At 32.4% G+C, this 72,089-nt stretch overlaps 1 pseudogene; it reads right to left on the minus strand.

The window, feature by feature from the left end:
- Positions 1-17,356: 17,356 nt before the first annotated feature.
- On the minus strand, positions 17,357-43,562 carry LOC107512114 (annotated as a pseudogene).
- Positions 43,563-72,089: the final 28,527 nt, after the last annotated feature.

Genomic DNA, 72,089 nt, shown 5'->3' on the forward strand with positions numbered 1-72,089 from the left:
TCTTTTTTAAATTAAATATTTTGGGGTGACATTGGTTAATATCATTATATAGGTTTCAAATGTACAATTCAATAATATATCATCCGTATATTGCATTGTGTGTCTACCACCCAAAGTCAGGTCCTTCCATCATCATATATTAACTAATTTTTAATGTCTTCAAAATTTTTGCACTGTAATCTATCATATAGCTTCATTTATTATAACATGTTGAAGATAATACTCCCATAGAGAAAGGGATACAGGTTAGGGAGGAGAGAGTTGTAGTCTACATTAGCTCTAGGGAAAGGAAAGCAAATCATGAGGATGTATGCCTTGGTGCTTCCATCATTAATGAGGGGAATTGAGGAGAATTATTACATAAATCCATTACAGAGGACAAAAATATTCAAGTCTGATAAGCTAGCATGATAGAAATATCCTTTAAGAGTACATACATTCCAAAAAATTGATGAGACATCACTAATTTTCTTACAAGGGAAAGACCTAAGCAATAGGTTCTAATTCTCTACCCCTCGTCTAGCCCTGGAGATGCCAGTAGTGAGATAGGGAATTAAGAATTCCTTTTAGGAACTACAAAGGGCTGTCGGATATTGATATGACCCTAATATGATTTAGTTCTTGTATTTTCTGGACCTCTAGTGGAAGTCCAAAGTCCAGGGAGAGAATTTGGTTGCTATGCAGGATTTCTGTTGATATTTTTCTCTCCCGTGTGTCTTGTTGAGATCAGGCTAATTATTGCCATCAGGATAGGTTAATAGTGTAGCAGTTAGAAGCAGTTCACAGTATACTATGAATCTTGATGGGTTGAATGGTTACCAAGCTTGCAATTTTAGTCTCAGAACTCAGCAAAAATGGCATCAGGAAAAGGAGATAAGACAATAAATAAATAAAAGAAGGAAATTTAAATTTGCTCCAGAATCAAGAAAAAAGTTGACTAGAAATAGGTTCCAAGCAAGTATTCCTCTTACCTGGCCATTTGTAGGGTAATGTTGGGACAATGCTGGAGGCAAGAACAACAAATTCACTTAGTCTGGTAGTCTCTAGCCCTTGTCATTAAAAGTAATGCAGCCAGTTATCAAGGAGAGATGTTACTGAGTTAGGGTGGCTGAGATGTTTTCTTTGGCACCAAAAAATATCCATATGTTGGGATAGAGGATAAAGAATATAGATAATTCTAGCTGCAGATTAAAAGACTCTATGTTTCTTCCATTTCTACCCAATGCAGCGAGCACCAAATAAAGTTAGGAACTAGCCTTGTTTGATCCCTGCAGAAAAAACTAACCAAGGCAACAAATATATTGACAGGAAGAAAAAAATCAATATATCTGAGGAGCTCCAGCAATTTGAAAGAAAACTGTTAGAACAAACATATACTAAAGGAAGCAGAATTATTGAAAGTAAGTGAAAACTTTGAATAAGCCTAACAGAAGTCGTAGAGAGATAAATAACTAAAAGGAATGAGTTGCATAGTAAAACATATAAAAGTGACCAAATAAATTACTGAGCAGAAATGTTGGTGGAGAAACTTTCAGAACGCATTAGTAAGTGACTAAGTTAGAGAGAATAACAAAGTCAAGATATATAAAAACTTTTTTAAAAAAGTGCCAATATTTATTAGAGATCTGTGAAGAAGAAAATTACACACACACACACACACACACACGCACGCACGCGCACACACACACACACACACACAAATAAAACAGTATAATGAATTTAACCATTAGTGAAAAAAATGTATAGTAAAAAAACTTTTAAAAATTTTCTTTGACAGAAAACCAGATTCTTTACAAGGGAAAAGATTAAAAAAGGAGTCTAAATTCGAATCAACATGGGGAGTATAAGAAAATGGAGACATTTTTGAAGTGTTAAAGGAAAAGTACTTTTTTAAGAAAAAAATTATATCTTGCTAACTTTTAATTTCAATGAGAGAATGAAATAAAGATATTTGGAATCACAAAAATGTCAGATTATTTATCTGAATGTTTATCTCTTTAATAACAAACTTTGGATAGATTTATTCTACTAACAGAAATTGTAATTTAGGAACATATCAACAATAACTAAAATTTTGGGGAAATTTATCGAATAAATAAATATTGATTACTGTGTTTAGATTTCTTATTGGAGTTGTAAATAGTAACTTATTTTGATAATATTTTCATAGTTGCTATTGCCTATATATTGGAACACTGTTTATTTTGATGGATCGATTTTTCAATCTGGCTTCTCTGTCGAATGAACTCTCTAATGGGTTTAAATAGAAAACTCAATAGAAAAAACACAAATAACTTAGCCGATCATTTCCCTACAAATAATCATATCCGTTTCACTTTTTTTCCAATCTTTATATTTTTCTCATTACATTATTAGGCTGTTTTGATAAACTTTTGAGCACTTACATAAATATCAGGCATATATTAATGTTTCACTTATACATAATCCGATAATTTTACAAAGACGAGTCTTTTATTTACTTAAACTTAATTTGACATGACATATTTTTATGAGATGCCCTTTATTATGTTAAGAAAAATTTTGGTATGAAGAAGAGATTGTTTATCACTGTAATGAAGTAATCAGTGCTCAGTTCCTAACGGGGGGACAGTTCAGAGCATATATCTCACCCGTATCGGTGACACAGAGGTCAGGGAGGTATAAAGAGAGCGGATATAAATGCTAATTAATAATACCAGCTAATATTTGTCGAGCACATTATAAGCAACAATTTCTAATGAGAAAGATGTGATAAATAAAAGTACTTTTCACTTTCATCTAAAAATTAAAATTGCCACTTTATAATTTCCCCAAAAGTGTATGTGTTCTGAATATAGTTTTGATAATAGAATGGGGTGCTTACACACAAGGGTGTGCCCCTCTTTCTTTATCAGAAGGGTGCTTGTCATTTCTAATTTACCCAGATTTTTTTAAATAAAAATACTTTTTATAATATTTATAAAACATATTAATATACTTTAAAATATATTGAATGTTTATAATATATTATATAAGATAACATACTTGTAATTAATGTAATGTAAGCCATCATAAAATTTAAAATTGGAGAATGTAGGAAAAGTTATTTTTTCATTACATTCTTATTCGAATTCCTCTCTCAGAAACAAAATTATCCTTGTATCCCTGAACCAATCACATCTCTGTAACCTGCATTCTATTAATTAAACTTTCCCTGTCTCTCCGAACAAGCAATTTTATGCTCCTCTGGAACACTATAACCTGAATTAGCCACTGCTGATGTTTAATGTATTAAGGACAAGAGATAAATATACTTTCCTGTGTTTTTCTAAGCTGCATCAATTTCCTTAGTGTGGAGAGTTCACATAAGTGTTGGAGTGTTTTTGAGAGGAGAGACACAAAAACATTGTGCAGAGGAAGGGAGATACAATTGCTGGGTGGACTCCCAGATTCGATTTCTACATACTTTGGTCCATTCTGAACTAGAAATTCTACCATAAGAATCTGAGATGTAGGATGGGAATTGTAGTTGAAGGGATGTTCGAGTGCGAGGCTATACAACTATACCCTGGCAGACAGTGTGGAACTAGGGGCAATGAATTAGCAATGTGGATCTTCCTTGTCCCAGAGATAGGCAGATCCTCTGGAATATCATGCTCAATCAAGAGCCCATACTGTGAGTGGATGGCAAAATGAACAAGCATAAATAGAGCTGCTTTCCTATGGCAGGCAATATGTCTTCAGTAATCTGAGTCATGGGGATTTCTGCCGCACATCAGGAGAACATGAAGTTGAAAAATTCAAAAACCTGAGACTAGTACATTCTGTCACAAGGGATTGTGGAAAGAAGATAAGAAAGAGACAGAAAGTTAAAAGTCAGAGGTATTATATTTTTGCCATAATTGTTCATCCCCCTTCTGGCATTTTCATCCTCAGTGGAGTGACGAGCTTTAGAAATATCAGAAAATATGAGGAAGTGACTAGGAAATTGGAACTACTGGCATACTTCCCTAGGAGAACACTTGGAAGGCACCAAAATTTGAGGGATGCCTCGAGTTAGCAGTCTTGTAATGTGGCCTTAAAAAAGAAATAGATCAAGCTGTTGGAATCCATTTTCTGTTGGTATGTCGGTGGGATCTCTGCAGTTTCCATGTGCCCCAGAAATAGCACACAAAGTAGATAAGAGTTCTCCAAGATGAACGAGAGGAAGAGGAAATCCAAGAGAACAGCATTTTATCTAAAAACCCATAAAAAGAGTCTTTCAAAATACTATATTTAATTAGATTATGTTTACTGGATTGGACTCATATTTATTTTTGCCGTTTTATTTTTTTAAATTGTGTTTTCTTACTATTTACTAATAATAGTAGTGAGGAAGTTCAGATCAATTCATAGAAAATAAAAACAGTATTTTTCCTACACTTTTCAGTGTACTCTGTAATTTTCTGACCTCAAGAGGTTTGTATACTGCTAATGCTATGTCTTGCCACTGCCTAGAAGAGAGAAATTTAATCATCTTCTCTTATGAAAATACTGCCTTATCTTCTTGGCTTCAGCACCCAGAGATGCTTTCTAAAGTCCTTTAATAGTCACTTTTTCCTGCTATGTATTTTTAAGGCAGGTAAATGGAGGAGTGGGAAGGCCATGTATTTGCTTATATGTAACTAGGAAATTTGAGAAATGAAAAAAAGTGCTTGACACTCGACATGATAAAACACAACATGGGAAAATTCTTTTGTGGAAAGAGTTTTGGAAAATACCTAAAATATCCATTTTATTCAATTTGGCTACCGAAAATTAATCTTCAATAACATTGAGCTAAGATGTCCAATAATCTGTGGATATGGAAGTTACATTAGTACTTTTTAAGTATGTTTTGTAAATGTTTTTAATGTTTGAAAGTACTAATGAGTTTTCTGGAAACTAGTAGTGAACATCTAATTCATATGATCAACACATTGCCATGACAGGGGCTCATTTTTGAGCACTTAATTTTTTTTTATTAAAAGAAGATAAATTTGCATTTACCTTATTTCTCAACTGTATCAATGTTCCACAGCTAAAGAAATCTCTGTGGCATTATTGCAATTAACTGAGATAACTAGAGTGGAAAACTTTGAGCTCTTTAGCTATCCATCTAGCCATCCTCAAATTGCTCCACAAATCTGTAATTTTGAGAACTTCTTCTCCCTAATGATCAGAATCTGAAATTTGAAAAATTGAATATCCAAATTAAAAAAATCATGTGTTAAGTCACATATGATTACCAGTTCAAATACAGACTGGATCACTTAACTTACCCCTGCCAAGCCACTTAACAATTCCTAAAGATCTTTAAGCACAAAGATGGATCATATAGGCATATACTTACTTGTAATTTGCCTCTCCTTGTGTTGTTCTCTGTGAATTCACATTGTTTTGACAACATTCTGGTATTTTGTGCAGTATCTTCATTCTAATTCTACAGTGAAAGAGTAAAAACCAAGCATGCAGTCATATTAACATTCCCATAATAAAATTCTAGTTTATTTTCCTAAAACCCCAAGGCTAGCAATATCCTCAATTATGTAAACTGAAAATTAAAATAATAAGATTATTCTTAAATGTTGTGGTTGCAAAGGAAAGAAAAACACTTCATGAAATCAAAATTTATTAATATTAATAATATTTGGATGTTGCTTCTCTTTCAGATGTTGTAAAGAGTTGAATAAAATGCTTCCAGTAAATTTAAGAACAGGGTTAGGAATACATTCCAGTCATATACTATCAGTTTTACCTGGGACATGTTACTTAATCTCTTTTGTTATCTTAGTTTCTGCATCTGTAAATGTAACCTATAATTTAAACCCAAAATTTTTTCCAAAGATTTAATGATAACCCATGCAATATAATTGTGACATGATATATCTTTTTATGTGCACAATTAATAAATGAAAGCTTTGATTAGAAGTAAGTATAGTGTCAGATATCTCAGTTAAAAATGTGAATAATAAAAATTAGTATCTAATACAACATATACCAGGATCTCTTACAGATTCTGTATATGTTTTCACATTTTTATACTCACAGCAACTCTACGAAGGAGATACTATCATTACCTCCATTTTCAAATGAGAAAATGGAGGCACATATACGTTATTGGGTAGATGTCAGTCACAGCTATTCTATAAGTAAAATGAAAAGCAGAAACTTTTTGTCAAGTAGGCGTGGGACAAATAATCTCATCCTCTTAGTGTGTCTATCCACTTAAAGAACTGCCACTATATCTTCATGTAACACATTGCTAACAGAGTAAAACTTATTTTTTTAGGTAGACTTTTATGTAGAATCATTTAGTTACTCTCTAGAATAATTTTTGGAATATAAATTAGCTTAGATTTTTAGTGTTTTCACCGGAATCAAAAAAAATTTAACACCATATGTATATGCTGCCATCTTTTGGTCGTTTCCTAGAATTACCTTTCACGTTACTATACTAAACCATGAGATTAATTAAGTAGCTCATTAGCCTGGCACAGAATATGAATATGGTTTGCAGGTCTTAATTTATTCATATAAGAAAAGACATAATTTTGTCATGGCTACATTTAACTGGATGAATAGATATTGCAGAAAGAACCCATTGCTTCCGGGTATAAAATCTCCCAGTTGTGGGAATATAATTTATTGTACTCATTAGTAAAGAAATCTTGCCTATTGTGACCAGATTACCGAATAATTAGAACTGGAACTTAACTGCCTAACTCATAGACAATTGATTGTAGTAAATGCTGTAATGCAATACCCAGGCCTCTTTCCGCACTAACACACTTATTCCCCCAGCAGCTGGGAGTCCTCCCCATAAACAGACAGTTCCACTGTCAGCCCTCTCTAAAAACTGTCCTTACTCATGAGCACACGCCCTTCTCTGTGCAGCCCACACATAAGAAGTGGTAGATGTAGGAATTGTAAATGCCAGGCCACTCTTTTCCACCTTGGGACAACTCAGAAGAACCACTCTGATTTTATAGCTTCCATGGTATTAGATGAGGCCTGTTGTGACTACATTATGACCCAATTCTGCATATGTCAAATCCTGCTTCTCTTCTTACCTCCATGAGTAGGTGTAAATCTGGTGACTTTCCCCTGTAATCATCCTGTATGAGAATCTCCATCTCCTAGTCTGCTTATCTACTTGCAATACTCATTACATACAGTTTGCAATTCAGACCTCTTTGAGGAAGTTCTCCAGGACATTAGCTCTGGTAATGTTGATGAGATATGCCTTTTTTTGTTTATGAGACATCCCTGATAAAAATTCCAAGTGAGCAATCATGGTTTATGCACCAAAGCTGTGAATTCTGGCTTGAATGAATTTAATCAAGTTCTAACCCTATATAATGACTTTTTTTTTTTTTTTTTTTTTTTTGCTCTGAGGGGAAATTATCTGCCTGGAAGGTGTGCTTGTCTCTTCAGTCCTATTTTTGTTCCTTAAATATGCTGCTGCTGATTCTATCAGCTCTTTCTTATCCAAGTCCTGTGCACTTCTATGGGACAGCTCAATTTCCATATTCCCTTTGAAACGTTCCTTAGTTTGCTGGTACTTTTAGTATATCATTTCATTGACCTCTCATACCTTTACACCTTAGAACTTTGTTTTACAGCAACTAATCTGCTTATATAACAGGTTTGTAGTAGAAAGATAATTTCTCTCTCTTCTTATGGGATGTAAGAGAACTGGGAAATACATATGTCGATATTGGTTTACCTGGCTGCATCAGTTGGCTTAGAATCTGGACATCTTGATTCTCAGATGAGTGGCTTAGCTCTGAAATGCCTCAATAACTTGTTACACAAAGTTCGTATACCGATGACACTGATTGGCAGCATCAGCAACATCTGGGAGCTTGGCATGGCTTCTACCCCAGACCGCCCAAATCCAGATCTCAGAGAGTACAGTCCAAGAACATGTCCTGCACCAAGTTCCTCAAGTGATTCTTAAGCACACTCAAATTCGAGTAGCGCTGTCCCAGGGTTCTGTGAAAGAAGCCAGGCTGTCTGAGTTAGAACTACTGCTCTGTTATTTACTAATTGTATGATTAGAGGAAAGTTCCCTACCTCCTCTGGGCCTCTGTTTCTTCTACAATGCTGTAGGTTTGTTTGCGAATTCCAAACTTTTAGTGTTTTGAAAGTAAAAAGAACTTAATAAAAACTCAGTAAACACCATTACTGTTATTGTCATCATCGTATGGCTGTTTAATTAATCTTATTATTTTCAGCACATTGCTGGCTGATGAAATTATTTCTTTCTTGATGTTATGTAAGATAACTTTCTATTTGACAGTTATCTGATTCAGTGAATAGTGCATTATATGGGATCTGGCTGATTTTGCCTGTTACTAGAAAATTATTAATATTACTTCCTTTAGATAGAATGTTATCACATTAAATATAGTATTTGTAGATCTAAAGGTAAGATTAATTTATATTGCAGTGAACAAACAATAATATATAGCATTTTTTAATTTATAATTTCTCACTATATTAATCTCCATTTCTCCTGTTGTAGTTTTGAAGATTTCCAAATGTCACTCTGACGGTATACAGGCCCACAGAGTGGTGCAATAGATGTTCTGAGATTAAGGTTTTTCAAATTTATACTTGGCATACTGGACCATCTTGAAGCATTTTTATCAAACAATATGAACTATAATGGGAGATGGCTTAATATTGTGCCTTGTACTGACTAACTTCCTTTCCTTGGCTCATTTCCTATTCCTTACATGTGTTTCCTTCATTTTGCAAATAGACTTGTACTTCAGTCCTTGTCTAAAGGTTTGTGTGTGCCAAAACCCATTGTATGAGATTAATTGTAAGTACAAACTCTCAAGTCTCTTTAATTCAGAATCTATTTTTTCGTGTTATTCATTTGAAACAAATGTCAATGTTTGCATACATACGTTAAGAGATAGTTTAAAGAGTATTCAAATTCAGACTGCAATCTAGAATTTCTCCTGTTCTTTTAATTTGTTTACCTTTCATCTTGCTAGTTGCTGAAAAGAAATATAAATACCTAAATATTTTAAGCTGGCATTATAGTTGTTATAAGGAGCTGTGTGTGTGTGTGTGTGTGTGTGTGTTAGTAATAATTTTTAGTGGTAGCTATTTCTTCCCCAACTAGCACAGGATTTTAGCGATTTTTGAATGGATGAGATCCAACATTATGCTTACTCAAATATAGAAATAGTTATTGTTATTTATTTTGTATAAGCAGTGTAAGGGGATGGGAAGAAGGCATACACGTAAAATCCAATTTTAGCGCATGGTCTGTCAAAGTGAGCACATGCATATGGAATCCAGAAAATGTTTCTAGAACTGTCCTCTGTGGACGTTATTTCACATCAGGTATCTCTAGTGTAGACGTGACAAGACATTGGGGACCCAAAAGTATCCTGCTTCCCATTTTCTCTGAAAAATTTTACTCCAGTGAAACTCATGGCATTTAGCACTCCCACCTATCAAACTAACATTTACTTTCAGTGGCTTTCATGTCATTTCCTCTTTTTCATAAAAATTGGGTCTCCTGAAACAAATTCAACCTGTCTATCCCAATTTCTGTAATCAACTTGAGGACTTTTAACATCTACTTAAATGTCTCTAAACTTTTGATACTTGTGGCCCTTGAACACGTGTTTCAGACCTCTCTTCTAATATTCTTTAGTTCTCCTACTCTCATGAGCTCATTCTGAATATAACGATTACCTTAACAATTACCATACCTGTAAATCACTTGTCTAATTAGGATATCTATTTTGGTATTGCCAAAGTCACCCTCTTTGGCTGTTCTCCAACATAACCTAGGCCTCTAACTTACTCCGCATTCTATTTTTCAACTGTCTCTTGCCTGTTCTTTTCTTCCTGACCATGTTCTTCCACTTAAAAAGCTATTTTGCCTTCTCCTCACCTCCATTCAGAGATATCTCATCATTTTTTACTGTAAAATGGGAAGATCCTAACTCCACAGTGATACAGAAAGATGTGCATGAATACAAGTTTTCTTATAGGTTAAAGAAATGGGTATTAGGCGCCGAATTGGTTTTCGAGGAAAATTGACTCAGATTCAAATTCTATCTCCATCACTTGTTGGCAGGGTTTTACATAGAAGTTTGCTTTATGTCTTGAAATTTCATTTTCTCATCTGTAAAATGTGCTATAACGATACTTATGCATCATAGAATCATAGTAATGAAACATGTAAGAGGTTGTAAAAAGGAATGTTTTTAATATAGGTGATTGTTCCCACTTCTCTTACCTTTACATAAAACTTGATAGGTTTGAATTAAGTAATGAAACATGTAAGAGGTTGTAAAAAGGAATGTTTTTAATATAGGTGATTGTTCCCACTTCTCTTACCTTTACATAAAACTTGATAGGTTTTCTCTTACATAGCCAGTGCAAGAAACTTCGTCTAGTTTTTATTTTCTGTTTTTCCTGTTTTGATCGGAATAGTTTGTTGAAACTCTTTTTGATTTCTTCACTATTCTTCAGAGAGGAAGGCTTTCCATGTTGCCAATCTCTCTTAACACTATATGGCATTTTTTCCCTTTAAAAATGATTTTTATTAAAATATAGCTAACATACAATATTATGTAAGCTTCAGGTGTACACTATAGTTATTCAACATTTATATACCTAAGGAAGTGATCACCATGATGTCTAATGACTGACACTATACAACATTATTACAATATTATTGACAATATTCCATGGTTTTTAATTACCTGCTGCTAATGAATGCAAGCTTTCATTAAAATCACTGCTCTGTGTCAGTGTACAAATATTTTATGAGGCATGTTTTTCCTCTCATTATTTTTAACCAATGCACATTTTCCATAAAAGACACCATTGGACTCAGTGCCTAGTATATAATAAAAAGAAAACATAGGAGAATGGCTTGTTACATCGAATTAGGTAATTAGTTCTTAAATTTGATACCCAAAACACAGGCAATTCTAGAAAAAAAATTATTAATTTGACTACATGAAAATTTTAAAATCTTGTACATTAAAGGACATAATCAGTTTAAAAGAAAAACCATGGAATAGGAGAAAATATTTGCCAATCGTAATAGTGACAAGGGACACACATATATATGTGTATATTCCTAAAAATAAATAACATAAAAAACACCCAATTAAGAAATTATACCAATTCTTCATAATTTCTTTCAGAGAAAAGAAGCAGGGGTAATATGTTCTAACTTTTTCTATAAAGAAAGCATTATTTTAATAACAAAACCACACTAAGACACAAGAAAATAATACAGATTAATATCTCTCATAGATGCAAAAATTCTCAACAAATTATTAGTAAATCATATCCAAAGATGTATAAATAGAACTATGCATGTGAATTAATGGGATTTACCCCAGGCATACATAACTGGTTCAACATTTTAAATTCTATTAATGGAGTCCATCACATCTACAACCTAACAAAGGAAAACCGTATGATCATATCAACAGACGCAGAAAAGGTATTTGATAAAATCTAACATATTTGTGACAAAAAAATAAAACTTTCAGTAAACTAGGAGGAGAGAGGAACTTTTTCAACTTGATTAAGAGCATCTACAAAAACGCTACCTACAGCTAATTTTGTACTTAATAACAAGAAACTGGAAGTTTTCTCACTACAATCAGATACAAGAAAAAAATAGCCCCTCTCACCAACTCCTTTACAACATCTTTTTGGAAGATCTAGCTAGTGAACTAAGACATAAAAGGAAATAAAGTACACATTTAGGGAAACAATAAAACTTTGCTTGCAGATGACATGATCATTATTCATGTAGAAAATCTCTAAAGAATCGACATAAAAACTCTAGAAACTAATAAGTGACTATAACAAGGTTTCAGGAAAACGCCATTAATATATCAAAGTCAATTGATATATAACTGCAGTGAACAAGTGAAATTAAAACACAACACCACTTGCCTAGCACTCCAAGAAACAAAATGCTTACACATAAATCTAACAAAATATATACAAGGTCTCTATTAAGAAAACTACTAAATTCTGATGAATAAAATTTAAAAAGAACCAGATAATTGGAGAAATATTTCATGTTAATAGAAAGGAAGATTCAATATTGTCAAAATATCAATTCTTATTCTGAGCTATAGATAGTCTAAAAAAGAATCTCTGCAGGTTGGTTTGTAGATGTTCACAAACCGATTCTAGTGTTTATGTAACTTGTAGGCTACAGTAAACTCAATTCTAAGGGAAGTTTATAGGAATAAATGCCTTTATTGGGAAAAAAGAAAGATCTTGAATAAACAATCTAACTTTACACCTTAAGGAACTGGAAAAAGAAAAACAAAATAACTCCAAAGTTGATAGAAGGAAGGCAATTAAAAATATCAGAGTGGAAATAAATAAAATAGAGACTAAAAGGCAATAGAAAAGATTAATGAAACCAAAAGCTAGTATTTTGAAAAGAAAAAGTGAACAAACTTTTAACTAGACTTACCAAGGCAAAAAAGAAAGAAGACCTAAATAAATTTTAAATGCAAAAGAACACATTTATAAAGAATCTTAAGGTACTACAATGAACAATTAAAGTCCATTAAATTGGACAACGTAAAAGAAATAGAAAAAAATCCTGGAAATATACAACCAACCCAGACTGAATTATTAAGGAGTAGAAAATATTAACAGACCAGTTATGAGTAAGGAGACTGAAATAATAATCAAAAACCTCCCAACAATGAAAAGTCTGAGACTACATGGCACCACTTGTTATTTCTACCAACATAATTAAAGAGAAATAATATCAATCTTTCTAAACTCTTTCAAAAATTAAAAAAGGAGGAAATACTTTCAGTATCATATTATGAGTCCAGTATTAACATGATACAAAAGCTAGACAAAGACATTACAAATAAAAAATATATGTATAAAATACACATATATATATGTGCCAATATCTCTAATAAATAAATGCAAAAATCCTCAACTTTAAAATATTAGCAAAACAAATTCAACAGTACATTGAAAGGCTCATACACTATGATCAAGTGTAATTCATTTAGGGATGCATGATTCAACATCTGAAAATTACTATATATGATACACAGCATTAACAAAATGAAGGATGAAATCATATGATAATCTCAATAGATGCAGAAAAACATTTGACAAAATGCACCATTATTTCAAAATAAAATTCTCAACAAACTGGAGTTCAGCAATAGAGAAAATGTACTGCTACATAAGAAAGGCTACATATTCTAATCTCACACTTAACATCATTTTCAACCAAGAATAGCTCAAAGTTTTTTTTTCTAAGATCAGACTAGGGTGTTCACTCTTGCCACTTTCATTGAATATAGTACTGGAAGTTCTAACCAGAGGAATTAGACAAGAAAAAAAGATCCAAATTGTAAAGAAAGAAGTACAATTTTTTTTATTCGCAGATGACATTATATGTAGAAAACCCTAAAACTACCAACCATCTGTTAGAGCTCATAAATGAATTCAGTCACAGACTACAAAATAAATATATAAAAGTTAGTTTCATTTCTACACACTAACAACAATCAGGAAAAAAGTTTTAAAAAATTATAATTACATCAAAAATAAAATAACCAGAAATAAATTTAACCAAGGAGGTGAAAAATCTCTACACTGAAAACTAAGACATTAATGAAAGAAATTGAAGAAGACACAAGTAAATGGAAATATATGTTGTACTCATTGATTGGAAGAATTAATGCTATTAAAATTTCCATTCTACCAAAGCAAACTGCAGATTCAATACAATTTCTATTAAAACACCAATATCAATTTTTTTTCACAGAAATAAAAATAATAATCATAACATTTATATAGAACAACAAAAGACCCTGAATAGACAAAGCAATCTTGAGAAAGAACAATAAAGCTGCAAGTATCATAGTTGCTGATTTCAAACTATATTACAAAGCTATAACCAAAACAGTATGGTAACGGCATAAAAATGAACACATAGCTCAATGGAACAGAACAGAGAGCCCAGAAATAAACTCATGTATATGTGGTGAATTAATTTACAACAAGAACAAAAAAGCCAAGATCTACAATAGGGAAAGGATGATCTCTTCAATAAATGATTTTGGAAAAACTGGACAGCTACATGCAAAAAAAAAATAAAACTGGACCCCTATCTTACAACATACACACACACGAAAAAAACTCAAGATGGATTAAAGATATGAATGTAAGACCTTAAACCATAAAAATCTTAGGGAAAAAAGGTCCTTGCCATTGATTTGGGAAAGATATTTTTGGATGTAACACCAAAAGCAAAAATAGACAGATGGGAATTACACCAAACTCTTCTGCTCAGCCAAGGAAACCACCAACAAGATGCAAAAGCAAACTATCAAATGAGAGAGATTTGCAAACTGTGTATCCCATTAAAGGTTAATGAAATGTACAAGGAAGTCATGCAATTAAAACAAATGACAACAAAGCAAATAATCTAATTAAAAATGAGCAAAGGACCTAAATAGACATTTTTTTTTCTAAAGAAGATTAGAAATGACCAACAGGTACATGACAAGGTGCTCATCACTAATCATTAGGAAAGTGCAAATGAAAACAATAATGAAATTATCACCTCATATCTGCTAGGATTGTTCTTACCTTAAAGACAAGAGATAATAAAAGCTGGTGAGGACATGGAGAAAAGGGAACCCTGGAACACTGTGGGAATGTAAACTGGTGCAATGACTATGGAAAACAGTTTGAAGGTTCTTCAGGAAATTGAAAATGCAGCTACCATAAGAGTCAGTAATCCCACTTCTGGTTATGTATCCAATGGCGATTAAATCATTATCTTAAAGAGATATCTGTACTCCCATATTCATCGAAGCACTATTCACGTTGGCCAAGGTATGAAAACAACCTAATCGTCAGTGGAAAAAAAAAATTAAAAGTGATATATGAAGTGAGATATTATTTAGCCTTAGAAAAGAAGAAAACCCTGTCATAGAGGCAACATGGATTAAACCTGGAAGTTTCATGGACAAAATCTATCCCAGCCATTTATTAGGCAAAGTGATATAAGCCAGACATAGAGAGAAAAATACTGCATGGTATCACTTATACCTGGAAACGTTTAAAAAAAACAAAACAAAACAAAACAGAGTAGAAAAATTGTTCCCAAGAGCTAGAGGATGACGGAAAGAGGCAGAGGTTGGTAAAAGGGTGCAAATTTTCATTTTAAGATAAATTCTGAGGATCTAGCGTATAGCATGGTGACTATCATTGATAATATTGTCTGACATAATTGAAATAAAAAAGAAAATTAACTCTACGAACTTAGCATGTGACAAATGCTAAAGTATATCTTGAAGAAGTTCTTTTGTGGAGTTCTGGACAATAACACCTTTTAGTTTTTCTCAATTTGACTGCTGAAAATCAATCTTCAACACCATTGGATTAAGAGGCTTATAGTCAGTCAGTAGATATGAAAGTCTTTTATATTACATTGTAGTAAAAAAATCTTTTATATTATATTGCAGTAAAAAAATCTCAAAAATATTATCAATGTATAGTTGTAGGAAACGTGTAGAAAATATGAATGGCTTTTCTGGAAACTAACAGTGAGCATCTATTTTATCTAGTCTTCACATCACCGTGAGGTGGGCTCATTTACGGTACTGAAAATTGTTCTTTCAGGTAGCTTGGTATAGTGGCATATCACACGTTTCTCAAAGCGAAAGACATCCCCTTTGTGATATTGTATATAGCTGAGAAAACTACATAGCATGAAAACGTTCTAGCTATTTAACTGTCATTTATCCTGTTATTATTGCATTATTAAAGTATTCTTAATTTTTAGATTTAGATTTTTCCTCTTTGTGATCAGGATCTGAAATCTGAAAATTTGAATACCTGAATTACAAAATATAATGATAGAAGAGTGTATTAGGCCATATTCACTGTCACAAATGGGTACAAATGCAAATGCAGACTGAATAATTTAATTCATCATTGCCAGGATACTTATTAATTCTTGGAGATTTTCGAGCGCAAAGTTGGATCATATAGACATATCTACTCATAGTTTGCCAACCTTTTGTGTCGTCGTCTGTGAGTTCACACTGCTTTGGCACATGGTCTTATTAAAATGTCCATGATAAAATTCTTGTTTATTTTTTTCTAAAACTCTAAGGCTAGCAATATTCTCCATTGTGTAAAATAAAAAATTAAATAATGGAATCATCCTTAAATATTCTGGTTGGAAGAGGAAGAAAACCATTTCAGTATAACATATCAGCCACTGAATTCACAAAATCAAAATATGGTAATGATATTCAGATATAGCTCCTCTAAAGAGCTAAAGGAAATTTCCAGTAAATAAAATCAGGGTTAAAAATACATCCCAAACATTTATTAGCAGTTTTACCTGGAACATGTTATTTAATCTCCTTGTATCTTAGTTTATACATTTTTTTACTACTTCAATGATATTTTTATTCTCTTTGCAATAATTATTCATATTTACTTCAGAATAGAATAATGTTTCCAAACTAGATTAATGTGTTTCCAAATTTATAGAAATTTATACCCATCATTAAGTCACAAGGTTTCGAGGCATCTCAGAACAGACTAAAAAATGGCACTTACAATATAAAGACTGAATCCTAATGTAAACAATGTACTTTGTGTGATAATGACTTATCGGTGTGAGTTCATCATTTACAATAAAAATACTGGCTTGGTGGGGGATGTTTATAATCAGGGATCCTATACATAATTAAAGACAGGCGGTTTGTGGGAAATCTCGATGTTGTTGTAAAACTAATTCTGCTCTAAAAAATTGTCTATTAAAAAAAAGGTATTTATTACAAAAATGTTAAAGCTGTAAGTGGAACTCCTACTAAGACCTTATTTAATTTACATTCATTTATTTGCCATTTCAGGTTGTAAATTTTTCAAACAAATCGGTTGATTACAAAGCAAAATTAGGTAAATACATATCAAAATCTACTACACAATAAAGTTGCCTTTAAAGATCTACTTTAACAAAGATTATAACAAAGATTATGACAAAGATCCTAGATTTATATAAGAGATCCTATTATCTGATCACATTATCTTTCTAATAAGTATATAATGCTCACTGCTGATAAAAATATATGTTCACCAATATGTCACATGCATAGTTAGTGTTTTATCCTTTGAAGAATGGTTCTAAAATCACATAAGTGAGGCTGAAAGCAGAAAATGTTTTTATAAAGATATGTTATAACATATGTAATGACTATTCACTCTACAAAATCTTGATCAGAGAGCTTATGATACACCTAGTTGGCAGTAGCACCAACGTTTTCCAAGCAACCAGTCATCATTTTTCTCTTGTCTGCATAGACTTCTCATTAGCTGCTTTGTGCTTTTGTTGCATGATCTGAGTCCCTCTGCTTGCTCTGAGAGGGAGTCAAGCTATGGTCTTTTCTTTTTTCCCTGCTAATTCCCTGGGATTTCTTCATGTTTTTTGGTGGGCGAGTTCTCATTGATTTCCACGGATCGTGCCGACCACAAGACCTGAGCCTAGAAGAGAGGGGTTCAGAAAAGCAACATCTTCCTCGCAAGTTCAGCAGCGGTCCCTACCAGTAGATCTGGAAAGCTGAGCCCGCGCGGGCCCTCTGCCAGGCGCTGCCTCTGGTCTGTCCACCGCCCAAAAAGCGTTTCTGCATTTATAAATGTGACCATTATTCACGCCTAAAGTTTGTTCCAAAATTTTAATGATATCTCATGCAATATATTCGTGAAATGCTGAATCTTGTACTAAGTGCACAATTAATACATGGCAGTTTGATTAGAAGTATAGTGGCAGGCATCTCAGTTAAAAATTGTGATTAACAAAAATTAATAGCGAACACAATACACCAGGATCTGTTACTAATTTTGTATGTATTTTTTCCTTACTTTAATCCTCATAGCAGCTCTACAAGGGAGGTATCATTATTATCTCCATTCGCAAATGAGGAAACTGAGGCACAGATACATTATCAGGTAAATGTCAGTAACAGCTGTTCTACAAATAAGTTGAAAGGAAAAACCTCTTTAATGGTAGATATGGGATACATGAAATCACCTTAGCTCTCTCATCTTTTCATTGTGTGCATCCACTTAAAAGACTGCAACGTATGCCAGTAAAGCCTAGAGCCTGGTTTTTATTTTTTTTTCTATAAACTTTTAAATAAAATATTTTGGCTACTCTTTAGAATGATTTTAGGATGTCAATCTAACAGTTTTGCCTTCACTGCTAAAGTTTAACTATCAGATATATATATATGCTGCCATCTTGTGGTCAGTAGAGAGAATTACCCTTTCATGTGACAATTTTCTAAACCATAAGATGAATTAAGTAACTCAGCCTGGAAGAGAGAAAACAACATGGTTTTGCATCTTTTAATTACTTTACACCAAAAATACATGTTTCTATCAAAACTATAAGTAACTACAGGAATAGAATTGACAGGACATGCCCAATCAGGGCATAGAATTCCCAGCAAAGGGGCTACAAATGCACTGACTAGTAAAAAAATTCTTGCCTGTTACAACTAGGTTACCACATGCTTAGAAATAGAATTTATCTGGCTTGCTCAAGATGATTTCATCCATGCACGTGGTAATGCATTCGTTACCCAGGTTTCTTTCTGCACCAAAAAGCATATTCCTCCAGCAGCTGGAAGTTCTATTCTTTCTAAAAATTGCCCTATCTATGGCCATAACTCTTCCTTGGAACAGCCCATATCCAAGTACTGGTATATGTGGGGTTTATAAATGCCAGGCCATATAAATAGATGATAGATCAATATTTTTTTCCAGTTTTATTGAGATACCATTGATGTACAGCTCTGCATGAATTTAAACTGTACCACATAATGACTTGACATACATACATTCCCAGCAACTTTCAAATACACCATACAGCAGTGTTAACTATAGTCGTCACATGGTACATTTCGTCCCTAGTACTTATTTGTCTTATAATTTGAAGTCTGTACTTTTTGACCACCTTCATCCAGTTCCCCCACAGCCCATCCCACACCTCAGGTAACCACAGATCTGATCTCTTTCTCTGTAAGTTTTGTTTTGTTTGTTTATATTTGACATAGAAGTGAGGCCATATAGTATTTCTCTTTCTCTAGTTTGCCTTTTTTCACTTAGCATAATTCTTTCAGATTCCTTTTTTGTTACAGGATGTCTTTTCTTTTATGGCTAAATAGTACTCTATTATACAAATATACCACATTTTCTTTATCTATTCCTTTGTAAATGAACAGGGTTCCTCTCTCCTCTCCCATGACTTGGCTATTCTAAAAAATGCTGCAATGAACATGGAGTTGCATATATCTTTTCAAGTTAATATTTTTGTTTTCTTTGGATAAATACCAAGAAGTGGAATTGCTGGGTTATATGGTAGGTCTATTTTTAGTTTTAGTTTCAGATTTTTTTTTTTCTTTGAGGAACTCCATACTGTTTTCCATAGTGGCGGTACAAATTTACATTTCTACCAACGGTACACAAGGGTTCCCTTTTCTCTGCATCCTCCACTAACACTTGTTATCTCTTGTTGCTTGTGATTAAAGAGTTGTCATGTCCGAAAAAATCAGTGGCAAGACCAATGTTGAGGCTTTTTCTCTACGTTTCCTTCTAGGTATTTTATGGTTTCAGGTACTATAGTTAAGTCTTTAATCCATTTCAAGTTAATTTTTGTGAGTGGTATAAAGTAGGGACCAGTTTTTCCAGCACAATTTATTGAGAAGACTGCATTTTTACATTCATTTAGGAGTTCAAATTATAGCTGAAATTTCAGAAACAACAACAACAACAAAAAAAACCGTGCTCTAAAATATTTCTTTCAATACATAACAAGAAAATTTTGTTCTAAAATCTTTCTTTTATTAAAATGTTTCAAAAGTTGTCTTTTCACTTATAATTTTGTTAAAACTGTGATTAGAAATGAAAGAGTTCAAATTCACAGTAACAGTTTTTTTCTAATGATATTTCAATTACTAAAATTGCTCTTTTTATGTCAATTATAATGTTGAGTTTATGGGGAGACAAGAACTCAGAACAAGAGATATACTTAATTTCTGGCAGCCATTAGGCCTTGGTAATTAAAAGGAACTCAGTAGGTAGGAAGAAGAGAATTTACGAGCTAGAGCTGCAGAGATGTTATCTTGGGGACAAGAAATGTCCATGTGTGGGAACAGAAGAGAGGGAGCAGGAGACTGTCAGCTACAACATAAAACCCCTTCAAGGCCGATGTCTTTTAAACTCCAGCAACCACATCAAGAAAAAATTAAGTGAGAACAAAGCCTTGTCTGATTTTTGCAGACTTAACTAAACAAACAATATATAATCGTAGGGAGTATATTATTCCCTCCAGTATTATTAAAGAAAGGCAATAATGCAATATCTACCAAATGAAGCAGGGCTATTCAATGTCAATACACAGCAAATATCCTTAGGGAACTAAACATAATGAAAATTTAAATGATTGTTAAGAAATTATAAATCATGACTACTTGGAGATAACTAGAAGTGAAAAAAATAGTTGAAATAAAAAAACTTGAAGGAAGGATTTCATAGTACATGGGATACAAAAATAGGTCAAGAATGAATTAATGAGAAGAAACATTAATAGAGAAACTCAGAATACATTACAAAGAGATCAAGAGTTAGAAAGAATGAATAAATTCAAGATACATGGAAACTAAAGTTGTCAAGATTCATCCGTGAGATATCACAAGAGAGAAAGCATAGATAAATGGGACAAAATATTTGAGAAAAGGACGATCATATAATAAAAGTAATAGAAGATTTTAGATTAAAAGTATATGATACACCATACAAAATGGCAATGACTTAAAAATAAAACACACAGCACACACACCTAGAAATGACATAGTGAATTTAGACAATACCACAGATTCCATATTTTAAGGGCTTAGTTCCACAAGATTGCCTCACTCCAACTATAGCCACAGTCAGAAGCCCAGGTTAACACCTGGGCTAACACGTGTGCTTCTGACCAACAGACTAGATCAGAGGTTCCAATGACCCCCTTCTTTGGGTTTGATTAACTTGCTAGAGCAACTCACAGAGAAACATTTTACTTATTAGATTACCAGTTTATTATAAAAAGACACAACTCAAGAACAGCCAGATGGAAGAGTTGCATAGGGAAAGGTGTGGAAAAAGGACAAAGAGCTTTCATAACCTCTGTGAGGCATCGCTTTTCCCAAATCTCCATTTGCTCATTAACCTGGAAACTGTCCAAACCCAATCCTTTTGAGGTTTTATAGAAGTTTCATTTCATAACCAAGAGTGATGAATTCAACCTCTAGACCTCTTCCGCACCCCCACCCTAGAGATCAAGGGGTGGGATTAAAAGTTTTAACATTCTAATCTCATGATTGGGCCTCCAGGCAGCCAACTCTCATCTTTAGGTGCTGTCTAAAAGTTGTCTCATTAACATAACAAGAGAGACCTTTATCCCTTAGGAAATTCCAAGGGTTAAGGAGCTCCATGCCAGGACCAGAGCAAAGAACAAATATGTGTGTCTTATTATAAATACAATATCACAGCAGGTACCCATTTTTTTAAAGAAAATAATAAAAATTCACAATAAATTCATAGTAAATAGCTCAATATGAATTTTTGTTTAAAAAGTACATAATCTTGTTTATGAAGTGATTGGAATTAATGAGAAATAAAACATTTTTTAAATCTAAATTTTATGTATGTGTTTTCTATATGAGAATCTTTTTTTTTAATTATTAGTTTCAAGTATACAGTACATTGGTTAGACATTTATGAAACGATCCTGCTGATTGCTTTCTTTATCTCCCTCTGGCTCTACACATAGCCATCTTTAAAATCTTTTCTTAACTTCTTGTTATTTCTTCATCTGATGGTACACTGTTTTATTCCATCTGAAGTTTGGAAGAAGATGATGCCCTTAAAGCAAGATCTCTACATCTTTCTAGTTGTGTGAGCATGAGGAAATCATGGCAAATTTCAGAAACTCAGCATCCTCAAATGTAGAATTATGATAATAAATTCTACCCCCAGAAGGTTGTTGTATTGTTTAAGTGATATCATATAAATAACTTCATGTTTGCTCTACATTTGGTAAAATTCTAAATATCCGCAGGTAGTTCCTATTGAGATAATGATTTTTACAATCCACAACCTTAAGCCAGAAACCTAAATGCAGTTGAAATTTGTAGAAGTAAAATAATTTTCATGCTTCTCAGTGATGATCAGATTTTATTCAATGACTACACATTTTTGACAAATCCTCTATTCCATTTCTACCTGAGGTGATTGGATTCACCCTAGTGAAATTTCTGTGTTCCTTCATCAATTTCTTCCCATGAAAAGATTCAAAAGTTACAGGCCAATTCGAGTAGCAGAAATACCATATCCCCACTATTATTCATTGGTTCAGAGTACATGATCCCAGAGCTGTCCTAGGACTTCTGTTTCCTCAGCAGTGAGGGGACAGTAGTGCCCCTCCACGTTAGGGAAAATGTCATGACAGTGCTGTCCCAAGTGCGTAAGCCTTCAGCACATTTTGAAAATCCACAGTGACCCCTAATGTAGGCTAGTCATCACATCTTGGATCATTCTATTACACGTGCCTCTGTACAGATCTGCACAGAAACTGGATTTTACTGTAGAGCTCTTATACTTGAGAATCTAGAGTCTGATATTTTTGTCCATGGCATCAAATCCAAGTTATTTATTCTGCCTTTCCTTCAAGTTTCCTTGTAATCTGAATCCATTTTTGTGCCCGTTTGCTCTATACTGAGAACTCAACCACCTAATCGTTTTTGTTGTTGTTGTTTTGTTTTGTTTTGTTTTGTTTTGTTTTGTTTTTAATTATTGGTGCTCTTTACTACATTCGCTTCACAGGTCTTCTGGACATCCATCAGTATATGTATACACACACACATAAACTTACATATACACATACACCCACACCTGCTTTTAATGGAAGACTGCTTTAGGGCTCCTGAGTCAAATTTTGGCACTCTGCCTGGCACTTCTTATGTCCCTCATGGAATGTACTATGAGATTTCGTTCTATGAGTAAGTGTGCTGTTGTAATGACAAACATTCCTGATAAGCCGTGGTCATGAAGGTAATGTTAGGAAGCATTCAAAAAGTTGCACTGTAATTCATGTCACAACTTTCTTGGAGATATTTAGCATATGAAGCTTATTTGAGGTCACACAAACAATCCTCATCCTCGAAGTAATTCTTATGTGTGATATAGCAAATGACAAAAATCTAGAGAATTTTCTTTCACATAAACTTTTAGAAAGAAAGAGTCCATTTATGGGGGGAGGGGGTGGAGTGGAGGAAGTCAAAATCAGAAAAGATCCTGAAACTGAAAGCAAAATACCAGGTCATGGGCTCTCTGTGTAGCCATACACCTCACCAATTTCTTTAACATTCAGATTCACTAATATTTACATCTTTATTTGAAATGAGGGATACAATATCCTCTATACTATACTATATTGATTAATGCTGAATACATATTGTGTTAAGGACACACAGGTTTTATTTTCCGTTTTAAAAATGTGTATAGATATAGTGGTGAAACAATTGGACATTTAAACCACTTGGAATTAAGCAATATTTACCTTGCAGTTAATGAGACTGGATTCTTGTTGCTTTGTGGATTATTTTATTGATTGATTTAAAATAGAAGTACAGTTAACAAGTAAGTTATGTAGGTTATGCAGAGAAAACAAAGAGGGTGGTTGGAGACACAGGAAAGCAGAGGAAGAAGTTAAACAGAGAAAAAACCTCCTCTGGCACAGGTTGTTGTTGAGGGACCCAATTATGCCATCTGCTGAATTATGTAAGCTTAAGAACTATAAATATCACGATTTAGATATGAAGCAGGTGTTGAACTGGACCTTTCACTTCAATGGTAAAAAAGTTTACAACAATGTTACTTCAGGATGTATAAGGACAGGAGTGCGTGGCATTGTTGTAAATACCTGAAGCCCATATATGGTTAGTGAAATTTAGGATCTTAAGTATAATTAAACCAAATGAACTTCAGCAGAAGTTACTGGAACAAAGTAAGGTAAAAAAAAACAAGCAAATATTTTCCCAGCAGTACATTATAGTGTAAATAACAAAAGTTATGCTATCTCAGTGTCACGGAGACAGCTAGCTATGTACGGGAATTGAGCTAATGGGTGGCTGCATCCAAGAACTTGCTTTTGTAATTTACAGTTCAGTGTATTCATCATAGAAGAAGCAGGGATTAGCTGAAAGAAAAAGCATGTTTATACAATATTAATCATGAAAAACTCACAATCTCTGTGGAAAAAGATTATGTCCTTAAAGGCAGAAACATAAAAATGTATTAAAAACTAATTAATTTTCATTATCATTATTGAGCTAATAAAATCAGCATGGAAAAGAGGTAATGAGTTAAATGAGGTCAGTTATTAAAGAAAAAAAAAAGATGAGTCTAGTCTGATTTTAACAGATTTCTTTGATCACTTTTTTTTGGTAGGACATCTAAACAGATTGGAGGTGAATAATCTTTATCAATTATAATGTTATTTTGAAATCGTTAATCTCAGAAGCTATATACAGTAAAGTGATAAAAGTTTTATCTATTCCTTGTGGTCTGCTTATATGATGCCCTGTTATTTAATAGTTAAGGCATTTCTTTGTATTATTAAAATTAATGTATAGCCACATGACAATTTATCTCTGGGGTCTCTATTCTATTCCACTGGCATAGTCCATCTTTAAACCAGTGCCACTTTGTTTTAATTACTGTAGCTTTGTAGTAAATTTTGAAATTAGGAAGTGTGAGTCATCTAGCATTGTTCTTTTTAAATCAAATAATTAATATACAGTTAATGTAAAAATTATATAATTTGTACACATAGGATAGTAAAATACCTCAAATAATCTCTTGACTCAGAGATTATCTTAAATAACAATGCAGTGGGCTCTATCTTATGAGCAGGCATATAGTACACCAAAAACTTTAAGTTATCCATCATTATCTTACTGTCTTCGGCGATGTAGTATTTTGGAGAAACACGATATGTGATAGATTCTTTTCTTTTTATGTAACATTTTTTTCTTTGACTTATATAAGGTATTTTAATTCATCTTTTTTCTTTTATCTTTTACTCCCCCTCATAGTTTTATTGTGATATAATTAACATATAACATTGTATTAGTTCTAAGGTAAATACAATAATTTAACATATGCATATACTGTGAAATGATTGCCACTTAGCTTAATTAACATCCATAACCTTATAGTTATACTAATTTTTCCTTCTGATGAGAAAGTTTAGGATCCATTTTCTTAGCAACTTTTGAAAATACAGTATAATATTTTGAACTACAGTCAATATGCTGTACATTTCATCCCCAGAACTTATTCATCCTATAACTAGAAATTTGTACCTTTTGATCACTTTCACTTCACCTTATAGCCTCTAAAAACCACCAGTGTGTTCTCTGTATCTGTGAGCTTGTTATTTTTAGATTCCACATGTGATATCATATAATATTTATTTTTCTCTGACTCATTTCACTTAACATAATGCTCTTAAGTTCCATTCATATTGTTGCAAATGGTAAAATTTCCTTTTTTATGGTTGAATAGTATTTTACTATAAATATATAGTATTTTACTATTATATATGTAATACATATATATATATACACTATACACATACACTACATACTACATACTGTATACTATGTACTATATACCACATTTTCTTTATTCATTTATCTGTCAATAGACACAGGTTGTTTCCATGTCCTGGCTATTGGTAATAATGTTACAATAAACATGATAATGCCAATATCTTTTTAAGTCACTGTTTTCATTTCTTTGGATAAATACCTAACAGTAGTTGTTGGATCATACGATATTTCCACTTTTAGTTTTTTAAGGAACATCCATACCATTTTCCATAGTGACTACATCAATTTACATTCCCACTAGCAGTGTACAAAAGTTCCCTTTTCTCTACATCCTCATCAATACTTGTTATCTCTTGGGTTTTTTTTGTTGATAACCATTCTATCAAGTGGGAGGTAATAATTCATTGTGATTTTGTTTAGCATTTCCCTGATGATTAATGATGCTGAGTGAAGTTTTATACAAATTTTAGAATTGATTGTTCTAGCTGTGAAAAATGCCAATGGAATTTTTGTAAGGATTGCATTGAATCTGTAGATAGCTTTAGGTAGAATGTACATTTTAACAATATTAATTCTTCTAATCCATCTGTATGGAATATCTTTCCATTTATTTGTGTCTTCAATTTCTTTCATAAATCTCTCAATTTTTGGTAAATCTATTCTTTTTGTTGCAATCAAAATGGATTATTTTCTTAATTTTTTTTCTGATAGTTTGCTATTTGTGTACATAAACACTACTGAATTTTGTATGTTGATTTTGTATCTTGCAACTTTACTTAATTCAATGATTAATTCCAGCAGTTTTTTTGTGAAGTTGTTTGGATTTTTTTAAATATAATATCATGTCATCTTCAAATAAAAACTGTTTTACTTCTACCTTTCCGATTTGGATATACATATTTTTTCTTTTTGCTTAGTTACTTTGGCTAGGACTTCTAGTGCTACGTTGAATAAAAGTGGCAAGAGACCATACTTGTCTTACTCCTGATCTTAGAGAAAAAGCTTTCAACTTTTCATCAGTGAATATGATGCTTGCTGTGGGCTTGTCATAACTGGCCTTTATAATGTTGAAGTAAGTTCCATCTATACCCAGTTTGTGGAGTTTTGGTCATAAAAATGTTAAATTGTAAAATGCTTTTTTATCTGTATAAATTGAGATAACTATGTAATATTTATTCTTCATTTTGTTATCATAGTATATCACATCAGCCGATTTGTGGATGTGGAGTCATCCTGGCATCCCTGGAATAAATTTTACTAGATCATAATTTATGACTTTTTAATGTATTGTTGCATTTGGTTTGCTCATATTTTGTTGAGATTTTCTGGCCCGTGTTTATAAGTGATATTGACTTTTAGCTTTTTTTAAAATTGTATTATTCTTCTTTGATGTTGATAGCAGTCTAGTTTTGGCCTCAAAAATTACTTTAAAAATGTCCTCATCTCTTTAAATTTTTAGAAGAGTTTCAGAAACACCATTAAAATTTTTTAAGTATTTGACAGAATTCAGCAGTAATGCCATCCGGTCCTGGACTTTTGTTTGTTGGGAGATTTTAATTACTGATTCAATCTTTTTACTAGTAATTTATTGGTTCAGATATTCTATTTCTTCATGATTTAGTTTAAGTTGTATATCTTGATGAATTTATTCATTTCTTCTAGGCTGTGCAATTTGTTGACTTCTAATTGTTTATAGTAATCTCTCTTGAGCTTTTTTATTTGTGTGGTATCACTTACAGTATCTCCTCTTCATTTCTAATTTTATTTATTTGAGTCCTCTGTCTTTTTCTTGGTAAGTGTAGCTAAAGATATTTCTATTTTGTTTATTTTTAAAAAACAGCTCTTAGTTTTATGTGTTTTTTTTTTCTATTGTCCTTTCTGTCTCTATTTGCACTCTAATATTTATTATTTTATTTTACTAAATTTGAGCATAGTTTTCCTTTTTGTAGTTCTTTGAGGTATAAAGCTGAGTTATTTACTTGAGTTTTTTCTTTTTTTGTTAATATAAGCATTTACTGTTATACATTTCCTTTTAGAATTGCTTTTCCTGCAGTTATATATATTGTATAAGTTACATAAATTTATAAAATTTTTCCTATTTTATAAGTAGGAATTTTGTTTTCATACTTTTTAAAATATATACTAAACTAATTATATATACATATCCAGGTCTTATATTTTTAAGATGTTTCCACTCCACTGTGTCCCAATCTTAGACATATTTCTTTCTTCAATAACTCTCATTTTCTCATGCATTTACAGGTAATAAAGGGCCTAAGCTATTTATCTTCTATGTCATAGGTTCAATTTTCTTGAGTAATACTTCTCTTTTTCCTATTCTTATTTTACTTCTATTACTTTTTCATACCACTGTAGACCTTTTTTTAAATCTCTTGAGGAAAAAAAACCTACCTCATGTTATAATTAGCATGTATTTTTTTAAAACTGGAGTAAAAAAAGTTAAGTTGAAAATGAAAGAAAGAGTACAAAGAAGAATGAGGGGAGGCATTTTATATAAATAGAGAGAGAGATTGAGAAAGAGAAAGAGAAAGATAATTCATTTTCCTTGTTTTAAAAGGAAACAGAGTGACCTGGTCAGGTAAAGAAAAACAAGAGTTCTGGCATTCCAAGCCTGAAGATAAAGAATATTTTTTCTGGATTTGTTATTTTTCCACAAACTTATTAAAAATTTTTTATTAACATTAATCCCAGGGATTGAGAAATTATGTTTGCAAGAGGCTCTGCAGAAAGGATTTTTTGTTATCTAAGGGAAAAAACATGTAATTAAAACCCATTTAGTTAATTCTAAACTTTAGATAAGATTTACATAAGAAATGGAATAAGATACTGTAAGGGACAATATGATCACCAGCTAATGCCTTTCGATGTGTCAGTGAGCACATGGATGAATAAAGATTACTTAGTAAGAAATTACATGCCAAAATAAGGTCAGGTTGGTAGGGAAGTTATAGAGCAGCAAACAACCTGAGAACACTGGTAACCTGAAAACAAAATGTTTACTTTTAGAATTGCAATAAGAGAGGCCAGAAAGTTTGTATGGAGTAGAGAAAAGTTTGCATTTATGTTAATATTTTACCTAGGTTGCCCCAATTAGAGTCTTTAAATTTTAGGGTGGGAACTTGAGTTTAGACATAGATATTCTAATTTTCACTCCAGTAGATTTAATTAATGGTCTTCATGGTCACTCTGGAGAGAAGGAAAATCAAATAATATTGACCTTTTCTGTGAAATGATCAAGATGAAAATTATAAGGAAGTGCAATATTGTTAAATGCTTGATTTAAAGGACATGTGGCTCCCAGATCAACAGTCAACATTAAACAAAGTGAGATGTAAAACTTACTATAAAGCTTATCTTCACAGTCATCTGAAGAGTCTTTACCTCAGCTTTCCATATTATAAGCTTCATTGTTTGTGCCAGGTCCATTTTCTCTTAAAAATGAGAAAATGTGATCTAATAAAATTATGTTTGGAAAAATGTATATAAAATTTAATCACCATTTGCAATCATTTTTAAAAAACAATTTGTGAAACCACTTACATGTAACAATGATAATCTTTAAGATAGATTTAAGATTTCTAGACTTACAATGATGATGTTATGTTTTTGAATGTACAACTGGCAATTCTCATGTCGTAAGAATATTTTGAAGCAGTTTGCACTTTCTTCGACAGTCAAGTTCTGACAAGACTGGGACCTGTGCACAGTCAAGTTCAAAGCAGCAGAAGAGCCATTTACAATAGGATATTTTTTCTTTATTTATACCTATAAGGACTTCATAAATGGTCATGTAAAAAGAAATCGTTGGTTCTTAACAATGTTAAGAAAAAATTTAAGTGAATGGAGGTGCTCTAATTTCATCTTGCACTGTATCATAAGAAACTTGATACATGCTAGTGTCTATTTATAGAAGTACATGAACTATTAAAAAAAATAAAAGTATGTCAGCAAAGCTAAATCTAAAGAGTTGGAGGAGAAACTAAGTAGATGAGAATTTCCTGTTCTAAGATAATTTGAAGTTTCATAAAAGACTAGCTTACCTGTATATAACTAAGAAAATAATTTGCATTATGGTTGATTCTTACTATTATTCAAAAAATAATAGAGAACATCCTATCAAATAATTTTCTCTTTGATATTCAAATTGCTAAAATTTTACTTTATAAAAATAAATTTATTATTTATTCAATAAAGGATTTTCTCAGATACTTGGCCAAATCTTTGACCAAAAAAGTTTTCTATTGCAACTTTGTGCATTATGTATTCTACTTTTTAAAAAATTATATTGTTAGAAGTTCAGCACAGACCACAAGCCCCTTCAAAGATTTAATACAATTGATGTGTTATAGATGCAGGTAGATTTTACTTTCTTCAGCACTAATTACATAGATAAAATTATAACAAATATTAACTACTGAAATCATGACATAAAACCAGAATTTACTCACATAAAGTTATTATATAAATATGCTATATATATTAAATTTATAGAAATATTAAGGACTTTATTTCAAGTGTACAGGTGATAGTATAAACCATTTTCATTGGTTCATATTGAACATCTTTTATTGTGCGACATAAAACATGGGAGAGAGCAGTTAAACACTATAGGGACAAAAGAGTACACATGCCCATTTGTGAAGCAATCAGATTATTTCTTCTATTTATTACTCACATTGTTGATAATATGTACACTTAATTTCTAAAGAAAAGACATATACTGATAGTTACACCAAAAAGCTAAATACAAGAACACTCGGCCTTTTCTGTTCATTCTTGCATTTCTGCCCTTGAATTCTAAAAATACTCTACATTATTAAGGTAAATATTCTTGTTTCTTTGCTTAAGCTAGCTCAAACAAATTTAAATCAATATTGCATAGCAAGACTAGTGGTAATAGTTCTAAATTTTAACATTCTATTAATGATATATAGATTTATTTAGAAAATATGATGTAAAGAAAAAATGTAAATGTGTGTGTAATGTTTTTGGTATTTCTAAATGCCATTTTAACTCTAAAGAAATAAAACATTTGATTTTTTAATAATGTTTATAAAACTAGATTGAGAAGGATATATTTCTAAAAGGGATGTGAAACCAAGATGTATGATACATACTCATGACGGTAGTGACAAACATGGAAATATTGAGGTGATATTTTTTTGCAGCGTGATAACACATCATAGACAATGAGGTAAGAAGTAGCCCAAATAAGCTGTAAATATAAAAAGATCACTTTATTAATAATGTTATATTTTGCAAAATTGTTATAATAAAAATATTGTTATCAATGATTGAAAATAAACAGACTTGTATTTTAAAATAGTTTGAGCATAGCTTACTAGGAAGTCGTAAAAATAGAAAAAATTCCCATGTATCTAGATAATACACATACATATGCACTCTCAGTGGTCATCATTGATCCTGGGCATTCTATACTTCTTAACAAATCTATATGGAAAGTCAGATAATATGATGAAGGCTGATTAGTGATTATGTAAAAATCAGAACATAAAAAATAAAAACTTTACTTAATTGTCAGAGAACAGGCCTAGTATAAATTAATGAGCTGGAAAATGACTCAGTTTCAATTTCTATTTATGCCACTTCCTGGTGGGATGGTATTTACCATAATATTATAGTTTTATAAGACAAAGTCATTGTAATTAGAAGACACATGCTGACATACTAAAAATTAAGTATCGTGATGTCTGTAACTTATTTTCAAAGCATTCAGAAAAATGTTTATATTTTTATAAAGAGTTAAAAAAATTGACAAAGTGTTAAGAATTTGAAAATTTAAGTAGTAAGGGTATTTCTTATACCTTTACTGAAAGTTTTTGTTGGCTTGAAATGCTTTAAAATAAAAATCTGGGGAAAGAAGAGTGATGTCAAAAAGATGATGGATTAGGAAGTTCCAAACCCTCATATTTGCATGGATACATTAAAAAACAACAACAACAAACCTACTAGAGACTGGGTAAAATAACTTCACAGGAAATGTGGGAAATTGTCAAAGATTTATAACAACCAAGTGAACACCAAATCAAGAAAAAACCACAATCAAAATGGTGGTAAGTTTCATGATGCTGTTACTCTTCCTTGACATACTGCCTCCTTGCCATGTCATAACATGGTTGGCAGAAGTTGGCTTAGGTTTGTTTTCCTAACTTTGTCTGGAGGAAGTAGAGAAGGTCTTATTTGCAATGTTTTAAACTCCCTATGTGCTGCCCCAAATAATGTTCTCTATTTTGCCTGATTTAGAGCTCAAATGGGGAATAAAGCATAGCTCACATCTCAGGCTAAAAAGAGCCATGTGAAACAATGGGCCTACCTCATGGTGTTGAAGAGTAACTATAGACCTTCTGACACTTGGGGCAAGGGATTACGAATAAAGAAATACTACAGAAGAACTAAAGTGCCTAGAAGAAGTAGGAATGAGATAGTGTGGAAAATTAAGACATTTAAAACAGCTGTGCATTTGGGTGAATTGAAAAAAATCACAGACACAGTCTCAGGGAAGGTACATCCTCAGAAAAAAAAAATGAGAAGACCTAAAATTTTACCCTGTACTGATCCCAAGTCTCACAATATGCTATGTTAATTATTCAAGGTCTTTCCTATTGGTCTGCAAAGACTAAGGGAAGTTGCTCTTTTTATTCAAATACCTAATTTTCAACAACAGAAAAATCACAAGGTATACAAAAAAAAAACAAAAAACAAAACAAAACAGGAAAACATGGCCCATTAAAAGGAAAAAAGAAATCTCAAAAAACAACCCTGAATATGTACAGATATCAGACTTACTATGCAAAGACTTGAAGACAACTGACTTAAATATGCTCAAAGAGCTAAAGAGAAACACAGACAAAAGAACTGAAAAAAATCAGGGAAACGATATATGAACAGAATCACAATATCGACAAGTATTAAAATTATTTTCAAAATAAAAATTGAACAGAAATTCTGGAACTGCAAAATACAATAACTAAATTTTTAAAAAATTTAAATTATTACAGATGATTGACAGCAGACATAAACAGGCAGAAGACAGCACCAACCAACTTGAAGACAGGTAATTTGAAATTATCCTCCTATGTGACTACAAAAAGAAAAACAAAAAATAAAAAAGTAAACAGAACCTAAGGGATGATGTATAGGACATCATCAAGAGACCAATATATACATTATGGAAGTTCAAGAAGGAGAATGTAAAACAAAAAGAGTACATAAATTATTTGAAGAAATTGTGGCAGAAAATTTCTCAAATTTGAGGAAAGACATGAACCTACAAATCCAAGAAGCTCAATGATCTCTAAGTAGAATAAACCCCAAACCAAGATATACTATATTCAAACTATCAAAAGTCAAAGACTAAGAGAAAATCTTGAAAGCAGAATAAAAACAAGACCAAGATATATTATATTCAAATTGTCCAAAACCAAAGACTAAGAGAAAATCTTGAAAATAGTGACTCATCATGCATAGGAATCTCTAATAAGAATACTAGAGAATTTCTCAGGAGAAAACTTGAGGCACAGGAAATAGTACTTGCAGTATAGAAAGTGATATATTTAAAGTTCTGAAAGAAAAAAACAGGCAAAAATCACTTGTCTGGCAAAATTGTCCTTCAAAACTTAGGAATAAATTAAGATATTCTCAGAAAAATGAAATCAGAGGTAACTCATTATACCAAATCTGTCCCACAAAAAATTCCGAAGGAATTTCTTCAATTGAAGTAACATGAAGCCATATGAATATATAATGATCTCTAGTTAAGTACATGAGCAAATATAATACCACTATTGCTATAATTTTTTTGAAGTGTCATTCTTTATATTTTTATAAGATTTAAAAGACAAATGCCTAAAAATAATGAATTTATTTTAATAAGTGTGCAATATATAAAGAAAAAATTTGTAACAATTACATGAAGTGAACCATTGGAGCGATGAATGAATTTTTTTTAATGCAAGTGAAGCTATTGTCTTAAAATAGATTATAATTTTAGAATGTTACATATAATCTCCATTGTAGCAAAAAAGAAAATATCTATACTATACACACAAAAGGAAATGAGAGGGAATCAATCTGTGCCACTACAAAAAGTCTGCTAAACCAAAAAGGCAGCAATGAAAAAAACAAGAGACAATAAAGCTATAAGAAATATAGAAAACAATTTCTAAAACAACAAAAGTAATACATACACAGAACTCTAGCCAATACCAATGGAATATACTTTTTCTTCAAGTAGATATGTAAAAATAGTCTCCAGGATGAACTATATGTTAGGCTACAAAACAAGTCTTAATACATTTAAAGTTTGAAATATAACAAAGTATCTTTTCCTATCACAATGGAATAAAACTAGAAACCAAAAACTAAAAGAAAATTGGAAAATTTGCAAATATGTAGATATTTAAAAGCACATTCTTTAAAAAAATGGGTAAAAAGAAACAAGGGAAATTAGAAAATATCTTAAGACAGAAAAATAAAAATGCAACATACTAATATCTAGGGGAAAGCAGCAAAAACCGTCCTGAGAGAGAAGTTTATAGCTGTACATGATTATATTAAAAATAAAATCTCAAAGCTGTAATCTAAAGTTTTACCTTAAGAGACTAGAAAAAAATAATTTAAACCCAAAGCTCATAGAAAAAAGGAAACAACATAGGTTAGAACATAGATAAACACGATAGAGGATAGAAAAATAATAAGGAAAATCAATAAAACCAAGAATTGGATCTTCAAAATGATCAACAAAATTGATAAATTAGCTAAATCATAAGGAAAAAAAGAATAATCAAGTAAATTAAATAGTAAATATTAGACTAAAGATAAATGAAATAGAGAACAGGGAAATAGTAAAGAATGTAATGTGACTAAGATGTGACTATAATCAAAAGCTTTTGAAAAAGAAAAGCTCTCGCTCTGATGGCTTCACTGGTAAATTGTACCAAATACTTGAAGAATAACAAATACCTATAATTTTTAAAGTCATCTAAAAGTTTCAAAGTGAGTAAACACCGTTTAATGTCAACTATGAAGCAAGCATTATTCTAACACTGGAGGCAGACACAGAAATTACCAAAAAAAAAAAAAAAAAGTAAGCTACGGACAAATATTCCATATGAACAGAGATGCAAAACCACTCAACGAACTACTACAAAAATGAGTTCAGCAGCATATTAGAAGAATTATACACCATGACCGAATGAGATTTATTCATTCAAAATAAGAATGGTTTAACATAAAAATCAATCAGTGAAGTCCTCCACATTAACATATGATGAACTAAAAACCCCACATGATTACATCAATTGAAGCAAAAAAAAAAAAAAGCATTTTAGAAAATTTGACACCCTCTCATGATAAAAATGTTCAACAAAGTAGTACTAAAAGAAAACATCACAACATAATAAAAGCCATATATATAAATTTTTCTGCTCACATCGTAGTCAATAGTAAAGATGAAATTATTCCTCTAGGTCAGCAATAAAACAAGAATGCTGGCTTTCTTCACTTCTTTGAAACGTGTTACTGAAAATCCTAGCCAGAGCAATTAGGCAAGAGAAAAAATGTCATCTAATACGGAAAGAAAAGAGTAAAATTATCTGTGTTCGTAGATGATGTGATCTTATATGTAGAAAACCTTGACAATGCCATAAAAATTGTTAGAACTAATAAAAAATTCAGTGAATCTGCAGAGTATAAAATCAACACAAAAATTAATTTTTTGTATACATTTGCAGTGAACAATCTGCAAAAGAAATTAAGAAAAACAGTTTTATTTAAAATAACATCAGAAAGAATGAAACACTTAAAAATAAACTTAACTAAGGAGGTGAAAGATTTGTACACTGAGAACTAGAAAACATAGCTATTAGAAATTAAAGAAGACTCAAATAATGGGAAAGACACTCAACGTTCATGGGCTAAGGACAATTTTTTAAGATGTCAGTATTATTCTAAGCAATCTACAGAATGAATGTAATCCCTATCAAAATCCCAATGACTTTTTTTTTCACAAATAGAAAAATACATCCTCATATTTGTATGGAGACTCAAAGGATCCCAAATAGACAAACAATCTTGAAAAAGCAGAACAAAATTGGAGGTATTACACTTCCTGATTTCAAACCTTACTATAAAGCTATAGTAATAAAACACTATGGTTCTGGCATAATGATAGATGTATAAACCTATGAAATAGACTGGAGAACTCAGCAATAATCCCTCATATATATGGTTAAGTGATTTTTCAACAAGGATGCCATGACCATTCAATGGAGAAAGAATAGTCTTACCACAAATAATTTTGGGGAAACGAATATATACATGCAAACAAATAAAATGTAAAAATTTAACTCAAATGGCTCAAAGACCTAAACGTAAGAGTGAAAACTATAAAACTCTAAGAAGGAAACGTAGAGGGAAAATCTTATGGTATTGAATTTGGCAATAATTTCTTGATATGACACCAAAAGTACAGGCAAAAAAAGAAAACCAAGAAAAAAAGATAAATTGAACTTCAATAAAATTTAAAACTTTTGTGCATAAATAGGATACTATCATCAGAGTAAAAAGGCAATATATGCAATAGAAATTTATATTTGCAGCAAATACCTGATAAAGGATAGATATCTTACAACTCAATAACAAAAACCAAACAACCTGATTAAATAATGAGCAAAAACCTTGAATAGATATTTCTCCAAAGAAGATACATGAATTGTTGATAAGCACATGAAAAGGTGTTCAATACCACTAACTATTAGAGAAATGAAAATCAACAGTACAGTGAAATTCCACTTCGCACTTATATTTTGTATAATATACAAAGCAAACAAAAAACACTGACAAAAACCCCCACAATGTGTGTGTTATGTATTGAATGTTTATGTCCCCACAAAATTTATATTCTGAAACTTTAACCCAGAAGTGTAGCTCTATTTTGAGACGTAGTCTCTAAGGAATTAATTTAGGTTAAATGAGACCATAAGGGTGGAGCCATGATATGATAGGATTAGTGTCCTTATAAGAAAAGGCACCAGAACATGATCTTCTATACCCCATGCCTCTCTCTCTGCCCAGGCACACACAGGAAAAATATGGTCTGAGGACATACTGAGAATTGGCCATCAATGACCCAAGAAGAGAACTCTCACAGAAACTAACTATGCTCCAGACGTTCACAGACTTGTAGACTACAGAGCTGTGAGAAAAGAAATTTCCATTATTTAATCCACTCAGCCTATGGTATTTTGTTATGGTAGCACAAGCAGACCAATAGAGTGTGGATGTGAACAATTAGGAAATTTAATTGCTGTTGGAAATGTAAAATGGAAGATTTCCACTGCTGTGAAAACAATGTTGGTTAAACCAATAATCAAGCATAGAATTACTATATGAGCCAGCAATTCTACTTCTGGGTATAAACCCGAAATAACTAAAAACAAGGTTGAACATGAACAGATAGATATTTGTACACCAATGTTCATAGCCAAAAAGTGGAAACAACCTTTTACCTATCAATGGATGAATAGTTAACAACAGGTGGTATAGACATAAAATGTATTTTCTTTTAGCCTTAAAAAGGAATAAGATTATGACACTTGCTACAACATGGATGAACATGGATTGAGGATATTATGCTAAGTAAAATAAGGCAGATACAAAGGGACAAGTATTGTATGATTCCAATTATATAATGTATATAAAGTAGTCAAATTCATAGGGACAGAAAGTAGAGTGGTGGTTGCTAGAGGAAAAGGAGAGGGAGAAGTAGAGTGTTATTTTAACAGGTACAGAGTTTTAGTTCGGGAAGATGAAAAGTTCTGGAGATGGATGGTGGTGATATTTGCATAACAATTTGAATGTAGTTAATGCCACTGAAGATTAATTTAAAAGTGATTAAAATGACAATTTTTATTATATATGTATATATGTGTGTATATACATATATACACACATATATAGTTTATTTATATGTAATTTTATCACAATAGAAATAAACTAGAAAGAAGGGGATTCTATTGCTTTAGTTCTTTACAAATGTAATTTATAAAGGATGTTGATATTTTATGATTTTGTTACTTCCTGGAAAATCAAATGTATAAAGAAGAAAAGATCTCCTCCAAGCCATCTATTAAGGGAATCACTTTCCTTTTGCTGAAGATTATAAGAGAAACTCAGTGGGTTGAGTGTAAGTTTGCAAAAAGTGGGTAGAATAATTTTCCTCGGTTCTGTCACCTATCTTTTTTTGCACGTGCTTATAATCACTTAACCGATGTGTATATTTGCAGTATGCAGGTTACCTGAGTGTAATGATCAACTATTTTGTCTTCATTCATCGATGTCCATTCGCCATCCTTAAAATATATGGACTCATTGTACCAGATTCCAATGACATTTGACTATGAAATAGGATCGGATGCCAAATGCGTGTTTTCTCCACAAAAAGTACCTGAAAGGAGGGAAAAGGCTGGGTCACACTATAAAAACTTGGAAATATTTTATAAGGATGTTTTTCTTATTTTTATTTTTTAAAAGTTTCACCAATCATCCAAGAAATATCTTATAAGGGGCAAACTCAATTGTATCTGCTGGCCATCTCCCTTTTCATTGATGAATGAACTTCCGGTGCTCAGGTGTAGTGAGAAGTTGGCAGTAGGAGATGATGAGCAAGTTTGGAAATCACATCAATCAACGTTTCAGTCTCTGTCACTTCTAAGCTGATATAACAGGGCCCATGGTTTGAAACCAGACACACAGAGGTAGTCATCATGTACAGACCTTTAGATAAACATTTGCTCATTTAATCATTCACTTGTGATATGAGCTCTTGATCAGACATGGTATTCAGGAGAGATGTGCTTTTTCTGGGGATGGAAAGACTCACATTGCTAATTCACTGCTCACCAATATTGGGTAAAAATACCCAATAATCTATCAAAATGGAAGTTTTATTAGTATTTTAAAAATATTTTGTAGCAAACAAGTATCTCATAAGTATTATTAATCTCTAACGGTGTAAGAAGTACTATTGGCTTTCCTGGAAACTAGCAGTGACCCACCTAATATATTTGCCATGAGATGGACTCATTTTTGTGCTCCTAAATTGTTCTTTTGAGCAGCTCATTGGAGTTGAATATAACTTACTTCTTCACTGCACTAGTGTTCCAAAGCTTAAGATATGGTGATATTGTGGGTAGCTAAAATTATTACATAGAGTGGAAATTTTCCAGTCTTCTAGTTTTTCATCCAGTCATCAATGTATCACTCAACTATTCTGTGACACTGACAGCTGTAATTCTTTTCTTCTGATGCTCAGAATATGGAATTTGAAAATTTGAATATCCAAATTTAAAAATTAACAGTAAGGAAGCAGTATAGTGAACCACAATTCACTGCTATTTATGGGACAAATGTAAATATAGACTAGATGACTTACCTGGTCATTTAACAATTTCTGAGGACTTTCGAGCATAACAGTGGGTCATATAGACATATACCTACTTGCAATTCTCCTAAGTGCGTTGCTCTCTACCAAGTCACAATAGTTTGACAAATTTCTGCCATTTTGTGTAGCTTCTTCTTTCCAATTCTACAATGGAAGAGTAACGTACAAACACATGACCTTAACGTCTCCATTATAAGATTCTAGTTCAGTGTTTTTAAAAATAAGGCTAACAATATCCTCAATTGTATAAGACAACTTAAAAAACATAACACTACTCTTAAATATTCTGGTTAGAAAAGGTACACTAAGCTTTTAATTTATTATTTTAGCCCTTGAATTTACAAAATCAAAATTTGTTAATATAGTTCACATGTAGCTTCTCTCTCAGAACTATTAAAGAGGTTAACTAAATGCTTCCAGTAAAACAGACCAGAGTTAGAAATCCCTCCCATTATTTATTAGTAGTTTTACCTCTGACACATTACAAAATTGGATCTCCTGAAACAAATTCATCCTGCCTACCCCAATGTTTGCAGCCAACTTGAGAGACTCTAGCATCCACATAGATAACTCCAACTGTTTGACAACTCAGGCTTTTGAACTCCTCCTATTTTAAATCTTTAGTTTCCCACCTCGATGTTCACATTCCATATTCTTATGATGGCTTCATAATGTCACATATCCCAAATCACCTAGGAGCATTTTCCTGTCTTACCAGGATTCCCTGTTCTTCCAAGTCGCTAAGGTCAGTCACTCTATTTTTCACACAATCTAAGCACCCAACTCATTCCTCATTTTCTTTGCTTTCTGTTGTCTTTCTTTTCTATCCATGTTCTCTCATTTCAACAACTCACTTGCTGAAATATTGAATCCTTTGCCTGCCCACACCCATTAGGTTTGGATGGAACCAAAAATTTGGATGGGACCCAAAATCTCCCTGCCTGCACTGAGTCTGCTGAGCATTGGCAGAAAAATATCACAAAATGGCAAATATTAGTATCATTCATATTCAGGATATCTAATATCGAATTGTCCTTTAATTCTGCTCATCAATTCTACTTATTAACCTGCTTAACTCACTTTGTCTCTCTCACAATGTTATTGCAGAACTTTTGCACTATATCCCGATCACATCTACTTCTCTCAATAGACTGTGATATATCCTACTTCCCTCAGTAAGAGAAGCTATCAGAAGAGAGCTGTTTCAACTTCTCCTGCCCAGTCCACAATCTACTTATATTTGTTCTCATTCTTTCCTGCTTTTCCTTTGTGGTACTATAAAGTGGGTCTTTCTATCTTTCTTTCTTTCTTTCTTTCTTTCTTTCTTTCTTTCTTTCTTTCTTTCTTTCTTTCTTTCTTTCTTTCTTTCTTTCTTCCTTCCTTCCTTCCTTCCTTCCTTCCTTCCTTCCTTTTTCTTTCTTTCTTTCTTCTTTCTTTCTTTCTTTCTTTCTTTCTTTCTTTCTTTCTTTCTTTTTTCTTTCTTTCTTTCTTTCTTTCTCTTTCTTTTTTTAAAAAAAACATTTTATTGAGGTATAATTGACATGTAGAAAACTGTACATATTTAATGTATATAACCAAGTAATTTTGAGGATAAGCATACAGTCATGAAACCATTACCACCATCAAGGATGTAAATATATTCATCACCTTCCAAAGTTCATTCCCATCCCCTTTATTATAACTATTGCTATTATTTCCTGTATGTGGTAAAAACACTTAACATAAGATCCATCCTTGTGGCGAATTTAAAGCTGGATATTCACATGCAAAAAATTTAAAACAGTTCCTTATTTTACATCATACACAACATAGATTACAGACTTCAATAGAAGACCTGAAATCATAAAAATTTTAAATGAAAACATAGGTAAAGCTCATATAGGTTTTAGCAAGCCCAGATGATAAAAGCAAAAATAGACAAGTGGGACTGCATTAAGTAAAAACTTCTGTACAGCAAAGGAAAACATCAATAAAATGAAAAGGTAGCTTACAGTATGAGAGAAAATATTTTAGGCCATATATATAATAAGGGATTAATATTAAAAAAATATAAAGAATTTATACAACCCAATAGCAAAAACAAACAAAAAATACATGATTAAAAATTACACAAAGAACGTGAACAGACATTACTCCAAAGAAGACATACAAATTGGCCAACGAGAATATGAAAAGTTGCTTAACCTCACTGATCATCAGGGAAATGTAAATCAAAACCACAATGAGATATCACCACACATCTGTTAGAATGGCTATTATTAAAAACAAAAGATTTCAAGTGTTGGCAAAAATGTGGACAAAGGAGAACCCTGATCCACAATTAGTGGCAATGCAAATCAGTACAGTCATTATAAAAAATAGGATGGTGTTCCTCGAAGAATTAAAAACAGGCTATTTTTTCAAAAGCACTCTTTGCCAGCAATGTTGTTTAGTCCATTCTCTAAAACCTTTTTCCAAATCTCATATTATTTTTTCGTTTTATATTCAATCACTTTTTTGTATTGCTTTTTCTCGCTAGCATTTACTTATGATGATGTTCCTTATATCTTAAAATACACAAACAAAACTCTTGATTTATCTGTTTCCCATTCCCATTTCCCATTCTCTCTATTTTCCTTCCCTACCAAATTCTGGAAAATGTTGCCATCACTGGCTCTCTATAATTTCTCACTCTCTAATATAGTCTTACATTCACCCTCTCATCATTTATTCTACTTAAACAATAAGTTTATACTAGGTTGATGTACCCTTTCCCAAACATCTCTCTTTTCCCACCAAGCATGAGACAATGTCTAAAAAATTTTTGGTTGTCAGAACTGGGTCAGGGAGAGTACTCTCCCATCTTGTGGAAAGAGGCTAGCAATTCTGCTAAACATCCAAAAAGGCCCAGGACAGCCCCCCCTCAATAAAGAATTATCCCCTACAAAATGTCAGTAGTGCTGAAGCTGAGGTACTCTGCTTTGAAACAAATCCTATTAAGGTCACCTACAAGTTCAATTTTAAATTCAATATATTTTTTACTATCTTCATACTACTTAATCTACTGGCAATTAATCCCTTTCACTAAGCTGTCAGTGCAGAAATAGTCTTTTTCTTTGTGTAAGGGACATTTTTCTTCTGCCACAAGATTTCTCTTCCTTCACCTGAACTGACTGTGGCTACTGCCTGACCTTCTACTGGCCTCCCAGAATTAGCATATGCCTTGTCACCTCTACACCCTCCCTCTCACTCTTCAATGCAGTGTTTCATAGCCCATTCTCCAGAGAAACATTTCAAAATATATACACAAGGAAGTCACTTTGCTGTTAAAAGTCTTCAACACTTTCTAAGTCTTAGAAAGGAGAACTCAATCTTTAGCAAAATCTGTGAAAATCCTACTGACTTCTCAACCTCTACTTAGGACATGCTCCCCTACTTTTCTCTGCTTTAGTCTCAGCGATTTTTTTTAGTTATTCCAATGCATCAGTTTCCATCCTGCCTCAGTATTTGCGTAAGCCTGTGCCTTTGTTAGCATGCTCTTTCAGCTTGTTTTACCAAATGAAACCAATTTACCTTTCAGATCTGAGGGCTATCTCATCCTAATTACCTAATTATGTCAGACAAGGTCAAATCAGTTCAATTACCTTATTGTGGCTCCCTATACTTTTCTTTCGAAGACCACATTCTGTAACATCTACCAGATTCTCATGGAAAACATTATACCTCAGTAAAAAAAAATTATATCTGTCTAATTAGATGCCTAGTATCCCAGTAAACTCTAACATTGAAGGAAAGTTTAAAATAACATTCAAGCCTGGTGGTCAGTCTATTTGTTTTCTATCTGGAGTCTAAAAAGAGAAGGTATCACACTGTTTGTTTGTTTATTTGTTTATTTTTGAACAAATTGGAGCAGCTTATTTATTTATTTTAACTGGATATCATGTTTAAAGTTTGTGATAATTTTGTGTTGGGGGACTTAATTTGTCTTCTTGTTTCATTTAAAATTCTTAAACTTTCATTTTCTGAACAAACTATAAAATTACATATAAATGTTCCAATAGTTATCTATCTGTGGAATGTATACATGTTATTTTATCAATGCCTCAACCCCTTCATATTTTTCCTTTGTATTCCTGGTCCATATTGGATCAGTCTCTTGTTTCCTTGAATGGGAAGGGGTCTCTCTATTTACTTTTCTATCTTGGCTCTTAACCGTGATACTGATTCCTTCTCTCACCTGGCAACACAGGCTAGGCTATCTCCCAGAACTTGGACTAAGTGGCTTTAACCAGGCTAGTATTAACTAGGTCTTAAAGGCCAATGTAGTTTTCTCATTCCCCACCTTTTCCTTCTTCTTCCGGCATGGTGGATATGCTTCAGTTTAGCTTTTCTTTACTGTGAAGTGTGAATATCCTCCCACCCACAGTGGAGGAGTAAAGTGGGCAGAGAATCAGAGTAAAGGAAAGAGAAGACTTCTTCAAGACTCTGATTCCAGCTTACTGGGGAATTGTTGGATGTTAAAGAAGCGCTCTGGCTGATTCCTCTCTGAGGCAGAGTTGTGAGTGATGTGATGAAAACCAACACCCCAATAGTCTAATGCACATGGATTCTCTTTTATTTATAATATTAAGTGCCTTCTACTTCTGACTTCTATTTAGCATATAAAAATATAAAACTCAATCATTTTCTTTACTAAAGCTGTTGACTTCGGCTCATAATAAAAATATTTTGGGTACATTAAAAATGTAATATTTTCTTTATATCATTGAGGTTATTTAGAGGTACATGTTGGGTGAATATAAAATATTAGGGACTCGTTTCTTATTATGCCATTGAGTGTTTTGTTTCTGTTTGCTAAGTGCTGAAGTTCTTGTTGGGCCTCACATATTTATTCCATTTCTAATAGCTCTTCGCAATTCTCTCCTTGCTGTTGGCACCTTTCTTTTTATATTACTTTTGATATGTTAAAAGTTTGTGTTATAGTCACAAATCAGGTAGCTCAGTTTGGATACTGATAAAATACCTTTTCTTGGTAAACAAAAACAGTATATTTTTTCCCCATTTAGTCATGGAAAATACATGGATAAATTATAAAGAAGTAATTCCTACTCTACACTCTCAGCTTTTCTGAATTATCCGCAGGCATGGGCCTATGGAGTGAAACTACTTAGGTTTACTTTTAGGCTCTACCACTTTCTAGTAATCTGACCTTGGCTATATGATTTAATCTTTCTTTATAATATGAAGTCAAGAATAGTTCTTGCCTAATAAGGCTATGATGAGAACTAGGCAAGTAATGGGCATAGTGTCCCCACAATAGTGCCTGTAACAAAGGGAATTCTACTACAGGGTTAGCTCTTATATTTTCTGGGAAGTAATCATGAAACATGCAAACCTCACACACTCTTATAATCAAAACAAGCAGAAAGCCAGCGGCAGCAGCCCAAAATAAGCAGCGGTTCATTGTCATCCCTGAAAAGAAAAGGAACATAATTTTAGATTATCGTCAACCCCTGAGATAAAGTATTATAATAAGTCTTTTTTTTTAACCACTTTTACATATATTTTATTTTCATCTTCTGTAAAAAGAGATCTGCAGGATCAGAACGAGGTTTAATATATTGGTCATTGGGGTCAAGAGGGGAAGACAGAATTGTGATTATGAGAATAATAGACTTAATGTCTTAATCCCAGGAAGTGTTTTTAATATATTATACTATGTGACAAAAAAGAATTAAGGTAGCAGATGGAATTCAAATTGCCAATGAGCTGATTTTGAAATAGGGAGATTATCCTGGATTATCTGGGTGGGCTCAATGTAATCACAAGGGTACTTAAATGTGGAAGAGGGAAACAATGGCAGCAGTGGGTTGTAAGGGTTATGAGAAAGACTCCACCAGCCGCTATGGACTTGGAAGATTGAGGAGATGATCAATTGTGATCTGAAGAATAAGAGCAACCTCTGGAAGTAGGAAAAGGTAAAGACATGGATTGTTCCTTAGAGTCTCCCTTCTGAATCTTGATTTTAGCCCAGTGAGACCCATTTGGACCTCAGACCTCCAGAACTGTAAGATAAGAAATGTATATTGTTTTAAGACACTTTATTATAATTTTTATAGTAGCAATAGGAAACTATTACAAAAACACAGGATTGCATTAGAATTTTCTATTACCTATAAAGAGGAAGTATGATCTTGGTACTAGTAATTCATGTACATGATTTAGAGATATTCTATAATATCTGATCACTCTGCTAAGAATGGCTGTCACTGGGAGTCAGGCAAATCAGAGCTAATATACCCTTTCCTTTACTTCTATTTGACAGAGGTTGCTGACCCTAGGACATAGGTTACTAAACTTGGTTGGCACCTCCTTTTCACAATCTGCCTAATTTATATCTGAATCTATCTTGCTGAGTGGTAAGAAAAAAGGGTGTGGCATTTTAAAGAAAACCTTCAAAAAGCAGATTAAATAATTTGTGCAGAATAATACACATGATGTGGTTTGCCCTTGCTCTCAAGCTTGCCTTGCCCACTGTCAAACATGTTTGATATCAGGGAAATTGTGTACAACAATTTTTTCCAGGAACACACACATGAAAACACTCTCTTCTTTATTGCTTTTTAATTAATCTTTTTCCTTTATTCCCTTTCTCCCTCCAAAATGTCACATACCGTCAAACCCTACGATTTGCAGTAATGCAGAGACATAGATGATGAAATAGGCATTTATTCTCTTACCGAATCCTCAAAAAAAAAATCCAGTAAAGCAGATAATTTTTTCCCTGAGTTAAGTGAAAAAAAATAAAAAGAGCTTTTGAGATATAAGAGGTTGATATATACACCTACATTAGTATTTTTTACCTCCACTATATAGATATAGCATATAGTGATTTATATAAAACAATTACATATACATATACACATACACATTGAAGTGTATTATTTAAGTTAGTCCACAGTATGAGATTGTCTATAACTTCTGCCATAACATTTTCTGAGGAAAAATTTTGGGGAGTGGTATGTATATTCATTATTTTAATTGTTATGATATTTTCATGGGTATACATTAATATGTACCTTCATTATACCTCAAAAAAGCTATTCTAAAAGATTTAAGAAATATCAAAATGTTTACTTGTTTTGCATCAATTAAACAACTGGATTGACGATTTAGATTTTATCTTTTAAGTCTTTTTTAATGTACAAATTCAGTACTTAGATTTACACATAAACACATAATTTGTATAAAAAATATTGTATGCTAATTTTCACAGAATTTCTATTGGCATTATATATTCATTATAAACACTATTTTGATAATATGAAAAACTTGTAATTTAATAAGATTTTTGCTAAAGTTTGATTTAAGCTGTTAATACTTTTTCTCTAGAAGTAATGTTATTATAAATTCATTATGAATACACAAATGTCCAGTCATTTTTAGGATTGTTTTTTCATAAGTTATCATAAGGTTCGAGCTCCAGAATTGAAAATTCATTAAAATTTTTGGATTTTTTTCTTTCAAGATGATAGAAATCTAATCATACTTCCAAGTGCAGTGATTCATAATAGGCATTTAAAAATATTTAATAAATAAATTTATTTTTTTATAGATAAAATAACTGGCTATTTGGCACACATATAATCTGTTAATTTAATACAGTGTGATACAATAAAAGTCATATCAATCCTAGAGTTAAAATATTAGTGTTTTATCCTGTGCTGTTCTTTAATCTCTAGTGCTGAGAAATCCACGAGTTCTCCAAAAATCACCTTCCTTCATTTAGAATAAAATCCATCGTGTTGGAGATACAGACTGCATTCAAATTCACAGAAATGTGTGATACAACCAGCTCTTTAGTGTTAACTGCATTATTTTCTTTATAATACTGCAATCTACTTACTGGGCTTCATAATCCAAATTTGAAAGCATCCTACATTATAAATGGACTTTAATTTATTCTTACAGGAGGCCTTTGAAAACATGTAGTATCACCCACATTATTTGAAATATAGAAATATAATCTGGATACTTTACATCCAGCTATAACATCTTTCTTCTGTCGTAAATGGGTGAAAAAATATTGGTTTATAATATAAGATGCATGAAGGATTTAATACGATACTGTGTATCAATGATTTAATGCCAGAATTTATATCCTGTGCAAGAATTGAAAGCAACAGCAGGAAAATTTATCGTGACCTCTTGAGAGTGATTATGGGACAATTAATATCAATGGTGATTAGAGAGTCCTTAGACTATTTGGGTCTTCCAAAGAACTTTGATTAGTCAAAGTTAAGGGCAATTAAGCTGAATGGTAAATGCTAAAAGAAAACCCTTGGGTTTTTGAGCCCAAGTTTTGGCTTCGAATCTATCAATAGGTGTAATGTGGACACTTGACCTAAAACATTTCAGAGAACAGAAGCTACAAGGAAAATAAAAGGATAACCTTTGTTTACTTAAGGTTAAAATATCCATTTATGGCAGTCAAAACATGAAGATAAAGGTTAATACTTGGGCATCAGTTAAGCATTTTAATGAGGATTGAATCAAGATAATTATGAAGGTATCACTGTTGGCTCAGAACTATCATGAAAAGTACTGCCTTTGGGCTCTGGGAAAGTCCTCAGAGACACAGTCAAAATGTGGGGCTAAAAGGATAGAAAATAGCAGACAACAGGCAGAGATTTTGGCAAATGGTGAATCCTGCAGAAGTAGCAAAGGTGCAGACATGGAGATTAGAACTGGAGGGCAGAGTTTAGATGCTAAATAGAGGTTGTGGGGCTGAAAAAATAAATGAGCCCAGGGCAAGAGACTCTGGGGACCCAGGCTGAAGCTTATTCACTGAAGAATCAGGACAGCATTAGTTCCAGGGTCTGGACCAGGGCCAAGCCTTCAGAATGTCTAAATGGTTCTACGTTGCAAATCTAGAAACTAAGTAGGTCATTTTAACCTGGAAATTAAAGTTGCTTGTACTCAGGTAAAGGCAGGTTTTCTGAACAGAAATATTGCAGAAATAACAGAGGTATCACCTCATAGATTTTACTGACAATCTCTAGTTCACGCGGTTATTTTATACACAATATTAAGGCAATTTTAAGTCAAAATTCTTAAATATTTTCAGATAATAATACCGGAAACTTGATACACTATTTCAATTTATTTTCCTTTCATTTCTGTTTCAGATTGTATTTTTATTAATATATAAGCAGTACATGGATATTTGCGAGTAATGTTTAGTAGGAAGAAAGATCAAGAATGAGAACAAAGACCAAGAATTCAGCCCTACCCTCTGGCATGCCACTAGGGATGCATTCTCATATATTTAATTGTTAGGCCAGGACAGTCTTAGAAAACTCTTACACAAAGAGCAGCCCCTTCCTTGCTTTAACCAAGGAATTCATAAGAATATACACAATATACACATGGAGTATATTGCCAATCTCTTTTTATCTTCTTTACCTTGGTGAATTTGTCAATTAAAAAAATTGCTAAAGTATATTTTACATTCAGTAAAGTACATAAATCTTGTGTATAGACTGATAAATTTATAAATATGTAACCACAAGCAAAAGCAATATATATATATATGTGTGTGTGTGTGTGTGTGTGTGTGTGTGTGTGTGTATATTAATATATATTAATTCCAACACCCAAAAGATCCCTGGGTCCCCCTTTTAGTCAGCAACCACTCAGAGTAAAAACCATTCTGATTTCTATAACTATAGGTTAGTTTTATCCATTTTGAAACTTCATGTAAATAAAAAATGTGTTTTTAGTATCTAACCTCTTTCACTTAATATAATGCCTATGAGATTCATCTGTGTTGCATATGAAGTTTACTTTTATTAATAGCTATGTAGTATTCCCCTCTATGCAGACAACATAATTTACTTATTTATTCTATTATTAATGAGCATTTTGTTTATTTTCAGTTTAGAGCTGTTATGAATAAAACTTCTATGAACATTTTATCCATATGTCTTTTCGTACATATAATTATTCACTTTTTTTTTTGGATATATACCCAAGAGTAGAATTATTGGTTCATATGGTATACATATGTGCTTTCCTTCAGTAGGTATTGTCAAATATTTTTCTGTGATAAAAAAGTATATTTTTATATTTCTACCAGTTTTATATCCTCACCCATACATTGTATTTTCACTCTTTTGAAAAAGTTATTATGTTTGTAAAAAGATATGTCATCACAATTTTTAATATGTATTTGTCCAGTGGCTAATGATATTGAATACATTTTTAAGTATTTATGAGTCATTTTGCTACCAGCTTTTGAGAAGTCTTTGTCAAATCTTTTGTCTGCTATTGTAATTAAGGGAACTGTCTATAGCTGATTGGTTTCTAGGAATTTTCTGTTCGTTCTTAATATAAAACATTTATCAAATGTATATATTGAAAATATCTTCTGTTAGTCTGTGGCTTGTTTTTTTGAACTCTCTTAATCGTATCTTTTGTTAAACAAAAATATTCTTAATTTAAATATGACCAGTTTCTTTCTTTATGGTTAAAGCTTGTGTTGTGTATGCGGGTGCATGCATCTGCGTGTCCATTCTATTTAAGAAATTCTAGTCATCTCAATGTCATGAGTCATGAAGATATTTTCTGCTAGAAACTTGATTCAATATTGATGGAATATTGAAAATGAAAACTGCTGGATGACATACTATAAGATACTAAGATTTATTATAATGCTATGACACTTAAGACAGAGTACTAATAGCACGAGTATAGATGAATGATCCAATATAATACAATAAAATTTAAAAAACAGATTTCTGTAAACATCTACCTGATTTATGACAAGCCATGAAATGCTTGCCGACTCCCACAGGTAAAATTTGAAACTAGCCTCCCTTCAGTTAGGAAAAAACAAAAAACAAAAAGAAAAAACCACAGGGCTACCACCTGTTTGAGTATGATTGGCTGGTTGTTTTGGCAGAACCATCACATAGTTCATGAAATAAAAGATGCCAACCTTGGCACTTTAAAATCTATTTAGCCACATGGTAATCATCCCTACATGAAAAATAGTTCCTTCTTAATCCTGCCATAAGAAGTTCATGAGAATGATCTGAATAAGGAATATTACTCTACATTTATGTAGTATGTCTAAATTTATTAATACCTTTATTAAAAGCATGGAAATGACCAAATAAAAAATCTAAATTTACTTTTAGATTATAAGGGGTGGTGTTAAGATGAGGCTGCCTATAATCTCTTATTTAACATTTTAACAATGCTATTAGAAAGTCATTTATCATTAATCTCACTTTTAAAGCAAACTGATACTTTGAGACATTATATAATTTACCCAAGTTCACATAGTTTGTAAAATTCAATGTCCTGATGAAAACCAGGTATATGACTACACAGTGTGTTTTTGCTTTTAAACAACACAACAAGGGGAAACTTTGCTCTGTGAGGAAGTCAGTCCAAGGAAAGTGCTTATAAGAGACCCAGGAATTTATAGCAGATGAAGGGCATGGAAGCATCATAATTAGAACAAATCTAGAGCCTATAAAGATTACAAATCATGAACTTTGATGCATTTCTAGCTCATAATTTGGGCAATGTCTTCAATAGACCATGCCACTTTTAATTATCCACATTTAGAACAAACTTCAAAGATTAACTTCTTGATTCAGTGGAGCCAAAAGCAGATAGCAAAATCTCTGAAAGGGAAAGTGGCCCCATGGACCAGAAAGGAGAAGCAACTACTTATCAGCTTTATTACATGCATGCATACATTCATTCAATAAATATTTATTGAGGTATTAATAAAAACCATGCTTTCCTCTAGACACTGAAGATACATAGAATAATCAAACATATAAACCACAGTCTCATGAAGTTTGCAATCTAGTCCTATGTGCATAGCATATACAGTGCATTTATGGTAACTGTGCTGTAAATACCAGACACTTTGAGATTCTGGAAATAAAAAGATAAAGTCCATTTTCCTCAGGAACTTCTTGTCCAAAAGGAAAACTACCTTAAATATGGGAGCATCCTAGTAGAAATTTGTCCAGAAGTGATGTGGAAACAAGTAAATGACTTGAAAAGTCTAGAAATACTAAAATTATTTTATATTAAATAAAATACTAAATATTTCAGGTGTCATTTGAGGTAGATGATGACAAATATAAGAGACTTTTAAATCGAAGAAGGATATTGTCACACAAACAGAAATAATATATGAGAGTAGAAAAATCACTCTGAAGCATGGTATAATCAGATTTTTAAAAATTTATTTTATTATTCTGAAAGCTTGGGAACTGTCTGCATGTATGAGTGCATTGCCATCTATATTGAGGTCTTCAATTATATAGCTTGCTGGTATCTTTCCTCTTTCTTCTCTCCTCTCCCCCTGCTCCAGCCTTTGTTCTTCGGAAAAAAAGAAGACGTTATCATTTAATAATTTTTTTCCTCCGATCTTTCCTGAGAAAAATCAATTATCTACAAGGAAACAAAACAAAATAAAGGTAAAGAGAATATGTAGTCATGATTTATTTTGTATTATGTGTTGAGGTGGGGATGTGAAAAAATAACAAAGATTAAAAGCTCTTGAGACAGAGTTTTCTGGCTTTGCCAAAGAGTTCTTAATAAATGCCTGAAAACAGTCTGTGAGAAAGAACAACTAAATGATATTTAAAAATTGCTCACCTATAGTTTTGTTGGAGGTGGATGATATTAAACTGGAAGCATACTAAAGCTTGTCTATAAATCCTTTAACAATTTGCAGAAAGAGAATCTCACATGATCTCTGAAGTAAAACACAAATTACTGAGCAACTTATTTTTATTCCCACATGATAAAAAGAAAGCTGGGAAAGAATTCTGTTAACTTCATCAAACCAGCATGGTTTATATATTGGAAATGTATGATTTGTCATTTATGTCTTACTACACTGCTGTTTATCAAGAAGATTGTTGATTCAACACCAAGTCAAGTGTTTGTGGAAACTTAATTGCTTTGGTTTTATCTGTTGTTCCTGTCAATTCCTGGCATTGCTCTACCCAACACAATGCTGTCCATATTTATATCACTGATGTCTTCATATAGAGTTGCTATCCAGCCTCAAATATGGTTTTTAAAAAAATTGGGAAGTGTTGGAAAGCAAAGAATAACTTGATTTGCATGTGAGCCCCAAGCATGGATGCCAGTTGGCTGCTTCTGTTCACATCTCTCTTATTTTCATACATTGTTCTTTTTATGTTTAAGCTTCTTAACATAGTAAGAAATGATCTGCAATGGCTTATTTTCTAAAACCAAAAACAAAGACACATTGGTCTAACATATGATATAACAACATGATAGAATATTTTCGATTGGAACTATCCCAGAAAACCCTTGGGAGATAGATGAAGACTACTGTGTTTATAAGCATATCATGTTTGTTAAAATGTATGCATTTAAAATAGAAACTTTAAAAAATCAATTATTTTCCTAGAGGTTGTCTATGAAAAATTTTAGAAAACACAAATATATAAATACTGTGAAGGAAGAAACCAGCATCTACGTGTTTAACATAATTTGAAAATGACACTTGTACAAGAACAGTTGCATACATCATGGCTGTAACATCCTGCGAGCAAGATTCAACCTAGTAATGTCATCCAACAGAAAGAATTTGTCCACCTGGCGCTAGCAGAACCAAACACTAAACAAGGAGAATTGCAGTGAAGAAAGACTGGCTATTTTATTACAAATGGCATTACACGGGAGAACGGGAAGCTAATGCTCAAAAAAAAAGCCCAAACTCCTAATGGCCTGTAGGTTATAGATTATAAGGGCAATATCACAAGATTAGGGGTTTGGGTTCATGTTGGGAGCTGATTGGTTGGAAGTGTGGTAAGGGTATAAATCATTTCCTCAGTTCTTGAGGACAGCTCTGAGGTCTGCTCACGCGTCCCTTTTCCATGGTTTTATAGAAAAGTATTCAGGAGATCATTCTACCTTCGGGCTAAGGTAGGAGTTGAAGTACAATTTAGGTCAAGATGTTATTTTTAGCCTGCCAGATGTCCGGGCTATGTGACCATTAGTCAGATCTGAGCTACTATGTTCTGCTGCCAGAGGGGTTGCTGATTATACAGGGAGAAAAGCTATGTCTTTGAAAGGTATAGGAAGAAATATGATTTCTAGACCTGAGATTCAAAACAAAATTTAATCAAAGTCATAAGGACTGTTGGTTTCACTACCCCTCTTTGGCTTCTCTATGATTTTTTTTTTTTTTTTTGAATAGAGATATAATTCTGTGAGAGAAATTATTTCTATTTCTTTCCTACTCCAATAACAGCCAACAGACCCAGGATTTGGCTCAATTTTTCAACTGAACCTTGTTTAGTAAAAATTTCTCCTGGCATTTGATAGATTTGAGCAAAAGTCTTAATTTCAAGTGCTTAATTTCTATTGCTATTGAAAGTTTTCATACCTCTTATGTGTGTTTTGTGCTTCTCAGACAAAAGACTTAACAAAGAAACATTGTGCTGTCAATATTTGTTAAAGAAAACAACAAGAAAATAAAAAATGAAAAAGAAAAAATATATATACTTTTTAAACAGCATACATTTATTATCTCATAGTCTCTGGGGTACGACATCCAGGCACAGCCTCATTATGTTCTCAACTCAGGCACTTACGAGGCTGCAATGAAGTGTTAGCCAGAGCTGTGGTCTCATATGAGGCTTAAGGTGCTTTTTTAAACTCATGTGGTTGTTGGTAGAATTCATTTCCTTGCAGCTGCAGAACTCACAGAGACTCGCTTCTTCAAGAGCAGTGTATGATAGTCTTTGAGCTCAGGAAAGCCTGTCTTCAGAAAACAAATGAATATTACTTCTTTAATTATTATAAAAATTAGGCACAGAATTTTAACATAACTTGATTATGTTATACATACACATTTCAGATTCTTGATAAATTAAATTTAAATACATATATTTCCTAGAACACTGGCTATGCTATTGAATGAGACGTCCGTAACTGCTTGACAAAACTTTAGACAGATTTCTTCCTGACTACAGACTCCTAGCCTACCTTTCATTTTAGATTTCACTTTAGAAATCTTCCCAGTGTTAAAGTCTTTCTCTGCCTCTGAAATGTAGACCTTCTAGAACCCAGAGTTGTTTTTTCAAGGTCTTTGGAATAATCCTGTGTAATGTAAGCAACGAGAAAAAATAGAACCCCTGTCTCTCAGATGCTGTGGGAGGGTAGGAGCTTAATTTCAATAAGCAACAATTAGTAAACACAGATGGCCTACTCACATTGACCAAAATAGCCCCTGTGTCCTCCAGTACTTTGCCATTATCTCATTCCAGCATTTAAAAATGCTGTTTTTGTTTCAAAAGTTGAGTTAAATCTCTCTTCTCTCTTGCAATATAGTCTTCACCCTTATTGCAATAGTTTTTAATAAAGTTTTTCTTGCTATTTTAAGTAAGCATTAGGTATAACTTTTCTTTTATACTACCTCCAATACTGTTTCTTTACATTATCAGTTCCTTTTTGTCTTTTATATTTCAGGTCAGATTTTGTGAAGTATCTATTTTGAAGAGATCACAGAATAATGAATTAGGTGACCTCAAGAATGCACCTCTTCATTTCCAGCCCTGGGCCACATTAAAATGGAAAATGTCACCATCTTCCTATGGGAGTAGAATTCTTCCCTCCCAACTTCAGACTCAGCAGCAGTCTGGGTAGAGAAAGATATCCACTGCGTTCAGCATTCAAAAGAAGCTTGAATTGTCAGATGAAAGAAACAAGAAGGACAAAGGCCACAACACTATTTTCAAGGTGTAGTGGATAGCAAGTGAAAGAACTACTTTAAAAAATGGCAAGAAGAAGACACTTAAGAATAGGGAGGTGGATGTGGAGAGAAGGATAGAAATTAGGAAACGTTAAATAATTAGAAAATATAAAAACGAACAAAATTCTTTGTCTCCACCAAGTAACATATGAGCTTTGTACATTACTGGTACACAACACAGTTGGATGAGGAATGTGCTCCTCAGTTTCTGAATAGTCAGTGGGAAAGTGAATCTTTCCCTTTGGATATATAGTCAGAGATGATAACTCCCCAATCTGGAGATATCTTAAGGCATACTCCCTTGTACTTCCCCAAATGCCTCTCTTCCCTGGAAAATGGAGAAACTGTCTTATATGGATTATATAGCACTAGTATTAGTACTTCTAGATCTTAAAATCTAGAATAAATGAAAATATGGGCTTTAACTTTCAGAAAAGAGTGACTTAGAAACAAATTGTTTATGACTTATTTTAAGCATTTGGTTTCTCTGAGGATGAACATTAGAAAATCCTGAAGTAAATCTATAATGTGTCGTTTCAATAATGACAACACTTGCAAAAATGCTTTTACATTATCATTTTCCATACAAAATTCCTAGTGGTTCTTCATGGCTTTTATAATATATTTAATATTATTAATTAACAAATCACTTCCCTCAGGATATGGTCCTGCCTGCCTATTTGCTTTCATTTGCCTTCTTAAGCCTTTAAATTTCATTTGGAAATCTCTGCATTTGTGTTTGTCGAGTAAATCATTTAATAGCCTCCTTAGGTAGGGGTAGATGAGATAACACAATGAACATGCTTGTATAACATGTAGTCATTTTTCTCTCTTTTTAAAACCTGTAAACTGAATTAGCTCCTTTCACTGTGTATTGTTTCTTTTGTTTGTTGACTTTGGTATCTTTTATTTTTATGTTCAAAGTATTTGCTGATATAAGACTGTCATCTCATTTAGGCATTACAGAAGCTGACTAGAAACTCAGCATATGAATGCGAGATTTAGCAAATAATAAACTTCACCTCAGAGTGATCAATCAACGTGGCTTTTACTTTAGAAACCACCTTGAGATACTCATGGATTTACCTGTCAGGGTTAGGTAAATTGCACCTGTCTCTAATGGGATGCTTAAACCCAAGCATGGATTTCCTTGGCTAACAAAGTGAATTCCATACAACAAAATTTTAATGCTTATGACTATCTCTCACTCATGCTTTCTTCCTTTCTCTCTTCTGATTTTGTGTTTTGTTTTTGTTTCTGGTTTATGCACTAAATAATTCCCAGTTGGTGAGTAATAGAAATAATTGACAACTTGGTTTTAGCTTCTAACCATGGTGATCTTGACTGATGGATGATATCTATTTTCTACTATGTGAGAGATGTTGGATAATACAGTTTGTTAGTCATTGTTATTTATTTGTCTATTTGCGAACTCAAATAAATGAATAATTACATGCCTGTTGGAAATGAATGTATGAGGTTTTGTGTTTGTTTACTAGTTCTTTATGTGTTTGTACATCTGAATCTATAATTAAGAAAAGCCATTACCTTCATTGAATGAGTACAAAATGTTCTTCTACCTTCAGAATTTTAGAAAATTATTATAAAAGGGATGTTCATGGCTACAGAAAAATTTCGCTATGTGAAAGACAAATGCACCTGACAATTAAAGAGGTAAATGTATTCGGTTTATTGCAACCGAGTGATAGAGATGAAGACCATTTCAAAGAAAAGGTCTGGGGTTTTATAGAGGTTGACAAACAAAGGAGCCATATACAAGTATATGAGTCATGAGAAAAGAGAGGGAAGTATCTTAGTAATCAATAAAACAAAGGAGCAAAAAGTGAGAGCAGGATGGTCCTTTGCGGTTAGACTTTTCTGGGAAAACACAAGGATAGGGGATTTCTTGATTGTTGCTGCTTTCTAGGAATATAGCTCTTAGATAAAAGTCAGCATTGCCAGTTACATGTATTCGTTAATCTCCTAAAATGTTCGTGTATGACAATTAATTCTCATCTATTTACCTTCCATGTTTTTCTCTGTACAATAGAGAAATTTATATTTTGATTAAAATTTTGATTGAAATTTATAATTAATATTGTTAGTAAAGTCTATAAAAATAACAGTGACAGAGAAATACATGTATATATGTTCTTTTTTTTTTTTTTAAGAGAAATAGAGTAATGTTACCTGACAGTATCAGTTTGTTCTAGAACGTGAAAGCATACATAACAATTAACATACTGGAAAAGGCAAAACCTATCATAGCTAAATCTGAAAAGAAGCTATGGCATATATTGACATTTTTATAAAGCTCGCTCAATTCTAATGGGTTTGCTCCTTTATTTTATTGATTAATGCTTTCCTCTACTACAGCAAACAAAAATTTAACCTTCTATGTAATGTGCCAAGATAGCTAAGATTCCTTGTCGTATCAGAAGTATTTTTAATTATGTCAAGTAAATGACTTCCTTATCTCCCTGTTTTTGTGAGAGGTAGGAGCCTAATTGTGGTGAGTGTCTAAGTTATAAAGAAATGAGATTTTTTCCCTTGGGTAAGACCAATTAGCAAACACAGATAGCCTATTACCTTCTCTAATCTTCTCCAGTTTTTTTATTTAAAATTTTTTTTTTATTATTATTGCAGCTCACCTCAGCCATTAAAAATCCTACAAACCTCTGCTTTGGCACAGTTGAGTTCAGACATAGTTCTGGTCTCACTCCTGTCTGGCAATAGCCTTTTTTCCTTCCATAAAATAGTCCTTTCCAGTAAAAGTCTGTCCTTACTGAGTACAGATTTTTTTTTTTTTTGGCAAATTATGTTCTATTTATAGAAGAAACTTGATTTTCCATTTTTTAAAAATATTTTTTAAACACCTCAAATTTTAAATATAAAGGTTATTTCCCTCCCCCCGCCACCCCAGGGGAAAAAAAGTCTTCTAATTTAAAGTAAGGGATAGTTACAGAATTGGTTGCTGGTATTCTAGGAACAGAAAGGAAGATTAGAACTCAAAATGCTGATTCAGCACATAGAGATTATCATGTTATATCCCTTCTTTCACTTTTTAAAAATAATTTATTCTTGCCCTGTGCTTTATTTTGCATTTCTGAATCCAAACTCTTCTTGTTTAATTTTTCTAATGTAAAAACTCTTCAGAGGAGGAGTCATCTGTTTGTGGACATAAAGGAGGGCACTGTAGAAGATTTGAGAGGTTTAACTCTTTTGAACGAAGACTTTTAATCAATTGTTCTAGCTTACATTTTAATCATTTATATATATTTATATTTCCTAAACTGGATTATAAATTCATCTTTTAAAAATTGTTCATTTCCTACTGATGGTAGCATAATACTTTTTCTCATATTTGTATGTTTATCAATTATATGATAAGATTATAGTAACCATATTTATATATATATACATATAAATTACAAAAGGTTTTAAGAGTTCTATTCTTCATATTGTGAAATGTTTTTAATTTTTAAAATTATTTTACTTTTATTAGTACTATTATTAAGGATAGGCATCATCTGAGCACCAAATATCATTATAATTGCACTTGTAAAGGAAGCTCTATATTTCTGCTGTGGCAGACAAGAATGAGTTCCCCCCAAATTTAAGAAGTCATTAGTAGTATGAAATTTTTAAGTGGGAGAGGAAAGAGATTTTTAAAGCGAGCCTTATAGATGTCTCACAAAGGGTTTCCCTAAATCTAAAAGGAGAAATGACTCAGGAATTCCTCTGTTTAGGAGCAGAAAGTGAAATATGCTGTAATTTTAGCAGTGCCAAGGAATACTACAGATGGAATGCGGAGATGGGCAGGCAGACGGTGCCAAAGCAAGAACAACAGCTGCTGGTGAGTGAGAGCTGAGCAGGTGGCAGTGGCATAGGCCACGGCAGCTATCAGCAGTGAGACATATAAGTTCACATTAACCGAGCCTGGAACAGCTGTCCTGAACCTAGTACAAAATGAAGTCATTAATTTCAATGACCATTTGTTAGTGTGTGCTGGTGTTGAGTGTTAGGTAAAGACAACCAATGGTTATTGATCAGAAGTATGCCTCTATAAGAACACAGAAATCAATTTCATGTTTTCAGTAATCTGATTGATTAAAGGACATATCATTCACTACATGTATATTTACAGGGATAAAAGGAGACCTAATACTTGCACCATGCATTATTGTTGATGTTTTCAAGTACTATCAAAATTATATAATTTATTAATAGTTACAGCTAGTTTTTTAAGGTATTAAAATCTTTAGCTGCATAAGAAACACCTGAGATATTGACTAAAAATATATATATACACACACATATGTATATACATACATACATATATATACATATACATACATATATACATACATACATATATATGTGTATATATATGTATGTATGTATGTATACTCCTGAGTTTTTTCCCGAAATTGTTAAGTCAGAAATTCTATGAGTGAAGTCCTAATTCTGTCACTAACAGGTTTCTTCAGGGATTCTTAAGCACACTAAACTTAGAGCCTCACCTTAAAGGCATTTGTAGGGAAATTAGGAAAATGAAAATCTGTATAAGTATAGTTGCAAATGAAAGACATTATATATTCATCATCTGTATATGAGAAGTCAGATAGGATATTTTTGACTTTATATACAGCTGGATCCAGATGCTCAAATGATTTTTCTCCTTTTCTCAGGTATGCTTGTCTTTGCTGGACTTCTCTCTACAGAGCAGTAAGATTTACTTTTCGAACAATCTCTTAACTCATTTCTAAAATTGACTCTGTTATTAATTGGTTATATTTTCATCCTAGAAAATAATAATTCCCAGGTCTGCAATGGGAATTTTATCATAAGCTATAAGTGTAGTAAATGGAGAGATAAGTGAATATGGATCAATTTGAACATAGTTGATTTAAATCTAACTAGAAGAGGATTGATCGAGGAGGGGCGGGGTTCTGAAAAATCAACAGAGACCAGATCAAAACATTCACATGCTAAAAAGTGGAACCTTATTCTTGAGGAAAAAAAGGACATTGAAAGATTTACTCAGGCCATTGGCAGTCAAAGATAGCCATTTTAGAAAGATCACTATTGTCACTCCCTTTATTCTTAGATGCAAATATTGTTCAAAGACTCTGAAATCTTAACAAAGAAACCTTAACAATGGAACTCCTCCCACATCTCCATCTTCTTATCTCAAAAGGAATATTGAAAATGTTCCTTTTAAAACTGACAAAGGGATTTAAAAAGAAACTAATATTTTCTTTAAAAATTAACTAGGGGACCCAGAATCTATAATTTTGAATGTTTTATTTTTAGACAACAATAATAAAGTGTATTGTCCACATTAAAAAAAAAAAAAAAAGACGTGGTTCCATAGTGTAGCGGTTACCATGTCTGCTTTACACACAGAAGGTCCTGGGTTCGCAACCCAGTGGAGCCATGGTTCATGGTCCACAGTCCATGCCACCCTAAACAAGCCTGATGTCCGATCTCAGAATCTAAGCAAGGTCGAGCCTGCGGACCTGGTTAATACTTGGATGGGAGACCACCTAGGAAGACCAGGTGCTATAGGCATAAATAATGATAAAAAAAAAAAACTACAAAAAAAAAGAACCAAAAAAAGAATATCCTTTATGTAAGGAATTATATCTTTATGCCATGCTGAAAAACTTTATTGTATCAGATTCTCTGAATATGAAAATATCCCATCTTAAAACTGGACCTAACTAAAAATAAATGAAAGATTAAAAGACATCAAAAAGCCTGTGGATTTGTGACAATATAAGAAAAAAAGCTCCGTATTGTTGGGTGTTTACACGTTAAGAGCTTAGGATATAATATGTCACTTAATTCCCACTACTATCTTACAAAGAGAAACTGTAATAATTCTCATTTTTTAGATGAAGAGTCTGAGACTTTAATATTTAAATAATCTGGTCAAGATCACATCAGAAGTAAGTTGCAAAAAAACATTTGGACTTTTGCTTATTAGTTTGTGTATAGTCTTAGGCCAAGAAGTATCTCATATCACCTTTGCTTACAGTTTAATGACTGGAGATGTTCAGATGGCCCCACTCACTACAGAGGAGCTGAGAAGAATGAGAGGCAGCTAGAACACTTGGAGAGCATCATTGTCATTTCATAATATACAAGTAACAAAATCATGTTTTGATTTCAAGATAAGATTACCATAATATAAGTTATAATTTTGCCTCAAATTAAAGTACAATTATAGGGGTATTTAAGTTGAAGGGAAAAATTCCATATACTTTAAACTATATACACTGTCCTTTATTTGAGTTTTTATAAAATTCTCACTTCTTAAATAGTCTACAAATCACAGATTTTTTTAGAAGCAATTTTGATACTTATATGTCTTTATTTTTATAGTCAAATGCAAATTAATCAACTTTTCATATAACATAGTCAGATTTTATATTTCTGATTTTAAAACCTGTACTGGTCAAGTTAGAAGGGAAATTTTCTGCCTTCTTTTCTCTTTATGAATCACATTTTTTCATATTATGACTTATAATTAGCAAAATGCTACCAGAATCCCCTATTTATTTAATATAGGACCTAAACGAAGAATAGCAAAGTAGTCAGTTTTTGTTTACAATATTAATTATAAACATTCTGCTTAACACACAGTCATGCATGAGAAAAACTTCCCCTTGCCTCTTATTTATGCTATAATTCTGATCTTTTCTTTTCTTTTGCTTTTAAGAACACATTCTAAAATCATAGTATTTTACAAATATGTGATTAAACATGAGTAAGAATGTATTTTGCCAACAAATCATCCCACTTTATTACTTTCTGTTAGTACATAATAACCATAACTAAGGAAACAATTAATTTTAATTATAAAATTTCCTTTAGGAGTAACTTATTTTTCTGGCAGTGTTAACAAATACTTGAATATATGCCAAACATAAATCATGAGAGAGGGTTGTTTGTCAGGATATTAGCCTCCAAATAGGTTATTGTTAGGATCTAGCAGATGTGAGGTGATGATACAGTGGCAGGTCATATTCTCAACTAGACCTGGCAGTCTTTTGAGTAATACAAGCCAAAGTATGTTCATTTTGACTTAGGCTAGAATATCACCCCCAAATTTCTTTCCCTCACAGACACTTAAGCAGTCAAGGCTTCTGTTGTGGTCTTAAGCCAATGGATATATCTGATCCTAAAGATAAATAACCAAAGTAGTAGGCTATATTTAACAACTGTGTTATGCATAAACTGCATCTTCAGAGAATTTAGAGACAAAGAAGAGCCATCTGACTTGACAAGGGTGTTTACTCTAAATAGGAGAGTAAATTTGTAATTTTAGTTAGTCCCTCTATGCTTAGAGGATCTGTGCTATTATACCCCTGTTAACCTTAGAACTTGTTTCTGCTTACTTCTGCTTCAAAGAAGCCACTTACTTTAGGGGAACTAATTCTAAGATACCTTTCTTAGAATTACCTTTGTATACCTTTCTATGTATACAAAATGAATTCACCACACCATCTAAAATTATCTATTAATTTGCCCTTTATAGACATTTACTTTTAAACAAAGTAAAAGACTTGGAACTAATCTACTTATATTTAATAAGTTTACAGTCTCAAAATGGCATTGCAGATTTATTTTGAAGAAAATATAAGATTATAGTAATCGAAATAGCATGGCCCTGACATAAAAACAGACACATAAGTCAATGGAACAAAATAGTCCAGAAATAAATCCATGTCTATGTGGTCATTTAATCTATGACAAAGGAGGCAAGAATACAATAGGGGTAAAAACAGTTTATTCTAAATGGTATTGGGAAAACTGAACAGATACATACAAAAAAATGAAACTGGACCACCTTCTTACACCATATACAACAATAAATTCAAAATGGATTAAAGACAAATTTAAGACCAGAAACCATAAAACTCCTAGAAGAAAACATAGGCAATAAGCTCTCTGACGCTGATCTTAGTAATATTTTTCTAATGTATCTTCTAAGGCAACAGAAACAAAAGAAAAAATAAATAAATGGGACTACATCAAATTATTATTATTATTATTATTATTTGCATAGTAAAGGTAACCATCAACAACTACAAAAAGACAATCCACTGAGTAGAAGATATTTGCCAGTGATATATCTGATAAGGGCTTAATATCCAAAATTTATAAAGAACTCATACAACTCAACAACAATAGCAAAAATAAATAAATAATCCAATTAAAAAATGAACAGAGGATCTGAATCGGCATTTCTCCAAAGAAGACATACAGATGGTAATAGACAAATGAAAAGATGCTCAATGTCACTAATCATCAGAGAAATATAAATTAAAACCACAATAAGATATTAACTCACACATGTCAGAATGGCTATCATCAATAAATCAACCAACAACGTGTTGGCAAGGATGTGGAGAAAAGGGAACCCTCGTATACTCTTGGTAGCATTGCAAATTGGTACAGCCATTATGGAAAACAGGGTTAAATTTCCTCAAAAAATTAAAAATAGAACTACCTTATAACCTAGTAATTTCACTTCTGGATATTTGTCCAAAGAAAACCAAAACACTAATTCAAAAAGATGTATTTTTTTAATATATTTTGAATGATATATTTACTGCAGTGTTATTGACAATAGTCAAGATATAGAATTAACATCAGTGCCCATCAATAGACAATTGGGTAAAAAAAGAAGTGGTACATATATAAAATAAAATATTACTCAGCCAAAAAAAAAAATGTTGGAATCTTTCAACAACATGGATGGACCTAGAAGGTATTATGCAAGTGAAATAAGTCAGATAAAGATAAATACCATATGATTTCACTTATATGTGGAATCTAAAGAATAAAACAAACAAACAAACAAACAAAAATGGAAACAGATTCACAGATACAGAGAACAAACCAGATCAATATGTAAATACTTGAAAGAAATAGATTCTTTCCAATGGAGGTAAAAATTATTCTACCTATTTCTGAGTAACACACACACACACATATATATATATATATATATATATATATATATATATATTCATTTAGTTTCTACAATTTTAAATTGAATAAACCAACAAGAAATTTGATTCATACTATGACTTTTTCTGAATATTTGTATTATCAATTTAAGCTATTTTTTCTCTGTTAAACCAATGAAATGATTTAATGTGCTAACTGCTTTTTAAAACTTCAATGTTTTGTTCAAAAAACGAATTGATGCTCTACAACATTTTTATGGGGTAAATAAGATATTTTATAGACTAAGATATTTTACAAGACAAAGTCAATTGTATTTTATTAGTAGCTTTCTACGCATGTCTTTTGTTGAAGAGTTATATACCCAAGAATCATGTATTCAAATCTCAGAATCTCTTAAGCTATGCTCATTATCTGTGCCTATTAATTGCTGGATCAATAGGTAGAGAGATCGCAATGGGTATGTTTTGATATTTTAAATTTTGGATCCATGGGTTAAATAGCATAAATGCATAAAATATTCTGTATACCAATCTTAAAAATTATCTTCCAGGCCTCTCCACACTTGTATCTCGAAATCTCATGTTCAGATAAATATACTTTTATTTGAGACTTAACATGTGATGTATTCCTTCTGATCTTTGGATTTTATAGTAGACACAACTTATTATAAATTGTCCAAAGTTAAATAAAAATACACTTAAGAAATGGTTTTGGGAGGTCTTCTGGTAAATATGTTTATTGATAGTACATACTGAATCCCTATGCTTAAAACACACAACATGATAGACAAAACATTATTAGTACATATTTAGAAAGACATATTCATGCTCTAAAGCAGAATAACTTTATCAGGGGAGCAGAAATGGAATGAAAACAGGCAGAATAGCATCTTGAAGAAGTAAGCTTACATGGCTCCACTATTAGAAATTATTTATAGCATTTTTGTATTTAATTCTCATTAGAAGCAGCTCTAACAATCCTCCACCCACTGTGAAAAAAACAGAGCCCTCGGTCTAAAAATAGAGGCTGGAAATAGCTTTGACCTTGGTTAGAATCTGTAGCTTATAATGAGCCATATCTATGGAGTGTCAAGGAAAGATGTGATGATCTCTCAACCAAGAACTGGGCCAAATGATATAGTGACTCTGGAAATGGAAATATTGTGTTTTCTTAAGACAACAGTGCAGAATTAGAAATATAATTCTAATTGGCTCTCATCTGAGGATCTTGGGGTCCTAGAAAAGCAAGTGCAGAGCAAAAGGGAGGAATAAGCATGAAGAGAAAACAATCAATAAATTTCTTTCTAAAATAAGGCTGCCATAAGAAAAATTAATTTAATGGAAGGATCCCAATAAGAGATCACTCCTGAGGTAACATAAATAAAAAAGTAATCTAAGAAGAAAATAAAACCAAACTAAATAAGCTTCTCAAAAAATATGACTAGTATTCTAAAAATAAACAGAAGGCTATGAAACAAAACAGTTGGATATGTATCAAGAACTGTTGGATATGGAAAAAGAACACAGGAATAAGAAAATACAGTCACTCAAATGTATTACGCATCACTTGCAGAACTAATCTTCAGCTACTGCAAGATAGAATAAATGGAAGTGATTTTGTCATAAAAGTGTTTGGGATTTCCCAGGGTTATTCCTCACTTAAGGAACCCTGATTTGGATCACCCTCGATAAAATCTTGAATCTGCCTGGTAGAAAAAAATAAAGCATTGAGGCTAGATGTCAAGATTCCTGAGTAAATAATGTATCTTCCCCTTAATCCAGACTAACAGCCCTTAACTTATCAATGTTTTGAAAAACCTACATAATATAAGTGTTCTATAAAGAACAGGGCTAGGAGGGAAAAGGAGCAGAGATATATCTCAAGAATTTATTTCAAAGTCAAATAAACTAGCCATGTATTTAGATCGCTTAGGACTTAACTGCCTAACTCTGATAATCTATTATTACTTGCAGGGTCCTCCAGGCTGACTGGGCCACTATTGTTTCATCTAGATAATGATTTTAGGGAAAAGAAGTCATCTCTCAGTTGATGGTTGGAATACTATTTTGCAGTAGCTTAAATGGTTACAGAACATTTTTAAAATCATTTTTTTGCATACATGACTCTACTTAATGCTAAATAGGAAGAAAAATGTAGGTGCATCCTACTTAGGCCCTCAGGGTCTGGATTGTGTGGTATGTTGGAAATGTTCGATGAGCCAAGAAGCTGTCAGCACCACGACTGCCAGTGCCAAGAGAGGCCTGAGCAGACTGCTCAGTGCTGGCACTCTTTTCTCCCTGACAGTGATACTGATGATGAGATGGACACCACTGCTGTTGTTCTGGTCCTTGTCAGAACAAGAAATCATAAGTAAATTTATTCAAAATAGCTTTTCAGTATCTTCTAGGAACTAAATGCAAAACATTCTTAGTTTGTGTAAGATAGAGTGGGATTAGACAGGCTGAAGATTGACTATAGCTAAGAATGGTAGAGACAACACTTTATCTTCTACAGCTTTCTTTCTTTCTAATAGCAAATAAGAAAAATGGGAATTTGAGAAGAGATTCATTTTCTTACCTAATTCCCCAAATCATATTTTCAATCTATCATTAAATTATTTCCATAGCTATCCAAAACAAATACAAGGTCAGATAACTTTGGAATTTATACAAGTATTCATTGTTTATAGCCAATGGAGGAAAAAAATCCCAAACATGTAAGTAAAGAATAATTAAGACACCAATGAAATCTGACCCAATTTGTTAAATTAGAACTGACAACATTCTGTCAAGACAAGCCTTCACTGACAAGAACATTATAAATAATTATTCAGTAATCAATCAGTTACAAAAATTATTACTAAACACAATTGATATTAATTTTAATATTATTTAGTTTATATAGTACTGCAAGAATATATTTTTCAATTTGTTTTTCTTATTAAGATCACAGATTAGATAACATTTGCTTGTATACTAACAACAAAATCTATTACAGGAAACACAAATCATGATATCAAAAAAGTTCTGAAAAATTTTTTTACCTCAAAGCAATTTCTATGCTACCGCAATACCCTTTAATATGTCTCAGGAGGATTAAAAAAATACATACATATATGTATTTGTACAAAATAGCAGCTCTACCTTCTGCAAAAGTATATATTCGTGCATGTACCAGTCCTCTGGATTACTGAAGGAAATATTTGGCATACTGAGAGGAATAACTTGCAACATGGCATGCCTACAGTGCAGTTTTTTTCTTTTGAATTTTAAGGAGTATTAAAACTATTAAATTAAAAAAGAAAAAAATTTCCACATGGACTATTTAATCCTCTGCCATTCTAATGAGTTTAATCACATATTAATAATGATTTACTGAAAACTTTCTATGTTCTAGAAATAGTTTAAAGCAGCAATTAACAAATTCCCAACTCGAATATATGTACATTAAGGAATAAAAAAGAAAAAAACAGATTTATATGAGAAGTATTAGATAGTGGATTCTGATATCATGAAACTTGACTACGTTACAGTGGCATTTAATTTAGAACAAGAAAAATGGCTGGCTTCCAACTAAGCAAGAGTCTGTAAAGACTAGAACCCAGTGAAAACCATTTTCAACAATTTTAATTTTTTTTTAATTTAGAAATATTCAGCTTTAGCTTTAGGTGTCTTTTTGCATACATGACTAAAGATAATATCAAGATGATTACCTATCATGTTCATCTTTACACAGCTAAATTAATTATTCTCTATAGTATCTAATTACCTATAAAAAATAGGAGAACCACAATGAAGGAAGAAAGAGATATAATGTATTGGTATGTGTTTTGGAGAGTAGGCCAAAAGGTGTGTTAGGAACTATAAGGAAGGTGTGCTGATTTTGTAGGAAGTCTCACAAACATTGCTTTCATGTGTAATTATAATTCTTGGTCTTAAGTACTAGAACATTGCAACTCAAAAGGTGTTTCATGGACTAGTAGCATTAGTATTGCCTGATGCAGAATCTCAGCCCATTTGAATATTCAATACTTAGATTGTTGAGATAGTTATTTCTTCTTATATTAGTGAAAAGTATTATTTGTTTCTTGTATTTCTTGGAATGGAAGAAATGTCTTGGTTTTTCCTCCAACATCTGTAGGTGATGAGATGCTGTGTGAAGCACTAAGAGTCTAAGTGTTATTAGAGAAAGCCTAGCAGGAAGTAAAAGGAAGGGGGAAGAAATGTTTTATTAAAGTGTCTGAAAACTTGAATCTCTGTTTATTTACCTTTAGACAAACGGCTGAGGAATTGACAGCTTAATACTCACATATTCTATAGCTGAAATTGCCCCTAAAGAAAAGGGAGCTTTATTTTAGGTGAACCTTGAGTGATAAATGAAGAATGAAAGATCAAACTTTACCCTGACTTTGTCAGATACGGATTGAGAACTAAATGTGGTTAGCAAGTTCTCTAGAGTTTGTATTTTTTTTAAAAAAACAAACAGCCCTGTAAGAAAGAAAATTCCCGTTTAAACTATAATCAAAAACCGACAAAACCTCCCACTTCATTAAGAAAGAAACTCATCGCTCACAGTGAATTCTGATGGTCTTAAAGTATCTGTTCAGTGGATATGTGTCTGTGTGAGTTTGTGTATGTACATGGTAGGTGCATGAAACTGTCATGAATATTGCCATTGAAAATCAGAGTTAAATGACCATCAACTTTTTTAAAAAAAATTTATTTTCATGACCATCAAATTTTGTTTGTGCATTTTTTTCCTCCAGGATGTCTCATATTTTGAAATAATATATAATTTTTAATTTGAGAGTAGACAAAGGAATTAAATGTAAAGATTCAGTTTCAAACCCTGGGTTTGCTATTTACTATCTGCGTAATCTTTAATCTTTCTTTGAACCTCATTTTCCCATTTACAAAATCATATTATTATAACATAATCAAACTATCTTCTCAATCTAAAAATCATGATCGCACGATCCTTTTTCTGTTGTCGTGACTCATTTTCTTTCTTCAATCAACATATATATCATAGTACCTATAAGAATTGCTGAATAATTCTTTGAGGTAAGATTAATTTCAACTAATTCACAAAGCATGGGGATATGCTTATTCTACACCTTTGGAGCACCCACTACTTGTGAAGTATTGTGGTAAGCCTTGACAGAGTCTAAGCTTCTTAACTGAAAATACTTTGGAGGAGATGAAGACACATAGAAAAAACTAAAATATGATTAAAATGTAAACATAATAAATTCTCTTAGAATTCAGAGTAAATCAAAATTGCCTTAATAAAATGTGGTTAGGGCCGAAGGAGAATTAATCTGCTTCATGGTGTAGGTTTAACGGAGTAAAAGGATTTCAACAATTATATTTGGGAAGCACAGTGAAAATATTGATGGTATAACAGTTTGTAAAACACAGAAGAATTTAGGGAGAAAGTTCAGTTTCCTTGGAATGTAGAGTTTGTGTGGAGTGTGTTTAGATGGATGTTTGTAGTAGGCGGAGAAAACTTTTCTCTATTTAAAAGGAATTATTTTAAGTCTTTATTTTTGTTTTTAGAAGAATAGGTTATTGACAGAGAAAAACAGGCAAAACAAAGTCTCAATCTTTATTTCTGTATTCCTAAGTGGCTCAAATAATGACCTTATACAAAGTAATGGATAAGATTATCTACTATGTACAATACTTTTAATCTAGAATTATTTTGTATTGTTCTTTCTCTGCTGAGAAGAGGTTCAGGCTTGAAATTTGTATTGAAGCTCAATACAGAGTGTGTCAGAACACGTAAACCATTCTGAAAATTATAGTTATGAAATGAAGTGAGCAATCAATATTATCTTATGAATTTGCTATTATTTATGATTAGAAAAATAAAAATCAAAAAATGAAAAAAGATTTCTACTTTATGGTTTTTCTATAGGCAAACAGGTTATATAAAATTCCTATAAATAATGGGATAAAATATTTTCATTAATTCATTCTTTTTTGTTAAAAGAGATAATATGTAAGTTGGGAATTTAATTTGTCTTTTTTTGTAAATTTTTTCTTTTTTCTTCTTTTTTTCTTTTATTCTTCCTTTTTTTTTTTATCACATTGATGTTCTAAATTGTATTACAAAGGTTATATTTTGAAGAATGTCCATATTGCCTCTTTGGGGATTTAATATTTTACCACCTTTGCATAATTACACAAATTAACCACAATATGATCTCTTTCTCTGGGTTACCTTTGCAATTGTAAATAGTATAATTGCTTTAGTGGCTTGTATAAGTCATTAGTCAGGGACATTTTAATTAAATGTAGTGTGATAATTGCCTTTCATAGCAAATTTAGTGTGTGGGACCTAATAGACAAACAACATAGAAGTGTCAGATTTTTAAATTTGATTTTTGGTAGTATAGAAGTCTTAAGTGATTGCTCAGAACTTCAGAGGAGCTAGAAAGAGTAGGAAAAAGGTCATATATGCTGTAGTACATTACACACACACACACACACACACACACACACACACACAGAAAAAACATTGTTAGGAAAGAACATGCTTCTTTTCTGACTCATGCTGATAAAGGGTGACAAACTGACAAGTTTGGGAAAAAGAGGCTTCCATCCAGACACAGAGCACCAGATTGTCAGTGAGAAGGCTAAAGCCTCCCATCTCACATCTACCAGCTCATCTCAGCCAAGCAGGAGCTAGGTAGGAGCCTCTGAAATGCCTGCTCAGGTTTCGGATCCTGTGACCTCTTCAGTTTCTGACCTCTCTGCAAAGTACTAGCAAAAGAGCTAATCACTCCAGAATGTATTGTGGACTTCACCACCCAGCAGTACCTGAACTGAGGTCACTTCTTTTACAGTTATTTCATATTGCAGCTGTGAATACCTATTAACCAATGAGGACTTGTTTCCATACTGATCAGGTGGGGATTTGCATTGGAGACCTAGCAGTAAAGGTTACATAATGAATTCCTGGAGAGTAATTCAAGTCCCCACCAGCCTTGCTAGTTTTAAAAGAGATTTTTAAAAATCCCTGCAAATTCCTTTCTTCTTTACCAGCTGTATATTTTTATTCTCTGTCTGGTCTTCATTTCTCTCTGCATAAGCAGTTTCAGGCTTTATTTAAGTGCTGCATTTTCAAGTGTTCGTGACTTTGTGTAGGGCTCACCACACATCACTCATGCCTTATTTCACAGGGTGAGCGGGTAATTAGCATCTTTCACAATTAGCCAGGATTTGCTCTGCTAATTTCATTCCCCGATGAAGGTGCTAACTTGGCGTGAAACTGTAATATGTTGGGTGATTTATTAAGTCTTCACTGATGGGTGGATATCACATGCCATGCCTTTACTGTTGAGAAAGTTAACAGCATCCATTTGTAAGAGATGGTATTTGAAAAGTGATGTTGGTGTGATTGAATGTGTGAATGTGTAATGAAGTCAATGCAGATAGCCCCTTTCTGATTAAATTGTATTAAAATGATATGGCAGTTCCTTGAAAAGAAATTCTTAAGGAAGAAATATGCACTCATCTTTTAAGAATAGCTGTCATTCACGGTGTCACTGGGGACTATAGAGTAAAAAATCATACCTGTTTTTTTTTTAAAGCAACAAATAGCAGAAGACACCATACTGTTATGAAGATCCTTCGCCTAAACACCCTGCAACATATAACTTAATAACACAGGGAACATCCTTCTTTAAGAAATTTTCAAACTGACTGATTTGGCACATATATCATTAGATTTACTGTAATGAGTTTCCCTTAACTTATTTCCACTCTATATTTTTAATATTTAGTATGAGAATTTATAATCAATCAAGAAATACTATCTCTACTGAAAGTAAGGTTTCTGATAACCCTAAGTTTTACCTGTTGCTTTTCTTTACTTATCCTGTTTCCAAAAGAAGGTTTTTTTTTTTTTTAAAAAAAAAAAAAAGTTTCCTTATCCAGAAGAAATCTGAAGAATATCTCATTTACCAGTGATTAAAGATAATATCATCAAAGATAGGGAAAACTAACATTATGTGCTCTTGATGCGATGCTTTGGAAAGGGTATTTTGTGCAGATTTTTTCACTAAATTTAAAGAATT

This window comes from Rousettus aegyptiacus, unplaced genomic scaffold (assembly GCF_014176215.1).
Source record: "Rousettus aegyptiacus isolate mRouAeg1 unplaced genomic scaffold, mRouAeg1.p scaffold_m13_p_1, whole genome shotgun sequence".
Lineage (NCBI taxonomy): Eukaryota > Metazoa > Chordata > Mammalia > Chiroptera > Pteropodidae > Rousettus > Rousettus aegyptiacus.